Here is a 51662-nt window from a genome sequence, read left to right as displayed (position 1 = left end):
TATAAAACCAAATTAGTTAGAATACCACTCCTGTGTTTAAAAATGTTGTTTGTGTAATTGGTGTATATTTTACTGATATGAGATCACCATTAGTAATAATATTAGTAGATGTAGACTGGCATTTATATTTAGATGGTATCCCATTAACAATGTCTAATCAGATATTTATGGTATTGGTAATGGAATACATTTTATAAAACTGTGCTTATAATGTTCAGAAGTATCCTTGAGAGTATTATTAGAGCTTCCTTGAAAAACATGTCTAAAGAAGACGAGAAGTGACCAGAACTTCTTAAAAGAAGTCTCAATTTTTATTAAAGTGTTTCAGACTGGGGTGCCTGGGTGGCTCAGTAGGTTAAGCATCTGCCTTTGGCTCAGGTCATGATCCTGGAATGGAGCTGCACATCGGGGTACCTGCTTGGGCTTGGTGGGGAGCCTGCTTCTCCCTCTCCCTCGGTGTCTCCCTCTGCTTATGCTTGTTCTCTCTCTCTCTCTCTGTCAAAGAAATAAAATATTTAAAAAGACTATATCAAATAAATGCTTAATATTTTTGTTTTAGTATTATCTGATTGCTTTGATTACATTTAAATATGAAATATACATTTTTAAAAAGATTTTATTTATTTATTTGACAGAGAAAGAGAGCACAAGAAGGCAGAGAGGCAGGCAGAGAGAGAGAAGAGGAAGCAGGCTCCCTGCTGAGCAGAGAGCCCCATGTGGGGGCTTGATTCCAGGATGCTGGGATCATGGCCTGAGCAGAAGATAGAGGCTTAACTCACTGAGCCATCCAGGTGCCCCTGAAATATACATATTTTTAAAAATAGCAATATATCATGTTATCATTTTTCAAAATACTTTGAATAATTACTGCATCATGTCCTGAGGATGATAAAGTAGGCAAGGCCCCATGATACTTGTTTTCAAAGAGGAAGAAAATTAGCATCTGGGAGATAGCTATCTCACTCTATATATGGGCCCGAGCCCCAACAAGATCCAAGAGTTTTAGAACAATGCAACAATGGTAGACTGACCAGGGATTGATAGCAACATATATGGATATTTTATAAAATTTTTAAAAAATAATATGTTTTCTATGTAAAGGACATTATATATAACAGACCAAAGAAGGAAACTTTGGAAAACAAATACCTAGTAGAAGAAAATCACTCTTTAGATTATTTAAACAGATCATCCAATCTAAATTAATCTAATCTATTGTTCAAAAAGTATTTGTTGAATGCCTATACTTATCCAATTTTTAAATACACATATCCAATTTTTACATTTTAAATATGCAAATCAAAACAACATAGCTTACCAAGAAGTTGAAATCTTTCTTGACTGCCTGCTATTATTGAATGATTAGTTTGGTCTAGTTTTTTCTGTAGAATGGGCCTAGTAAAAGTTATATATATGTATGTACACACACACACACACACACACACACACACACACACAAAACAAAGGAGGCAGAATTATATTTGTTTAACAGAAAACCATCTCATAGGTCATTTTGGTTGTGGAAGATTGGCTCTCAATGCACAACCGTAATGAAATAGAGCAGACAAAGCAAGACATAATTGCTCCATAAAATACAGTGGGAAAAGATTAGAGATTTTAATGAAGAGAAACATGAACACAGAAGGGAGGGCTTTAGGATGAATTTTGAGTAATGGAGGACCATGATAGTGGGAGGTAAATAGAGCTTAGATAGAAAATTTGCCCATTTTTCATCAGTTATTGAGTCTATATTATGTGCTAGGCACAATTATCAGCACTGAGAAAGCAGAAGTGAACAAAACATAACGTTTCTTATAAGGCCGTTCTCAATATTGGTCATAAGGGTCTCCTCTGAAAATAGATGTCTAAGGATTGTCTGATCAGACAACTCACCCACTAGAATTGCTTTATTATCTCTCTTCTATGCAGAATCTCTGTCTATTGCTTTTAGTCTTCAGGCAAATTTAACCCTACTGTTGGTATGAGTAGTATTTGGGGGAGAAAAATTAAGAAAGTGCAGAAAACTCTAGCATGAGATTTCACAAAGAAGTAAGAAAGGAAGAGGCAGACCAGCCAAGTAGAATGTGCTCAGGATTTACTATAAATAGGAAATGTTAGCAAAGTTGATCGTAAGAATATAAACCCTGAATAGTCACAGAAACATTGGGGTAAATAAAGGAATTCTGTCAGCCAGTAAACAGAATCTGAGCAATTAAAAAAAAAAAAAAAAGAGTAGGGTAACTTCAGGTGATATGTCGCTTCATATACCAAAGAGGGTCACAATTAAGATAAAATAATAAAATGTGTTTAAACAACATAGTTTAATGCCTGCCTTTGTAGATCACCAAAAAAGCAATGTCCCTTCCATGTGAGTGTTAAATAACAAATAATGGGCCACAGTAATGATAAAAACCCAGAAGTAATAGTTTTCATGTGTCAAAGTGAATCAATTTGATTATTTACCTATAATTCTGCCACAATGGTGCAGGTTTGACCTAAGTGTTTACAAGAGGATTAGGGAATAAAAAGAAAAGGAAAGCTTATATGAGATTTTTGGAGACAAGGTCATCAGTTACATTTCTATTAAATATTTTTCAGAATATTTGGATTTTCAGTCTATTGTCTTGTAATTCTGGGGCTTAAGACCAAGCAAAATTAAAGCTCTCATAAGCTATTCACACAGACTTTTATATCTAATTGTGCAACATGATTCAAAAGCTGAGAACAATGATAATTCTAGAACTGGCAAATGGCAAGTTCTTAAATATTTTCAAAGTAGTTTCACTTGGTGATCAAATCTTGATGAAGGCATCCCTCATTTTAGCATTAAACAGTATATAGAATTTTCTGTGGAAATTATGACAGGGAATTTGTTCTAAGAAAGTTACCAATGTTCATGTATAAATTTACACACACACGATGCATAACAAACTTATGTATAAAAATCAGAAAACAGATATACTCAATGGGTGGGAAATTCATATAAAACATTTGTTCTAGGGGCACCTGGGTGCCTCAGTGGGTTAAAGCCTCTGCCTTCGGCTCAGGTCATGATCCCAGGGTCCTGGGATCAAGCCCCGCATTGGGCTCCCTGCTCAGCGGGGAGCCTGCTTTCTCCTCTCTCTCTCTGACTGCCTCTCTGCCTACTTGTGATCTCTGTCTGTCAAATAAGTTAATAGAATATTTAAAAAAAAAAATTTGTTCTGTGATTTTGAATTTAGGATTTTGCCAATAAAACAAAACAAAACAAAACAGAAAAACCTACAATTAGAATAAAGCAGGTTGTGAAACCTAAAAGGAGATACTTTATTTCTAAGTGTGGTTGTCTGTATGTTCTTGAGAGAGAGTAAAAGAAAAGATGTAAGCAGAGTATAAATCCAGAGTAATATTCACCAAGGTTGAAACATGGTCTTTTCTAAGATTATATGGATATCATTTCATAGAAAAAGAAATTATGTTCACGATTTCAAACCAGGTCATTGTAAGAGAATCAAAATCAAAATAATAAAATCTAAAGATATGATTCTTTTAATATGTTTTTATATATTTTGATTAAGATGCTTTGTTTAGGACATATCCTCAAATATTTTTAACAGTCAAAGTAAAAATAATGTTCAAATTTCTCCTAATTGCTGGTTTGGGGGACTAAAACTAGCCTACATACAAAAAAAACTTGGATTTTATTTTCTTTCCAAGATCTTTTAAAGTGCTTTATGTATGTGGGGATTTTTAAGTACATTTAGATATTTAAAAATTAAAATGAACTCCAGGAATGATTAGATCTTCAAGTAGCCACAAGAAAGCTGTCCTGTGTAATATCAGACTTAAGAGCATTCTAGGCCTGATAATTTCTCCCAAATGTTTTTTGTTTTTTAATTTTTTAAAAGATTTTATTTATTTATTTGACAGAGATCACAAGTAGGCAGAGAGGCAGGCAGGGGGTGGGGGGGAAGCAGGCTCCCTGCTGAGCAGGGAACCCAATGCGGGGCTCAATCCCAGGATCCTGGGATCATGACCTGAGCCGAAGGCAGAGGCTTTGACCCACCGAGCCACCCAGGTGCCCCTCTCCCAAATGTTTTTAAGGAATAATATTGCACACCACTAAAATATTTACCATTTAATTATATATTATCTTAAATGGTGAATTAACATCAGAATGTACGAGCTAAGATTTACTTTAAATATGAGGTATATTTTGGACCAGGTATATTTCAAATCTGGGGGCGCTATCCACACTGTCATCTCTGATATTTCCCCTGCCAGAAGTGGACAGATGCTATGCAAGGGAATGCATAACTTTAGCATAATGAGATCTTAAATATAAATATGGTAATTGATGAATAACAAAGATGGTCCCCAAATGCAGGAAGCAGCTGCGTATTTGATAAGAACTACACTAAGACCTCAATATACATCATGTATCAGATCCTCTTAACATTTAATTAACAGAAAACTATCAAGTGCATGGTAAGCGTTTGATGTATATTCATTAAAAAATGAATGCCTATGTTTGGAGTAGGAAAGTAAGATGTGGATGCTTAAGTAACTGACCTAAGAGATTCCAAACTCCATCTTTCTGATTCCAAATTCAGATCCTACAACCACCAAGAATTTTAGTCAGCAAAGTTCCTACTTCAAATCCCAGATAATCTATGGACTGCAAGTTTGCCTTTCCTTTCAGGTCTGAGTCTCCCTGACTTAACATATGGGTGATGCCCACACCCTGACCAATCCAGGTAAGCCTTCATTGGGTATCATTTCATAGATTGTATCAGTGACTTCAGAATCATTGGGTGAAGTCACTTTCGGCTAGGGACTGACTAGTCAAAGAGTAGAACCTATTGACTCACACAGTGCTAAGACTGTAGGTATTATGAGGTAGGTATTATTGATTGCCTTTTTTGCATGTAAGGAAACTGGACTTTAGATAATTAAGCTAATAGCTGAAGTCCCATCTAGGCAAGATAGGAGGCTAGAGGAAGACTGGCCATGGTAGTGGGTATCTGTCTCCTTCCTTAGAGTAGGGTCAAGCCCCATAATCTGGTCCATGAGAGAAGGTGCCAGACTGAGGTGGGATCTGGGTTGGGGAACAGAGGGTGCACAGGCTGAAACAGAGGAAAGAGACCCATTGTTCTTCCAGGCTCAGTTCAGATTTGGATTCAGTGAGTGGAGACACCACACCCACAAACTCTCCAGGTTCAGTCCCCACAGGCGCATGACCTGGATGGAAGTCAGCTATCACAGGTATAGCTTGTGAGTTTTGATGTGGAGCTTCTCATGTAGATGCAGGAAGGAGGGCCTTGGGGCAGAGTTCAGGTGCTTGCAATTCTAATTGACCCTGTACACTATAGGTGGGCAGCCCTGAGATATCCATCTTGTAATCCTTCCCCTGAGGGACAAGTTCCTCCAGGGAATCCTTGGACAAGGTGCTCTCTCAAAGGAGTAGATTTCCCAGAGAAAGATTCCAAAACTCTACACTTCAGACTTGGTGGAGAATTTCTTCTCTTTCAGGGGCTCAGGGACTGTCCACTTGACCTGAAGCTTGCTTGTATCCTGTGGACTAGTGGCCTTTTTGGTAAGAAGCAAGTCACTGACCTTGGCCACATTGTCCTTGGATGCATCATGTTGCAGCAGCCCGGTCCCAGGGCACAAAGTACTTGTCCTCCAGGTATTTCATGGCCTTTCAGACTTCTAATGAGAACTTGAAGAGACAGTCTGTGAGGTAGGTCATCCACCAGGCTCCTTTGGCCCTGGGCTCAGTGATGATGTAGTTCTGCCTTTCTCCTTCAGGATCACACTCGGAAGCTGGGCCTGCTTGCAGTGGCTAAACTGTGTGATGACTGAGGATTCAGGCAGGAAGACCTGGGCATCATTTTTCACTCACTGAACAGCAACCTTGTTCCCTTGATAACTGCCCAGCATCGGTCTCCAATCCCCCTTTCCAGTGGTCTGCAGCAGCTTCAGGTGGTTGGTCAGTATCCAGCTGCAGTGGAAGAACTCCTCCAGGGCCATCACTTTGCCCTCCATGAACTTTGTCTTCATGAGCTGAGTGCAGAGTCCATCTGCATGTGAGGTCTGATGTCCACCAGCTGCACCAGCTCCTCAACCTGCACCTCTCGTCAGTGCTGAGCGTGCATACATGATGCAGTGATGCTCACCTTGCCATCACACATCACATGGTGTGCGGCCCATCTGGGTTAAGCAGGGCTCTCCCGTGCTGGGACCAGACCTGTCTCTGGCAGGCACAGACTTGCCTCTAACCATTGGTGCCAGCAGAAGCTTTAGGTGGTGCTGCAGCTCTGCTGGGGGCTCTCTCTTCCCCTGTTGTCTGGGGCTCAGCCATCAACCACCACCAGGGAGGGGGAGCAGAATTGAGTTCATTATAGCTCTAGAGTCCTTACTGGTTAACCTAGCCTGTGCCAAGGCCTGGCTGGGACTGCTCTCCTCCTGGCCCCAGCCTACTCTGTGGTGGCCTGGCCTTGGAAAAGAGCCAGGCTTTCATGGGTCGGTCATATGGTGTGCAGCGGGGCATAGAACTGGTCACACCTCCGTGTCTGTGATGCCCAGGGCAAAGAGAAAGTCTGCTGCAATAGCTTTCGGAAGGGTGGGGAGAGCATACCAAAACGTGATTTCAAAAACACAATTACATATGACATTCTATTTACATACTTTTTTCTATTAGTCAAGTTTCAGCTGTGAAAATGTACATTTGAAGATGTATTTTATATATAACGAGATACCTATGATATATAACAACACATAAAACTGAATTGAAATATTTCAAAATAAAATATGAGGAAATGCAGTTTATCATTAATATTTGGAAAGATTACTGTGTGAATTTTGTACAGATGTCTTGAAAATGTAGTTTATACATGCTAATACAGGCGTAATTCACCTTTAGGCAGGGAATTTGAGATATAAGCTAATTCTTATCATGGAATTATTAAAATGTCTTTTATTAAAAATGGTCATTTTTTAAAGATACATTAAACTTTCATATTCCCCCAAATTGTTTAACAGTTATTAATGGAATAATAGGGATAATAGGGCTTCATTAAGTTATTCAGTAACATTTTACTGAACAGTTACTACATGCCAAGCCTAATGCTTGGTTAGGAGAATAAAAAAATGTACAAGAGATAATTCCTGTTTTCAGCAAGGCAATAGTAAATCCAAGAAGGCATATGGGTTCTCCCCAAATTTCATTCACATATGATGAGTATTAGGATTATAAACAAGATATTAAAATAGTTCAAAGAAGAGGCCTTGGAATCAGGAAGTGATTTTGTTCCAGTTTTATTGGGGTAACATTGTATTAATTTAAGGTTACCATTGTGATGTTTGATATATGTATATGTTGTGAAATAATTACCACAATCAAACTACTTAACGCATCCATCACTTCACACAGCCACCTTTGATGTGTGCTGAGAACATTTACAATGTACTCTCAGCGGTATAAACTGAAGGTTTGAACCCTTTGACCAAGTTATTTTAAGTGGCCAATTTAGGCTTTGTTATATATTCTTTTTTTGTATGGAGATTTAGAACATATTTTATATCTAATTTGTACTTGGGCACATTCAGCATCATTTCTTTACATGCCACCCCAACCCCCACACCCCCCAGAATTTTACCGAAAAGAAAGGTAACATCTCTCATAAACCAAGCCCAGAGTGGTAAGGTAGCCCTCCTCTTATAGCTCACCCAAAGGCAAAGAAGTGAAAGGTGTTGGCCTGGGATGAAAATTACAGATAGGATATTGTCAGAAGAATTTCTCATTCATTTCTATAGTGGCAAACACTCATTTTTTCCCCCAAGTCCTTTTTATCTGCCATTTAGCAAGAATCCAATTACTGAGCATGAGCTTACTGCCTCATAAATAACATCCTTTTAGCTTTCCAATCACACCATTCCAATTCTGTATTTTGTCAGCAAAAGTCCTGTTTTTAAAAATAATACTTCGGCCATCTGCTTACCCATATGTGCTACACATCACTGAATGTTAGATTCTCTGCAAATTTTATAGACGGTACCACAAACTTTGAATGTGTTTTCTCTCATAATTAGCATTTTACAACCACATTAAATTGATCACAGGTAAACTGTTTCATTTTGGTGTGTTATTTTGATTGTAATCAGACTACTTGCTGGAAAGTGATTTTGTAGCCAATATATTTTACTTATAAAGAGTTTTCTTTCCTCTTTTATAGCAAATACGTTATTTTAAAGGTCACACTTGTCAGACCCATAAACTAAATCCCAGACTTGCAATGTAAGGCATCCCTCGAAGGATCCATCAGTGTTTACACTGGGGTGAAAAATGTTATCTTAGCAGCTCCATCAATTTCAATGACTGATGGTGTCATTTGCAATCTCTACAATTGGTTCCTCCCAAATGAAGGAGAAAAAGGGAAAACAACTTGGTTCAGGATTTGGTTTTCCTGTTCTCCTAAGCGCTATATATATATACATATATATATATATATATATATATATACACACACACACACTCCTAAGTTATATATTATACATATACACACATATATGTGTATATATATATATATATATATATATATATATATAAAAACCACTTCCTTTTCCTAAACACACACACACACAAGATAAACTACAAATAGACGTATAGTGATGTATAGTGAGAACTGAAGCTACCATAGTTGTTCATATGAAAAACTTTCCTACTTATGGGTGAATTAGGGAAATTTTTAAATCCCTTGGAGGCCTGCCAAACATAGGCTTTGGTGTTTTTGTAACACAACCATGAGGTATAAAACCTTTCAAGTCCTTTTTTTTTTTACCCCATATTTCCATGGTGAAAATGTAAGTTGAGCACTTCCACTGAAAGGTGCAACACAATAGTTGCAGTTCACAGTTTTTAATGCAAAGCTTGATTTTGCTCTCATTCAGTTATAATGAGTCAATTCCTCTTTGTTTTATGTTTGACCCATGAGCATATGAGCATATGAGTCACCTTCTGGGTTACCAATTTGCAAGACTGCTTTCTTTCTCTCCAAAGCTTTGTTTCTTTTTTCCTGGAGATTTATTTAAATTATGTCTTTACAAAATTGAGAACTATGCAATGTGGTTATTTCTTACTGGATTTCTCACCTGAATCTACCCGGGACAGAATATTCTGCTTCCTTACCTAGTGCAGATGGGTAGGAAAAACATCAGATGTCCTAGGTTTTATTACCAGCCTTCATGGTACAACTTGACTTTGGTGTGAAGTGCCCAGGTTTTCTGCTTTTACTTTAAAGTCGTCCTCTGTGAATTCCTTGTCATCATTCCTCATCGCTGATTAAATTCAAATGGTATCTTCCTACTCTTCTCCCTATGATTTGTCTTGATCTCAGTTGCTTTTACTGGGATGGTTGTTTGCAGTTATTGCAGTTCTGTATTTTCTTTTGGAAAACAAGGACTGAACAAATGAGTAAAGCTAGCCTTGAGAGTAATTTATTATAAGATTATAATTTACTCATTTTGACATCTTTTCACAAGTAAATTAATAAAAGGTTCTTATTACATATAAACTCTCTCAAATACAAATTTAAGAGGACAGTCTAATGGAAAGGTTTATATAACTTAACTTTAGTTATATTAGCTGCTCAGAATTCTTAAGAGATTCAGTCAAGCTAGATTGTAATAAAATTAAGGACTCACATCCTGAATGTATTCTAGTGGACATATAAGGACACTGAGGGCAACTATTACAATGAGATTTTTCTAAATTCATGCATCTAGCTAATGACCATGAAAGGACTCTAATTCAGGACTTTTGACTTCCTTTTGTCATTCTTTTCACTAATGCTAAGTTAAATTTTGTTTGCTTAAATTTAATCACACGAGTGCTATACTACACACTTTGTAAAAATTATCTAATTTTGAAAACAAAATAGTAGCTGCGAAGCAGCAACTATTATCATCTTATTTTGCAGGTAGGAAATTGAGCTTGTAAAGGTTAATATTTGCCTTTCCTGAATTCATATTACAGAAGAGTAATATGAACATCATTTGTATCCATTGCTAGACTATCTAAAAGTGTGTGTGTGTGTGTGTGTGTGTGTGAGTGTGTGTTAATGGCTATATTTACAGTCTGTCCTATTACATGCCCAAAGGCTCTTAAGAACCACATAATTAAAAAGTCAGTTTGTGGTGATGAGGTTTAGGCTTACAAAAGAGTCTTAAGGAAGTCTGGGTTTATTCTAATTAAGTGAACTACCAGGGTGCTAAATGAAATTCTGTGCTTGGCAAACTCTCTTTGCTTTTGCATGGAGTTATATTTGTGGATGAAATATTCTGAGGATGAATGTTAAAAGCCCTTGTGACACCTAGACCCTCTCCAGAATTATTTTCTGAAAACATTCTGCAGTTTGGCAGCTGCTTTGCAACCTGGGAGTGCATTTTAATTGGCATCACATAACTTTATGACTGAGGGATTTATTCCTCTCTCCACAAATTCCCGCCCCTCTTTTAGCCTATTAGTTGAAATGTTTGAGTTAATATTACAGGCATTTCCCCTTATAAACTCTTTGGGGCCACAGTGCAATGCGATGTCCAGTTTTCCTCCAGAAAAAAAAAAAAAAAAAGTGAAAATCAGGCTCTGCCAAAAAAGGAAAAGTTTTTTATTTTTATTTTTATTTTTTTTATTTTTTTTTTTTTTTTTTTTTAAGATTTTATTTATTTATTTGACAGAGAGAGACCACGAGTAGGCAGAGAGGCAGGCAGAGAGAGAGAGAGGAGGAAGCAGGCTCCTGCTGAGCAGAGAGCCCGATGCGGGACTCGATCCCAGGACCCCGAGATCATGACCTGAGCCGAAGGCAGCGGCTTAACCCACTGAGCCACCCAGGCGCCCCACGTTTTTGATTTTTAAATTTCATTTTCCCCTTTCATTGTTTTGTTTTGATCTTTGCCTATTGTTATTTGCCCAGTGTGACTCAATAAAGTTGAGAGAGAATTTACTTTGCTATCTTGTCAATATTAGCATATCAATACAATTTTCACAGAAGAAATATCTTTTGTATATTACCATCTACTGGATTTGTCTCAATACCTCAATTTGAGGCTTTCCACTAATTCTGAGTAAGCAGTTCTGCTTTTTCCGTGAAAGAATAGCTCCCATCATTAATGACATCCTGTATATTTTGAGAGGCTAAGCTCTCTGCTGTTGCTTCCAGGATTTATCTTTAATAAAACACATAATGTGGAGTAGAAATATAGTGACTAAGAACCTGACCTGGGCTTTCAAGTAAGATGTATCTAAACTTGAATTTCAATTAGGCCCTTTTGGCTTGATGTCTTTGGACAAATTGTCCTCTTTACTGTATCTCCTTCATCAATAAGTTGAGGATGAGAATGTTAAGAATGAATGAAGAAATATAAGTAAAAAAGCTTAGCACAGTGCCTGTCAGACTCTTATCAAGCACTAAATTAAGAGAAGCTAACTTTGGCAAGAAAAAAATAATAAAAGAGTTATTAATATTGTAAGCCATGAACAGACAAGAAATGAAGTTCAGAGGAATTGTCTTACTTAGAAAGAACTAAGAAGAGAATCATAGGCTTGTGTTATCTTGGATCTCACATTAGGGTAGCAAATAAAGAAACTTGCAGGGGAAGAAGAAAAATTTTAAAAACAACTACAGTTAATTAGTTTCAGATAGATAACAATGCTATTTTAAATCTTTACAGAACATTAAATTGTTTTGAGAATGCAAAATAATAAAGCACTGTGTTGAATTCATCCACTTTATGAACAATTTGAATGCATTTTATTGTATCTTTGATACCCAAGAGAATTTGAAGACAAAAACAAAACCAAAATAGAGTGCTTCTTTTTGAGAACTAGTATAATAGCCAGGGCAGAAACAAAATAAAGTAAAACATGATTAATGAAAATGCTCTAGGCTCCTGGTGTTTTAGTTTAACTGTAGAACATCATGGTTCTTAAATTCAGGTTTAAGTATAAAATTGTGTTTCCCTCTGTGATTATATTATTTCTGATACTCCCACCTATTGTATTGATAGGATGAATCTAATTATTTGATAGAGTATGCCAGTTCTAAATATTACACAAGATTTTGGAAAATGATAGAAGCTGAATTAAAGGTAATCTAGGAAAATGGACCCTTGGACATTCTTTGAATATTATATTCCATTTCTTTCCAACAAATATCTGATAAAGGGCAAACTGTATGAAACAGAAAATATTATATTAACTGAAATATCCTGGCATTCAAAGTTTCTATCTCACTGGTTTTGACTTACTAATTGAATTATTTTAAAATTATATCTGTATAATTTATAGGGTTTTATATGCAATTATATGTATGTGTATATATCTGTGTAGGCATTTAATGTATACATATGTATATATATACACAGAGAAATATAAAGCAATATATAATGTTTTATGTAATACATATTATATATAATATGTGTATATAATATAATACAAATAAATTGATCAAAACTGTACATTGCATTATAGTAACTGGGAAGAACATAGAGATTTTAATACACAGAGTTATTTTAAAATTTCTAATACATAAATTAAAAAAATTTAAAATAAAAAAATAAAAATCTATGTTATAATATCATGGCAAAAGACACTAAAAAAGCTTCTCAGTTTTATTTGCATTTCTTACTGTTTCCTATCATCAGGATATAAATTAGAATATATTGTTTACCTTTTATGTGTCAACCAAATATGAAGTCAAGAAATAAGATATGGTTTCTACCATTTAGATGTTTACCATCTGGATTGGACAGATACATACATGCAAGCATAAGCTTCTCCCTAGTAAAGAGTAAATGATGACAGTGAAGTTAAGCACATGGATTGTATGGGTTGCAGAGGATCTGGATAAAACAACATTATAAAAGATAGGATTAATAAAAGAAGGCTACAGAAAAAGGAAATAATTGAGTTGGAAAAGTTCTATCAGTATTTGATGGAAGAAAGAGAAAGAAAGTGGTTTAGGAGAGAAGAATGAGGAACAAAGGTAAAAAAATATATATATCATGTTAGGGGATTAAGACTACACTTACCTTGGGCGCCTGGGTGGCTCAGTGGGTTAAGCCGCTGCCTTCGGCTCAGGTCATGATCTCAGGGTCCTGGGATCGAGTCCCACATTGGGCTCTCTGCTCAGCAGGGGGCCTGCTTCCCTTCCTCTCTCTCTGCCTGCTTCTCTGCATACTTGTGATCTCTGTCTGTCAAATAAATAAATAAAATCTTTAAAAAAAAAAAAAAGACTACACTTACCTTGATGAATATTGATGTATGGAATTACTGAATCACTATATTGTAAACCCAAAAATAATATTACACTGTATGATAACTATATTGGAATTAAACAAACAAAACAGGAAGAGAAGAAACATTTAGAATAGACCCAGACTCAACTTGTATCTTAAATTGAGCCCAGCCAAAGCTAACCTGAATTAGCCAATCTCCAGATGCACGAGTAATGGTAAATTACAATTTTCACACGCACACACTCACACACATTCAGTCATTTTAGAGAAAGAAATGGCCAAGGCCTACTTTTGGAAGAGCTAGAAACTGTGCCTAGTTGCCCAATTAGAAACACTATATGAGTGAGGTGTAATGAAAACCATAGAGTGAATATATAAAGGAGGGAACCACAAGAAGAGACCATGTCTCTTGCAAATGTTGCAGAATACCACCAACATCTTTGCCATATGCCACGTGTTTAATGGTGCAGATCTTGAGTCCTACTCGAGTATTGACGCATGTCCTAACAGTTAAATTCTGTTACCTTCCCTGTTCACACCGACCCAGGTATTCTTCTCTGTCCTAAAAACTGAGATCTTTATTATGAAACATCCCAAAGGCCAGTCTAAAAATTTATCTTTAAGTCATAGAAAATATGCAGTCATTTTTTTGATATGTATTTGACTATACATTTGGAATTGAGATAAATAAATTTTAAATTATATTGATAGACATAGGAGTTCAAAATCAAAGGAAACTGTGATACTATATTTTATGCTCACTGTATCTCAAAAATTAGGAAGACTTTTGCACAATGCTTTATGAAATAAATATTAATAAATTAACATGTGCCCAAAAGGCTATGATGGTCACAGTCTCCAACATTTATATAACTAATTTTATATAACCAATTTTCAGGAATTCTTGAATCAGTTACTGTTGTTATTGTATGGTTACAAATACTAAGATGGCTGGAAGATCTATTGTACTGACAAATGAAAGCACATACTTTTGTGGGTATAAGTCATATCTAGCTTATAATACAGGAATCCATAAGATATATTTAACTTATGGATTCCTATATTTTATATATATATATATGCTACTCTGTTAAAAATTATTAGTGGGAGATTGAGACATAAATGCACTAAATTAATTATGAAAAATTCACCTAAGAACTAATCTCATATCCTAAAGACAAACCTTTGAAGTCCTAAATTATCTTTCCCAGCAGTGATCACATTCTCTTCAGATTTTGCATTCCACAATAAAAACAAAGCATCAAATTCATGTTGATATATACATTTAAGATATCAGTTAATATACACAAGGACATTTATGTATGTGTTAGATATTAGATTTTTTTCCCTCTGAATCAGTTGTATCTTTCACTTGCTCTCTATATTTTCCAAAGTTTGTGTCTTCACACTTCATTATAGATATTGTCTCATGAACTTTCTTTTCAATCAGTAAGTTTATCTTTAGGTAGGTCATATAGGTTTTTAAAATAATCCTTCTATTTCGTCCATTTCTTTATCTTACGTTTCAGGTCTAGATTTATTTTTTTTTAAGATTTCAGTTCCTGGATAAAATATTAACTATTTTCTCCTTTTATATCTTTAATAAAGATACCTATTTAATCTCTTTTTCTAATGTGGGTAATTATCCCTACATTTATTTATCTATCTATCTATCTATCTATTTATTTATTTATTTTAGAGAGAGAGTTGCTGGGGAGTTAGGAGCAGAGGGAGACAAGCAGACTCCCCTTTGAGTATGGAGTCCTATGCAGGGCTCCATCCCAGGATCCTGAGATTAGGACCTGAATGGAAACCAAGAGCCTGAAGCTTAAGGAACTGAACTACACAGGTGCTGCATCCCACCTTCTTTTCTGATACATGACTTTTTGTTCTTCTTTTCTTTGTTACTCTGTTTTTAATCTTATAAAGAAAAATTATTTTAAGGCTAAGAATTATTAGTAATTTTTTTTGAAACAACTTTAAAGTTAGTATTCATTTGTTGCAATTTTATCTATTGTTAGTTTACTCTTACTCTCAGAGTATAATCTTCTGGAATCCTAACTCTTAAAGTGCAATTGTTTAGAATTCTAATCCAATAAAGGGGAGGTTTATCAGAGCCTCCAAATCCAGGGTTCTACATTCTAAACTTTATACACATAATGCCACGGGGTTGTCAAAAACAATGTGTATTTTCTCAGCCCCTCAAATATCTCTTCTAGAAATGACAGATGCCCTGAGGTAAGATCAGTCTCCAATGTTGGCCTCAACTTTTTAAGTTTCCTTTTCTTAGATCTAGCAATCGTTCATAGGCCATAACTCATCTTTGGCTTATTAGCTCCATGATAGTATTATGTCTTGTTAAAATATTTTATTCTTTAGAAGCAGGAATCATTTTGTTGTTGTTGTTGTTATTTTCCTCACTATTAAATCTTCCATTTCTAGCACAATTAAAATAGTCAACGTTTACCACAGGGTTAATCTATCTTAAGCAGTGTTCTAATTTATTTCTAGCACAACCATTGTGAATAATTACTATTATCCCTATTCTACCGACATGGAGATTGAGGTATAGAGAGTTTAAATGAGCTGCTTACAATGGCATAACTAGCAAGTGTGTTAGCCAATGTTATACAGAATTCCCAGAGGAACAAACGTAGAATGCTGTTTAACTGGACTGAATATGAACAGCTATTTTCCTTAAGGGTAGAGGGGGAGATCCAGGTGATTAGGGGTGGGGGCAAACAGTACATTAAAGTGTATTCTACATTAGTTTACTTTGAGCTAATCAGATCCAGGTGGACCCAAATTATTGCTCAAGGCCCAAATGTCACCAAAAAATACAGCCTTAGCACTCACTTTGATGTTGAAGTGTAGAGTTGATCCATCCCACTATGTTTTCCCATTGGGCCCTTAGCACCCAGATTAAATTATATTCAGCCAAAAAAGTAAGCATTAATAAGTTTTTCTGACTCTGTACATGTCTATAAATATCTATGAATCAGTATCTGGTGAAGTTATGGCAAAATCGTTTTCAACTCTGAGTCCCACTTGTCAAGTGGCCTCATGTTTAGGCTACAGTATTTTCTCTCATAAACTTTGTTTGTTCAAATACTAAAAATTGGTCCTTTTTTATATTGCTTAGACATTTATGAAACAATGGAACAATTGAAATTATATTTCTATGTGGAAGTTTTAGGTATGTTCTTTAATCAAAGAACCATTCTACGCATTCATTAAAAGAATAGCTCTTGAGAGAAATGAAGGTGGTCTTTTGAGAACACGGCATGATAATTACATGAAGCTCAATGAATTAGAGGGCAAACTGCAAAAGTCAGTTAATAACTATTGACATGAAAGATGTTGATATGCCAGGTATGACATTTATCCAACCGAAATCACCAAAGAAACATGATTAAAATATTGTTTAGTTAGTTAGTCCCCAATGGGAAAGATTTATGTCTGAAAATACTTCAGCGTTGTAAAGAAATAAATAAGAAGGGAGTGTTAATAACTGAGGGGAGGGAAATACATCCTATGGAATATTGTTTGTATAAGTCTTTGCTAAGTGTGTCATTGAGATGTTCCCAGTGGGTCTTACCCAGGATAGTCTCAACATCTTTTCATAATCAGGTAGATATATTTTAAGAAACTGTCAATAAAATAGTCTTTTAAAAAAATGTTATTTATTTACTTGACAGAGAGAGAGAGATCACAAGTAGGCAGAGGCAGGCAAAGAGAGAGAGGGGGAAGCAGGCCTCCCACTGAGCAGAGAACCCAAAGCGGGGCTGCATCCCAGGACCCTGAGATCATGACCTGAGCTGAAGGCAGAGACCTAACCCACTGAGCCACCCAGGCACCCCAATAAAATAGTCTTAAAAACCTTTTCCTAGAGTAAAAGTTGAGATAATATTCTTTCTCTAAGTTGCCTTCAAGAGTTAGAAGGATGGAGTGAAGGTTGGATAATTGGTGAGAATGGATCCCTCTGGAGTCAAGCTGCTCAGGTTTAAATTTTGCCTTCCTCGATTTTTAGTTGTTTTACTCTGGTCCTATTATTGGATTTCTCAAGACTCTGTCTTCTCATCCAGAAAAATGGATGAAAACAATTCCTATCTCCTAGTGAGTTCAAAAATAGACAGCTATTATTATCCAAGAGAATATGGATTCATCAACTCAAGATGCTGAGATGAAGAGGACTCTCAAGTTATAAATAATAAGGCTTCAATTGAAGAATGAATATATTCCTATGTTTGCTCCAAGAGTAGAGGACCCCAATGTGTTCCAAATTATGTTGATTGTGGCTTTTGGAAGTTGGTGGATTTCCAAATTTCAGATAAGAGATTATAGACATGAGTTTATATGAGGAGAACATAGAACAAGAAAAGCCAAGCCCTAGTAAGAGAAAAACTTGGATCATCCCCAAATGAACCAATCCATGTGCAATTAATTTATAGCTAAAGTTGTGTATAGTGCATTGTTTTAAGCTTCCTGATGGGATAATTACATTGTTTGAGAGAAAAGTTAGAGTATTATAAGATAATCCACATTGCTTGAGCAATTATCTAAACAAGGCAACAATATTTGACCTGAAGGGGCAGAATTAGCTTGCTGAGTTTTTGTTCAAGCTTGATTTGAGTAACTCTCTCACTCCTTCCCTTTCATGTATCTCAGAGGGAATTGTAATAAGTAATGTTACCAGCCATTTAAAAAAATCAACATGGTACATGATTCTTTCCTTGGGAAAGAATAGCAGAGGGTAGAGACATGTGATTGAGCACTAATTCCAGGTCATTGTCAAATCTTAAAGTGAGGTGATGGTGAAATCAAAGTTAATTTTTAAGAGTGACAAAAATATGACTTTGAACAATAAGTATGGTGTACACTGAAAATGCATCATTTGCTCAGTATTATAAGACCTTTAGGCATAAAATTGTCTATGTGATGACATAATCCATTTTATAGATTTATATAATAGAGTAATAAAACTGGAAGTCAAACTTAACCCTCACATATTTCACAAAGGAATTGGTCTCCTCCCAAATCTCTTGAAATTGATTTTAAAATAAAATCACAATCAGAGAAAGCATTCAAGTAAGACATTGATAACCTATATATATCCTTTAGTTACAACTGAGAGTCCATAAAAAAAATAAAGTGAATGATTCTTGTATTTGAAATATTTACAGTTATAATTTTCCACTCTTTACTGATTTATTTTTGTTAATGTCCAAGGGTTTTTACAGTATTAAAGTATTTTGAGGAGCTGTTTATACTTGCATCGGTCTCACAGAGTCCTATTTTTTTCCCTCCACCATTTTTTTTTTTTTTAAACTCACTTCTGTTTTCTCTCCTGCAGAGCTCTTCTTGTCATTCACATCTTGGGAAAGATTTATTTTCCATTAGATAGCATTTAAAGATTATCCCTATTCCCTAAAATGTCTTTTGAGGCCTCTATCTCTCTTGCAAACCTTGGAATTAATTTCACCTCAGAAGTTCTACACTGCAGAAGGTGTTAAGATAGCCTGTATTTTAAAAATACGTTATATTATACTTTCCAATATCTCTGTGTGTCTATATTTCTCAAGAGACTGTGTTCAATTTTCATCATTGTACCATGGCAGCACATAACATAGCAGACTGCTCAGAGGTGCAAACTATGGTTGCTTAAATTTATTGTTCAATTGTTATATTAGACCAATTTTGAGAAAATTGTTAAGATCTCTGTAGTCCATGTGAGTGAAAACAGAACTCAACTGAGAAAAATCAGATGAATGGTTGTAAGAAAATATATTACAGAAAGCAAAAAGCCCTTTGATAATAGAAGAGAAGTCCAATTCAACTCTTGGCAAAATTGTATTTTACAACAAACTGCATTGAGTTCCTGTTAATAAAAGTTAGCATGGGGAGTTAAAGAAGTCATGTGACAAGCAGCTCAAGAAGGTGAGAGAAGGATGCTTCTCAGCTGACACTGGCATAACAAAGAATTAATTGTGGGAAAGAGTGGTTAGGACTGGGGTGTCTGAAGGGATCTTTCTGTCCCTTTACGGCTTAGCCATCATCTCATGTAACCACCTAGTTTCTGGCTTAATCTGTGATATTTTATGAAGTAGATAGGATTCAAATTAGTTTTTATTGTAACTGCAATAATAAATTCATTTATTTGTCTCCTTTATTTCTCTGCTATAGTAACTTTCACCCAAATCATTCATATGTGTGTGTGTGTGTGTGAATGATATAGCATACAGCATAAGTGAAGAGATACAGCTAGCTCTAATATAGTACCTAATATTTTAAGAAGTTTATACATTCCTGAGAATTTTATTTTGCTTTCGTTTTATTTAATAGCATGAGTCAAATTCTTAGCCTTCTTACAACACTGAAAGGTGAACCATTAATGCTCCCCTCTGTAAATGCTGCTGGACTTCTGGTGGCATTGGGAGAGAAATGGCAGAAAATTAAAGTGATAATTACCTTTAGAGTCTAGAATGATAATCTTTATAAATACCTTTCACTCAATATCTCAGCAAACTATTTTCATCATGATAGAGAGGGGCCATTTCTAGGTAGGAAATTTCCTTCCATGGTGCTTTCACTGCCCTAGTGGTAATGCTGATTAAGTTACTTGAAAATTGTTACAATGTCCTAGTGGAGGAGAAGCAGAGCCCAGAGGAAAGTTGGACTCATCTTATTGAAAGGTTATTGAATCCTTTTTCATCCTTTTCTACTCTGAAGAATTTAGGGAATGAGATAATGATAGTGTTTACCTCAAGGGGAAGTTTAGTAGATTAAATGTTATAATGGATGTAAGTGATTATCACAATGTCTGGCATATACTAAGTGTCCATAAGGCTAGCCAGTTCTTTTTTGGATACACTAAATGTACAATCTCATCCCCCAGCCCCACCCCGCCCCACTAAATCTGCTTCAGAAAAACAAACAAACAAACAAACAAACAAACCAGAATGGAGAAGAAACCGAAGAGAGAATTGGAACAGCCTGTTGGTTTTGAGAATTTCTAACCATCATTGTATACATGATGGGATAGGTGAAGCAGGTTATAGCATATTTGAACTTATTCCAGCAGTAGTGACCCTTTCTCAAACCCAGATGTTTAAATGACTGCTCAGTGGGGATGTTTGGGATTATAAATATGTCCCATCTGCTGCTACCGTCTGCCTGCTTTGAAAGGTGTAGAATCACCCGCTGCATTCAACATCGGTAGCAATCCCCATTCCAATTTACAGGAAAATTAAAAGGTGACCAGAAATCTTCCTTGTGGCAAAACCTTTCAGTATTCACCTAAAGTAAATAAATTAAGGTCAAGGCAATCACTTTGTTAATATGTTATTGGATAGAAGTGCTATTGAAATATTTTGTTTTAATTGAGAGATGTATCAATCTAAATAATCATAAACAAAAATGAGAACACTTAAATTTTCAACTGAGAATCCTGAAGGATCTTTGCAACACTGTATGGCACACATAATCCTTTTTTATTGAATAGGTTCATAGCTGCAAGTGTTTTAATACGTTAAGAAAATAGAAGCTTGCAGCTTGAATACCTAGTACTAGTAGTATTATGAACACTAAAGGTAGTATTAATAGCAATGATGTTCCAGTTGAGCAGTCCCTTTGCCTTCCATTATCCTGAATTTTAGCACCCCAGTTTTCACAATTATTTCCTTCATACACTGTGCATTTTGTGATTACTTTATTATGGATTTGTTTACTTGTCATGAAGTCTCCACTTTATTAGGTAATATTCTCCAGGAGAGTAGGGATTTTATTGCTCTCATCTCTTCTTACACATTACCCACCAAAATGACTGGCATAGAGTAGACATTCAATAAATAGTGTAGAATATGTTACAAATTAATAAAGATTATTTAGATTTTCTAAAATTTTTCCAAACATCAGATACAATAAACTAGACATCAGTAGGAAAGTAATTCCAGATTTCCAGATACTTCAATTCCCCCTTTAGTTCTTCCTTGAGTGTAAGACCATATCATCACACATATTTACATATTGATTTATGGAGTAGTAAGCTAGGCAACATGGAAGTAGTCTTTATGGAGAATATACTGAGACCTTAATTTGTGTTGTGTTCTCTTAGTTTAAGGAGATTACACACTGAGGTGATTCTAGTAACATCAAGGAGAAATCACCATAGATAAATGGCGATAGATGATAGATCTTTCCAAAGCTAATGTCTGAACTCCTTTTAACAATGGATAGGATGTGAATTCTGATGGCCTCCATCTTACTCTTATTTTATCACTTAGAAGCTTGATCTTGAACAAACCACCTGGCCTCAATATATAAATTCTCATACATGCATTCTCATCTGTTAATTAAAATAAAATCTAGCACATGATTTTTGTTAGTATCAAATAACAAATGACATGTGAAAGTGATTTGTAAAATGGAAAGTAGTTGCCCAGTAGTGACCAGTTTTGTACTCTTTAATAATAGGCTTGTTAAAAGACTCTTGAGGACCTTTATCAGAAAGATGAAAGTGGTTTGATAGAAAAGTAGAAAAGTTAAACTATTAGATTTTGTCTGAAGGAACTAAGAGAATCTAATGTATGCAGCTTCAAATCAGAGTAGGAATCTCACTACTTCTTTTTTAATCTAGCTACTTCTATTATCTTATAACTACATATTTTATTTTTAAAACATGGGGAGAGTACCAACTAATATTTGTCTCTAATATTGATATTGCTCATCTGCCTTTATTTGCTTATTTTTTGAGCTTTTATTTTTAAGTACTCCCTACTCCAGAACTCTTCTTTAAATATTGTTGTACTTGCAGGAGTTGGTTTCTGTGTTGGGAACCAGAGAAACCCTAACTGATGCTACTCAGTGATAAACTGCAGATAGTGAGTAAGAGTGAGGGAAAAGATAGAATTGTGGGAGAAAGAAATCTCAGGTCTCTGGCTTAGTCAAATGGATGCTGGTTCCACACACTCTGAGGGATACAAGAAGTAGGTTTAAGGAGGAAAATATGTTAAGTTGGGCACATATCAAGTTCAAGCACATATAGGACATTTAGGTGGAGATGTCTAAGAGAACTGAAGAGAGAAATTAGTTATTTAGTAATTGAAGATGAGGGAATTAGGAATGCAAAGAAAGGGCAGGTACAGTGAGAAGTGGTCTGGGACTAAAAGCTCATATCAGTTTAATAAATTTAATGGAAATATAATTTATTTTGGAGTATAATTATGCAACCCTATCATCCGTCTTTTCTTCCATCCATATCTGATATTTGCAATGTTTTTTTAAACTTACACATGTGTAAAAGTCATCTGGAGAGATGATCACACAGATTCCTGGGTCTCCTTTCTAGAGATTCTGATTCAGTGAAGATGGGTGGGGCCTGAGTCTTTGCACTTTAAATGTCTCTAGATGATACTGATGATGTTGGCCACTGAAACTGTTCTAAGAGAATGACTGAACAGGAAGCACTATAAGTGATTTCCTCCCTAATAAAGATATTTCAAATGAGTAAACTGCAGATAGTGAGATTTTAATGAGATTTGGAAAATTTTGAGACCATTCATATTTTTGGCATGGCTACAGGCAAAGAATGTATTTTGGAATGCACATTGTGTAGGTTGGGGCCCTCAGGAACCAAACCCTAAGGCAGAGATTTGCATCAGGGATTATTCATGGAAGGTACTTCTATGAATCACACCTCAAAGGGATGAGAGGGATAGGACTGGGCAGAGCAAGAATGTTGAGTTGTGATAAAGCTGTACCATCCAATTCTATGGGAACTTTACAGCTGCCACAGCTCCTCAGAACTATTTCCATTCAAGAAAGCAGGGTCAGGCCCTTCTACCTCCAGGTAAATCAGTAATTTAATGTAGGTCTGCTTTGGAAAGGGAGTAATATTGGGTGAAGTGATTTTCTCCCAGATTCCTCTGAAATTTCTGGAGGTGGATTGAATTTTTAAACCCTTAGAAATCAACACTTCTGGCAGCTTAGGACAAGAGCACCGTGCACGGAGGGAAGGAACTTGGAGGTCATGACCCAGTTCACTGGAGATTGTCTATTTGATATTTTGAGTTAGTTCCATTTCTCTGGGATCCAGGTATTGAAGTTTATACTTCAGTTGTAGATTACTTGGATAAAAACATATTACTTCCAATCTGAAACACCTAAAATTTGGAGTCAGCAAAATAAACCAGAACCTCATAAATGTGTGTACCCCCACCTTGCAATATTTTTGTTGTTTCCTGCTTTTGAATGAACTGGAAATAGTGTATCAGCACTTTACTTTCAGAACTGTCTGTATAAAAATTGTGAAATGAAAAATGGTGAGGATAGAATGTTCCTTGAACTTTCTCCCTATCATAAAAGCAATATAGTAATTGATTTGGTCTGGAATTATAGCATTTGCCCTAACCCACCCCACTAACCCAACAAATACATTAATTAACTATGAATAAAATAGGATAGTTTAAACAATCGATTTGGGTGAAATAATTAAACTTGTCAAATTGTTTTATTCAAGTATTCTGTATTACTTTTATTGATGTGAGTAGGGACAGTATGGATTATCTGTTACTGTGGTTTACAATGTGTATATCTAATTGCCTACTTGTCAAACTTTCTTAGATGTTTTAAATGAAAATCAAACCAGCATGTATAAAACCAAAGTTGATGATCTTTTTGCAAACCTGTGAATGATTTCTTATGAAGTTATGCAATGTAATAGTCTTTTAAGGTTCCTGTATTTGTGAATGTTCCCAGCTGTTTATGCAGCCGAGATCCAAAGTCTAATCCATGAACTTTTTCTCTCCGATCTCCAGTTAGTCATTGAGTTCTGCCCCTGTATGATATATTTCTAAGACCCTCTATACTACCTTATATAAAACGTAAAAGATTATACAATTAATTGTATATTTCCATGATGAAGGAAAACTCCTTCATTAGGCTGAATTTGCCATGAAATCATTGATGGTCTTCATCTTGCTTGCTGTTGTAGCTCCAGTACGTAATGCAGTGCTGGCATATAAAAGATGCTTACTACACACTTTTTCAGTGAATTAACAAAATATATAGGTAAAATAAAAACATCCTATAAAAAAGCATTTCACATTTTTTTTAGGGTTATGTGAATCTTTTAGAGATCATTCATATCTATTCATAATCACAGCCAAATATTTTATGTTTTTTTTTGTTTTGCTTTTGTTTTTGTTTTTTTTTTTAGTTCAAGTACATTTACTTTGAATGATTACTTTTATACTGAGTTTAATGGGGCCATTTCTATTCCAGCTATGTAGAGAAATAAACCAATTAGACAAATAAAACTTCTGATTTACTTCAGATATTTTGATGAAACAACAGATAGGGGTGTTTAGCAAGAATGTATATTGTCTTATGTGTTACAGCCATTTAATTAATATTTTTGAAAAAACATGTAAATAAAAGAATGAATGAATAATATTTTCACAATATAGGTCATAGAAAATATATACCCAATTTCTGATCTATTTTGTATAGCAGATTCTCTATGGTTATTTTTAATATAGCATTACCTTGATTAGTAAGGTTAAAAAGGCTGCTACATTTCCATGAAGTTTGTTTCTTATACATATTGCTCTAAGTTTATAAAAAACTAAATAGCATGGTAGGCAAATAGGAATTTAAACCTACATATCAATGAGTAACATTTTAAGCATTTGCTAACAGCTTGATTTTTAGTAAAATAAATCTCAATTCTTGGAAATCCTTTTTTTATCTATTGATGTCAAGGGTCAGGAAATGAAGAACCATAGAATTCTGAGCAAATGAAATCTTGTAATAAAGAATCTGTGTGGTGTTTATTATCATTTATGTTTAGCTGTTAGATTATTGCCTGTACTAAGATCATAGAAATTTCATGAAAAAGTTATGAACAGATGGATTAAACTAAGTGTCAGGAATTTAGTTTCTCTCTGCCTAAATGTTTTGAAATTATTCACTGTGTTTAATAAGTATTAATTGATGACATGTGATGTATTTACCCATTTGCTTTAATAAAGTCAAAAAGGACTTTTAACAAGGCTAGGATGTCTTCTATACATAAAGCGGTATATTTGAATCTGGGTAGCTAGAAAGAATGAATCATATTTTTTATTTATTTATTTTTTTATTTTATTTATTTTTTTATTTTTATTTATTTTTTTTTTAAAGATTTTATTTATTTATTTGACAGAGAGAAATCACAAGTACACTGAGAGGCAGGCAGAGAGAGAGAGAAGGAAGCAGGCTCCCTGCTGAGCAGAGAGCCCGATGCGGGACTCGATCCCAGGACCCTGAGATCATGACCTGAGCCGAAGGCAGCGGCTCAACCCACTGAGCCACCCAGGCGCCCCCATATTTTTTAAAGGAATATACAAATGTGTGGAAGAAGGCATATATGTCCACAACAATCATCATGCAAATCAAACTAAAATGAGTATAAGAATAAGATAGATAAATAAAAGTAGAGAAATCAATTCCAACTATGAGAAGAGTTGCTCAATAAAAAATTGAAAGGGTAATTTTCTAAACTAAATTAATGGCACAATTCAAAACAATAGAAGTGAGGAAAAGAAAATCAGAATATTTTCACATCATTCAGTTCAACACAAAACTAGGTAGACTTTAACAAATTTTGAACAACTGCTATTTGCTGATCAGGTATTTTAATGTTAGTATATTCTAATACACACTTTTATTTATAAGTCGCCTCAAGGCAATGACCGAAATGTGTGGTACAGTGATACAAGTAATTAAGTACCCTAATATTAATTAATGGTTTGACGAATTAAAAAAAAAACTGTGGAAGTTACTTGCTTTAATTCTTTCTTTTTAATTTCCCAAATAAATAGAATTGCAAAGACTATGTAAAACCATCCTTCATTTCTGATGATAATTGAAGTGTTATTTTGTCACACCACTGTCTGGCCTTAATAACTTTCAATTTTATTCACATATTTGAAGAAAAAAATCTTTCTAGTTCCAGTTAACACCTTTGTGATGTGGTAAAGAGATATACTAAATGAAATTAACAGGTTTTTTCATAAAGCATTTTGTAAATGGACTATTCATTAGTTATCAGTCAGTGTTAGCCGACAAATAGCATTCTAGTGTTGTACATGCTTTGCCATGGCAAGTTTTCAGCTTTATGAAGCTTTATTTGGGCAACTCTAATGAAATTACTTCTGAATTCATCTAAGCAACATCAGCTATTAGAACACATTTTTTCTCAGTTTGCCTAAAATTTTTCATTCCATTCAGCTCAATGACCCAAAGCAGACACCAAATTTATAGATTTTTGTATTTACAACAAAGGCAGAGTCACATGTATATATACTCTTAGGTCTTTGTATGAATATCAGAAGGTCCTTCTGCATCTTCAGTTTTGGTTGACAGAGTATTGGTTTACATATAAATTATTATTAAGTTAAAAATAAGTTTGACCTGTAGTATGAAGAGAAGCTTGATACACTGAGAAGACGCTTTATACAATCATATTTACCTGGAATTTCCTAACAGTGCCTGGCATATTTTAGGTGTGACCTATATATAATCTTTATATATGCACATATCTATATTGATATGAATATCTACATTCATATCTATTAAATGAAGGAATGAATAAATAATGCATTTTTACTGAAATAATATTTGGAATAATAATATTCCAGTGAAGTACAAAGTTTGATTGAAATTAAGTGCTTTTCAATGGTTTAAGTGGATTTAAAGAAAACAAACATCAAAAATACTACAATATCAGAGAAAAAAAATCCTCCATACCTCCAAGAGAACAAATCCTTTAAAATTAATTTTTTAAAGGTACTATGAGTATAGTATTTGACAAAAATGATATAATTAAGCTTGTATAGTAAGTGGGTATTTATGAAGGTATATGTAATAAGTTAACCAAAAATAACTGTAGGTGAACCACAAATACCAAGGGCTGGCTTTCAACCAGCAGCCAGGTCTTGTTTTGCTGCCTGTATTTAAAAAAATACATCTCTGAGCTTGGAGTTATGAGACAACGGTGCAGAGTTTGAAGTGCAACCGTAATCATAAATGTTAAACTTATTTCATAAAGGAATCAACTAGCTATAGGCATCTAGACTTTAGGAGCTGGCATGATATTTTTAGTAACAAATTGAAAACCAAGAATCCCATTTTATTACCCATAACGATCTTCAAAAGCTGTAGCTACATACATAAACAAATGAGTACTTTGACAACTACGTCAACAATTTGCTTTTGCTTTTATATTGAAAATAAATATGTGGCACCATGTTATATAGCCTGGCATGAGCTGATTTGCCCATGAGAAATAAAGCCCATGAAAAATGTAACAATTATGCTCATTCTGTTTTCTCCCATATTAGTACATGCTATAATGAGTCCAGCAGAAATAACCAAATCTTTGACCTTATATTCAGTCATAATTGAAAAACATCACTAAAGTCTTTGGGCTTCTGTTTTGTTATTGCTACATAGACATAAGCCTCAATCTTTGCCACTTATTGGAAATTTGAGAGGATCAAATCACATGATAAAGAACTTTTAAAATAATGTGGCCAAGTACTGTGTTTGATTTATATATATATTTTTTTTTTGCATAACAGTGCACATTAAATGCACATCACAACACTAAAACAACTGCTTTCTAAGATGTCCATGAACATTTCATATCCCTCTTCAACTTACTGCCCTTTGGTTTATATCATATATCAAAATGCACTTAAAATATCCAGGAGCAGAAATAGGCCAAATAATGATTGCAATTTGAAATGTGAATCAATAATTAGAAGTGGTATGGATAAGAAGAAAATTGATAATAAAGCATCTACATAGTGGTGGGGAGAATTCCTAAGAAAAAAACCAAAGAGATTAATTAATGACAGCAAAAATGTCATGTAAAGAGTATCCATATTATGTATGGGTGTATATCTATGATACACATGTTTACATATATGTACATACATGCATAATATTTTTGAGTATTAGAACAGAATAAAAAAAGATGCACCAAATGTAATGTAATAGGGGAAAATTATCCAGAGCTTAAGACTTAAATCTGCAAATCAATAGCTTCACCAGATCTAAGGAAATTTGAAGACATAAACTCTTAAATAGCAGTTCTGTGAAATTTTCAGTTTCAAAAAAAGAGAAAATTCCTTGCCCTGATTATTTCAGTTCTGGAAAATTAACATGAAGAAATATTCAAGGGTAATACAGAAATTTACATATGCAAATAATTTTCTCTGAATTTGTATAATAATTAAAGTAAAAAGTAACCAAAAGGGCCATAGTAAAAAAGATAAATACATCATGATAAATACATACCATTTAAAGTGCACACATGACCACATATGCACATACACTAACACCAGTTTTCTGCAGAATGCATTTATCATATTCTTTTTTTTTTAAAGATTTTATTTATTTATTTGAGAGAGAGTGAGAGCAAGAGAGTTCACAGAGGAGAAGGAGAAACAGACTCTCCACTGAACATGAAATCCAATTTGGGAGTTTTTCCCAGGACTCTGATATAATGAACTGAGCTGAAGGCAGCTGAAGGCTTAACTGACTGAGCCACCCAGGCACTTCTGTATTTATCATATTCTGAAAAGAAGTATTAATAACCAAATTACTCATAGTTATTTCTATCAGAAATACTGATAGTATTTTTGTGTTGTTTTTTTGTTTGTTTGTTTTGGTTTTTAGGTAAATACCCAGTAGTGGCATTACAGGATCATATGGTAATTCAAAATCAATCAGAGTAGCTGGCCACATTAATTTGAATCAAATCACTTGATAACTTTCTTTTTTCTTTTTAATTAATTTTTTATTTTTTATAAACATATATTTTTATCCCCAGGGGTACAGGTCTGTGAATCACCAGGTTTACACACTTCACAGCACTCACCAAAGCACATACCCTCCCCAATGTCCATAATCCCACCCCCTTCTCCCAAACCCCCTCCCCCCAGCAACCCTCAGTTTGTTTTGTGAGATTAAGAGTCACTTATGGTTTGTCTCGCTCCCAATCCCATCTTGTTTCATTTATTCTTCTCGTACCCACTTAAGCCCCCATGTTGCATCACCACTTCCTCATATCAGGGAGATCATATGATAGTTGTCTTTCTCTGCTTGACTTATTTCGCTAAGCATGATACGCTCTAGTTCCATCCATGTTGTCGCAAATGGCAAGATTTCATTTCTTTTGATGGCTGCATAGTATTCCATTGTGTATATATACCACATCTTCTTGATCCATTCATCTGTTGATGGACATCTAGGTTCTTTCCATAGTTTGGCTATTGTGGACATTGCTGCTATAAACATTCGGGTGCATGTGCCCCTTTGGATCACTACGTTTGTATCTTTAGGGTAAATACCCAATAGTGCAATTGCTGGGTCATAGGGCAGTTCTATTTTCAACATTTTGAGGAACCTCCATGCTGTTTTCCAGAGTGGCTGCACCAGCTTGCATTCCCACCAACAGTGTAGGAGGGATAACTAACTTTCAAATTAGAAAACAGTTGTTTGAGTGTTGTGATGTGCATTTAATGTGTATTTAATGTGCATTGTAAAGCAAAACATATAAATTCAATGTTATGGATAATTTTTATTTTCTTCTTTATGTTTTCCTATTTTTAAATCATATTTTTTTTTTCGAATCAGAAAATATATAAGAATCCATGAAACACTAGAGGATAAAAAGAAATTCATAAACATTCTAAAAGAAACTATCTTGAAATAACTGTTTTTTAAGTGAAAAAAAATCAAAACACGCTAAAAGAAGAAAGGTCTGGAAGAGCAGAGAATGGTGGTTGCCAGAGGGTGCGGGAGGAGGAAATGGGAAGGTATTATTCAAAGGGTGCAAAGTTTTGGTTATACAAGAGTAATAAGTCTTAGAGATCTACCCTACAACATAGTGCCTGTAGTTAGCAATATTGTGTTTTATACTTAAGAATTTGCTAAGAGGGTAGATCTTATGATGAGTTTTTATTTAAAAAATAATAGCAATAATAATAAATAAGGAAGATGGGAGGAATCTTTTGGAGGTGATAGATATGTTAATGCCCTAGACTGTGGAAATTCAGTTGCATTCATTGAATATGTACAACTAATTTTATGTCTATCATACCTCAGTGAAGTGGTCTAAGAAATCCAGATGAATATCAACAATTGTTAAACAGAGCTTTATCCCTATAGGTAAACTCATGAATACATAGTATATAAATATGTCAGCAATGGTGGTAAACAAATGAAAAAAACAAAAAATACACCAGAGAAATACAAATAAGTAAGTATTAAATTAGGCTCAGTACTAATCAAAAGAATTAAAATGAGATTTTAAAAAATCAAGTAATAAAAAAAGATTGATGGGTTCAAATTGATGAGGACTTCGTGAAATGGAACATAGTCACTGATGGCAAAAGCAAATTGCTGTAATTATTTACAGCACTGTAGGAAAGTATGTATAGCAAGACTTAAGACATTTGATATTATTGACAAAATCTCTTCCAAACATCTCTAGTAAAGAGATTTTCAAATATTTCCTTAATTTGTCAGGGAAAAATAACTTATTTGATTTTCAGGAGTATTATAAAAAAAAAAAACTTTTTCAGCTGATGTAAATTGTTACATATTTTTAACTAAGGCATTGGGGAAATTGATGTCATCAATGTGGTGTAAAGTACCTTTCACACCACTTAATTCAATAAACTCCTTTTATAAGTGGTGGATTTGGACCATCGAATAACAGTGTAACAATGAAGAAATTTCTCTCTCCCTCTCTCTGTTTCTTAAACACACACACACATACATACACACACACACACACACTGTACACACATTGGTTCATAAGAAAATCTCAGATCTTTACGTGAAATACAATTTTTAAAAAATAACAAAGCTTATATATGTTCCTCTCCCATTTAAAATGGGAGGCAGAGCTATAGGACAATATTTGTTGTATTTTTTGTTATTGTTTTAGTGGTGAGGGCACTTGTTCTGACAGTGAACAATCAGGTGATTTTATGAAAATGCATACTTTTCATGGCTAAAATTGAGTGTAACTTTCAACACTGAGCTTAGCTAACTGTTTGGAAGATCCCTCCATGGCACAGCCCATCAGTACCATGCTTGATTCCATCCCATTACCTGACTGTCAGTCTTTTCTCAGTTGCTTACAAATAGATGTTGGCTAGTCTTTGTGAAACAAATTCGGTGTTGGCAATCAGATTCTTTTCCCATTAAGGTCCTGTAGCCCTGCTGCCCAGACAAAGAGCTTCACTCCTCATAGCAGCCACACTCCAGCAGATGGATTCTAGGATTTGCTTTGGTTGACATTGAAAGGGAACCCACCAACTCCAGTAGACTGCTCATCAGGGTATCAGGAGTTAGGGTAAGAATTTCATGAGCAGTATGATGGAGACAATGGGTCGCAACATACTCTACTTCACAGCAACCAAACTGGAAATTTTTTTTTTTTTTTTTTTTTTTTTTTAGTGTTTGAAATCTTTCAATCCAGTTTCTTGTGACAAATATTTAATCTGCTCTGTTTGTCATTGGTTATTACCTTAACCAGCAATTTCTGCAGAAAAATCAATGACTCAGTATCTCCTGTTATTAACTGTGCACTATTATCTAAAACAAAACCAGAAAGAAAGAAGAAGAGAAGAAAAATCAGATGAGATTATTTTAGTTTATTTTTTCAGGTTGAGTATTCTTTGCAATTATTCACTGAGCTGCACCTGCTTACCAATTATAGCTTAATCATGTCCTTTGGAACTCACAGTGCTCATTAACATTCTACATGCTACCCCTGAACTTTGATGTCAAAACAAAGTCATATATTCCTCATACCTGGAGGTCTACAAATGTCTAAGTGGGCTCAGAAAGGGATCTAAATATCAAAGGCAAAACTAGAGACTGACACACTACCCTAAATCCGTGCTTTATGTTACTTGAAGTCAAAAGATTTCCTTTAATTTGGAGGCTTTCATGGATTAACCACTGCTTGGGAAATGCTATTTTCAGGAGAAGATTAATCTTGTACATTGCACATGACCCTGTTCAAAAATCTGGATGACTGAATGAAAACAGCAAGGAGTAGAAGAAGGGTGCCTCCAGCCCTTTAGAGGAAGTCTGTGACATTCAGGCCTGAAGGAAATCCAATTTAGGTTATGGTATCTTGCCCAGGAAGAAAAATGTAGCGTATGAGCCAGGAATTTGGCTAAGTTATTGAATCTTTCTTAGGCTTTTGGTTTTTTTCTGAGTTTTAGAGGTTAAGCATCCATCCATATGTTTGGTCTTTGGAATCTGGAGTATATCTACGAAAATATATTCTGAAGACACAGAGTTTATCATCTTAGAAGAAAAATCTATACATAAAGTAAGAAATATGATACCAACCTGGAAAAGATATTTTCTTCATATGTTCAATTTCCAAAACTACCAAGGAGTAACCATATATGAAATTATATCCATGAAGTCCTTTGAGAGAGGATGCTGACCATGAGAATAGAATCAGTTAATACAATTACACAGGAGAAAGCAATCATGAAGCCAATGACAAGCTTGTGTTTTCTTCTCTCAGTGAATAAATGAATCAGTACAAAATATTGCATATAAGCACTACCTGACTATTTTTAATGGAATATATTTTTCTCTTTCAGATATATTGTCATTCAATCAGGAAAGCTAGAAAAAGAGTAAAGCAAAAATCAGCTCACCACTTAGGAAAATACACTGCAATCATTTTAGTATATATGATTCAATTCTTTTTTCTCTCCATGTCATCATTCCTTACATGAGTTATATAACCAGTGTACTTAAAAATCATACATCCTGACTACTTTAAACTTTCTTCACTTAATAAATTTTTATACCAATATTTAAATATTCTTCTAGAAGAAAATTTTCAGAGCTTTACTGTGTCATATCAAATAGCTCTTGAGACATTTATGTTGCATGGATTTAACCGATTCTCTTTTTTAACAGTTCTTTAATATAGGACATTGTTTTTTCCCAATTTTTGAGTATAATGAAGGTTAAAAATTTTAAAGGTTAAATTTTTAATAAAGTAATATGATCACTAAAGGAATTACCAGATATGATGACATATTTTAGAAATCTGATGCTGCTTAATTGCCCTCTGGGTTATAATTTGCAATTAAATCAGAACTATACAAGAGCTCTTAATACTTCACTTTTGCAGGAATACTAGGTAGTGTTTCTGTACATGAAATATAAATTAACCTCTTTGTGTCTTGTTCCTCATCTGAAAAATGGGGAAAATAACACCTGTCTGTCAGGTCTTTGATGTTCTTGAAGATAAATTTATGTGAAGAGTGAGTTATTTAGGTGTTATTTTGATCTTTGAATTTATATACAAATTTCCAATTGCCTACCTCTTCCTTAAGCTTTTGTTCAACCTATGATTTTGATTATTCTATTTACAAGTCTAAGAAATTTGAAAACCAGGGGTTCCTGTGTGGCTCAGTGGGTTAAGCCTCTGCCTTCAGCTCAGGTCATGATCTCAGGGTCCTAGGATCGAGCCCCACATCAGGCTCTCTGCTTGGCAGGGAGCCTGCTTCCCCCTCTCTCTCTGCCTACTTGTGATCTCTCTCTGTCAAATAAATAAATAAAATCTTTAAAAAAGAAAGAAATTTGAAAACCATTTTAAAGTGGCCTTTGAATAATGCTTGACATCATTAATATACATGGTGAAATTAAGGCCAAATGTTTTAAATTAAAATTACACCATTTGTTTTCATTTTAAGTCATTTAATTACTTGGCTTAAACACAGTGTCTATAATTACTTAAGTAATTATTAAAAGTATAGTAAGTTTCTAAGTATGGTAAAATATGTTTTTAGAAACATAGATTGTATATAATTAGTAAAATTTCAACTTAAAATAAAAGTCTGAATAGATTGCTAAAACAACTTATTTTAAATTGTAATTAGGAAGCTATTACATTAAATATATAAGCCAAATTTTTTTAAAGTAACTAATTGCACTTAACTTATTTCACATGTTTAGATTTCTGCTCTCCAGGAAAATAGCAAATAACTTTTTTGTTTTAAATAACTCTTCACTTAATTCTTTATTTTTCTGGTTTTAGCTTTGTTCATATATGAATAAATAATATTTGAGGGCATATCTTATCAGGGTAATTTTTTTAAATAAAAGTAATTTAAAATAAAAGAGACTCTTTTGTCATCTGTAATTCTATGAACTTTAACACTTGTATAGAATTGTGTAACCACAATCAGGATACAGCTTATTTTCATTGCCATTTCCCCCCAAATTCTCATCTGCTGCCCTTTCCATCACGAATTCCCTCTAATCTTAACCTTTGGAAATCACCAAATTATTCTTTGTCACCATAGTTTAGCTTTAATAGAAAGTTACATGAAAGAAATCATAAAGTATATAATTTTTGAGACTGGTTTGTTTCCTTAGCATAATGTCTTTGGGATTCATCTATATAGTTGTGTTTATCAATTGTTTTTTCCTTTTTATTATTAGTATTCCATTGTACGGCTAAAGCAAAACATGTCTACAGAAGGACCCTGGAATGTTTTTAGTTTGGAATAATTGTTAATACAGCCACTCTAAACATTCACGTATGGATTTTGAGAGGGCATATATGTTTGTTTATCTAAGGTATGTACCCAGGAGTGGGATCGTCCAGCACAGGGGATGTTCATTTTTAGAAACTTTCAGTTTTTTGCAAAACTATTACATTTTAAGGGAGAAATTTTTTTTTATGAACCTATCAAGATAAACCCTTTTGTATAGTTACTATATTCTTTGATTCTAAAATTTAAGAAAGTAGAAACCTACATTCTTGAGATTAAGCCATTTCATTACCAACTTCCAAGGCAAGTTAGAATCAATGTAATCAACCTAGGTAGCTCTGCTATTTGAGGGATTCCACAGGCTACTTACTGCTCCTTGAGATTCTGAATTACGTTCCTAATTTTTCTGCATATTAGGGTTACTACTACTATAGGCATTTAAAGGATAACTGGAATTTCTTCCCTAGAAATTTACAGTGGACTCTGGTCACATAATTTGATGGTCCTTCCCATATACAGATGTGACAAGACTGACTATAGTTATAGCGCATAGAACAACATCCAGCAAAATAATAGAACCTTAAGTTGTGCTGGTTAGTATTTATCTATTATTTCATTTTTGTTTCTTTGCTTGCAAGTGTAACCTTAACATCGAAGACCCAAGAGCCTGTTTCTACAGAATAAAATCACATTTGAATTTATGGACAAAATCGTGGACTTCTGCTGAAGGAGAAGATCGGCTTCTGAGAAAGTAATTTGCTCAATTTCTCAAGGGGTCGTTCCACACATGCCTCCTAAGTAATCTTTTATTCTTCCTTTTCTACCCCTATTCCTACTAAGGCACTGCTCTGGAGTCTGCATTGGCCACAGGCCACCATAGGTGCTGCCATGCGTCTACTTGCCAGAGGCAGTCCTTGGATTTACTCAAATCTCTCCATCCTTAGAGGCTGCTAGTTCCTAGAGACAGGTCAGAGCAGTCCCTTCGCAGCTCAGCTACCTGTGCCTCACAGCGGCTTTGCAGTGTCAATAGTCTCGAAGTCCATCATGAATAATTCCATCCATTTTTCGCGCATACCAGACCAAAGAATTGTCTCAGATCAGAAAATTATGAGATACTGTTCCTTAAACTCCATTCCCCTCAGCTTGTCTGCTTGTCTTCTTCCAAAGCCAAATTACCATCTCATTCTCCAATTAAAAACAAACAACCTCCCTGCCCCCCAAATGTGCAAACATTCAAAGTATTTCAATGACTAAAAACACATTCCGGGAGAGTAAATAGACTCTCCATTAGCATAATGAAGTGGAACATTTTTAAAAGATTGATAACCTTTTATATTTCATTCCTTGTACAGTCTTGCCAATATTCTCGGAATATTTATTAGAATGTTCTTTTTAACTTATTAGTTAATAACATTATTTGAGTAGTGTTTATATAATTAGCTATTACATAAAAAAATGCACCTGAATTTAGTGAGGGAAGTATAGAATATTGAATAAATGACATTGAGGCTAAAGTTAGAAAGTTTGAAAATATATTGCTAGATTCCTATCAGCAATATATTGCAAAATATTTTACTGCTGAGTTAGAAGAGTAAAATACATATATCTAAAATAAAATAACTAGAAAACATATTGGTGAATAATTATTTTCACCTCAGCTTGACGATTGTTTTTCTAGTTCTAAAATAAAAGAAGAAATATATATGCCTCTGTGTATATAAAAGTTTACAAACAACAGAGGGATAACAATTGATTTCCCATGAAGTATTTGTGTCAAAAAATAAAATAAAGTTAAATACCAAGAAAACATAGCAGTATTTAGAGATGTATCTGGTCAGTCATCTTATTTTATTTATTCCTTTTCTACCACTAAGATTTCCATTAAGATAGAGTATGGATTTACATACTTGGGGTTTTAAGCCACACACCCTCTTTCTTTTCCAATTAGTTTTGGTATTTTTAACAGTAAATCTTTTTGGTGGAATTTAGAAATAAAATTCTTTTTCAGATTCATAGTGTTTGTGATTTTGATTTTCATGTTACATCGAGATTTGGTTATTTTAACTGGATCTACAGAACTCCATTTGATCATTATATAAATCTTTGGGACATTTTCATTATAGAATTTAGCCCTGACATCTTTTCTAGGTTAACATCTCTCCGGAGTTTACTAGGTACAATGCAGAAGAAGCCTAGCTCCATATCTTTCTACTCTTCAGGGGCTATGTGATTTTATTGTTTTTTCGTTTCATAGAACCTACTCAGAACTCTTACACTCATGACTTTTCTGTTGCCCTGGGTTTGGGCAGTAGTCTCTTGCATATTATCTTGAGGATCTGTGCTTCTATTTTCTGATCTTTCCAATCCATTCACATTGAAGGAAGATTGGCATATTTTTTTTTCTAACTCCTCATCGCTTGTTTAACCAAATCCAAAATATCAATAAAGATGCTGCTTTAGTCTGTTCTCCAGTCTTCCCCGTTACACACTCTCATACTTACTCCACACGGCAAACTCAGAATCATCCTCCATTGGATAATATTTTCTTTGCACAATTGTGCATTTGTGTCTGGTGTTCTTGAGACTGAAATGTCTATGCCATGTTTCTCTTTTTGAAATTCTACTCTCTTTATGGAAAGTAAACTCTTTCTTTATGGAAAGTAAACTCTTTTCTTTATGGAAAATTTACTCTTCTTTTATGGAACTATCATTTTCTTTATTTTTTGTATCAAGATTTGATTTAAATTCTAGTTAGTGAATAGACAGTATGATAATGGTTTCACTAATTCATTTAGGGACCGATCGCTTACATACAACACCCAGTGTACATCATAAGTGTCCTTAATATCGGTCACCCATTTAGCTCATCCTCCCCCCTCTCCCCTCCAGCAACACTCTGTCTGTTCTCTGTAGTTAAGAGTCTTTTATGGTGTGCCTCCCTCTCTCTTTTCTTTACCCCTTCCCTCATGTTCATCTGTTTTATTTCTTAAATTCCACATGTGAGAGAGATCATACGGTATTTGTCTTTCTCTGACTGACTTACTTTGCTTAGCATAATATCCTCTAGCATCATCCACATCCTTGCAAATAGCAAGATTTCACTCTTTTTGATGGTTTAGTAATATTCCATTGTGTATGTGTGTATACACACACACACACACACACACACCACACACACACACATATATATCTCACACTACATCTTCTTTATCCATTCATCAGTGATTGACATTTGGACTGTTTCCATAATTTGGCTATTGTTGATAATCTTGCTGTAGACATCAGAGTGTATGTGCTCCTTCAAATAAGTATTTTTGTATCTTTTGGGTAAATATCTAGTAGTGCAATTGCTAGGTTGTAAGGTTGTCCTATTTTTAACTTTTTGAGGAAACTCTATACTGTCTTCCAGAGGGGCTGCACAAGTTTGTTTTTCCACCAACAATGCGAGAGTATTTCCCTTTCTCTGCATCTTCACCAACATCTGTTACCTGTCAGAATGCACAAAATTAACAACATAAGTATCATCTTCCTTTAAAAAATAATAAAATCAATACTTTTGAAAAGTTTTCAGTGAAGGGAGAAAATTCACACAACCACGGTAAGTTAAAAATTGTAGGCAAGACTGTCCCTCATGATTTGTCTTTCCATAGGGTACTTCTCATTTTTCACTCCTGAGAAAAGAATGAATGTTGTTGGGTAACAAATAACTGAATGTTGAACCTCAAGTGATAAAAATGTGAGCTGCAAATGTATCTACACCTAACTCTCTCTCCCCATGTGTAAATTAATCTTTTAGTGCTAAGCTTAGAGAATGTGGGTTTTATTTTTTGTTATTATTTTATTTTTCAAGGAAAGGAGATATTTGAATTTTCATCCACAAATCCTTCTTCAGTCTTCCCAAACAGGATTGAATTCTGTGCTTCAAGAAAATACTTTCTTATCTCTGTTGTAACTAATACCTCTCTACCTTATCATGAGATCTATAATCACCTGAATTATGTAGTAGACTATGAGTAATTCAAGAGAATAGATTCTACTTTGTTTATTTTTTTACATTTTATTATTATTCATGAGCTATTATGCAAATGTTAAATCCTCAATATACAATTGAAGTTGAAATGAATTTTAAAGAATAACACTAATTATTATGTTCTTTTTTAATGTTGATTTTGGAAAATTACTTTATGAATAACTGAGATCTGAGTTTGAATTTCAACTCCAATATTGCCTAAATGAGATCGCCTTTTGACATTATTCTTGGCTCTGGCAAAACATCAAAGAAAGAGAGCACTATATCCTGACTTTGATGATCTAATTGAGTGAGAGAGAAATAAATAAATGCAATTAATGTAGAACCTGATAAAATCTGGAGAATCAAGAAGTAGAACAGTGTAAAACACTTCCAACCATGCTAAGTTCTAGTTTCACACATTTATTCCTGCTATATTCTTTATTGCATTTTGTTGGTTGGTGTTATTACAGCATTCTGGAATATGCTTTCCCCCAATTCTGCATCTGGAAAAATATGATATATTAATTGATTCGTCTATACTTTTTAGTGCTAGTACAGACATTGTTTCACATTCTGTTGCTACATAACTTAACAAAACCTCTTCCCTTGGTCTTCAGGGAAGTCAGAGTGATGAGGCAGATTAAAATTAAAGCTCAAATTACAATATAATGTAACATATGCAAATGTGTTATAAAAGCATCAAGTATGATCTGTAGTCATTCTGGAGGATCTAAGAAGCCATGTAAAGGGGAACAACTAAAACATAGATGGAGAGTGGAAGGAGTAGAATGATAAGAAAGTTTTAGAGAAAAGAGAGGTAGAGAAAATGTCATTTCTTCCAAGACTATTTCAAAAATCACCTCCTTGGAAGGCTTTCCACAAACTCAATACCCGTCATTCATTTCTTTCTTTGTATTTCAAAAACTTTTAAGTGTATACTCTGCTTTCTAGCACATATTGGAATCTAATTGTCAATTTATATTACTGATAAAAAGCATGCTCTTAGCAGCTAACAACCAAAGCTGATTGACTCTAAGAAAGGGCCCATTTTTTCCTGCACTGGCTTAAATGTTGAAGTGATGTAATGCCAACCATTCCTTCCTGTTTGTTAAAAACAAAACAAAACAAAACAAACAAACAAAAAACACTGATGCTTATAATTAATAACCACCCAGAGATACTATATTAAATCCATTGGGTTCCTAGATATATTCAGAGGTCAATTTATGTTTGTTATTTTTAATTATAAAGTTTTACCTTGGGGCGCCTGGGTGTCTCAGTGGGTTAAAGCCTCTGCTTTCAGCTCAGGTCATGATCCCAGGGTCCTGGGATTGAGCCCTGCGTCGGGCTCTCTGCTCGGCCGGGAGCCTGCTTCCTCCTCTCTCTGCCTGCCTCTCTGCCTACCTGTGATCTCTGTCTAATAAAAAATAAAAAATTCTTAAAAAAAAAAAGTTTTACCTAAAGCTGTTTGATTATACAAAAACTCTCCATTCTGTATCATACAACTTTTGGTGAATTAGCATATTTGAGTTTTTATATTGTGAATATGATGGATGACATATAATGCATGTAACTCTACATGTGTCAAAACCATTTTGTTTCCTCAACTAGTGGTAAGCATGAAAACCCAGAAAGTGAAATAAATTTGTGCATTAAGGGAATATAAAATTGTATCAACACTGAAACATTTCCAATGTATTCAAAAACAATTCCATCAGTTTAAACATGCTTTATGAATCATATTTAAAATCTGCTATTGGTTCCAAACTCAACACTACTTGGAGCTTAATTTCAAAGATTCACTAAAATGATAAATAAGTTCAATAAAATAATAAGAAGTCAAAAAGAGATAAATTAATTTAGAAAGCTTATTTATAAGAAGGTAAAAATCTCTTGCTTTTGTAAGCAAAAGTTAACATTCACTTTTCTAAGAGCAACAAAAATGGGTCTTAATTCCTTCCAAAGGAAAACCAATTTCGCACACCTGAGTCATCCTTCCCTTTCTGCCCTAGTTCTTTTTAGTCTCTCAGAAATCAGTTAAGAGACTGAAGTGGACATGGTTAGTTTTCTTTATGCGCACCTTAAAATTTTTTTATCTAATAAATATTTATTATGTTATACTTTGAAAAAAATGTAGAAGAAAATTGGCTTGAGACTCCATCATACCTACACACACCCAGTAAGAATGAGAGTAGCATTTTTTTTTTACTTTATCTTAAAAACTCATTTGAATTTTTATTTTTTTTTAAAGATTATTTATTTATTTATTTGACAGACAGAGATCACAAGCAGGCAGCGAGGCAGGCAGGGAGAGGGGAGGAAGCAGACTCTCTGCTGAGCAGAGAGCCAAATACAAGGCTTGATCCCAGGACCCTGGGATATGCATATGTTCATTGATCATGACCTGAGTGGAAGGCAGAGGCTTTAACCCATTGAGCCACCGAGGTGTTCCATCATTTGAATTTTTTAAAATAAAATATTTTCCAGTGTTTTAATTCTCAGTTTCATCTATCTCACTTACATACCTATTATGAATTATTAGAGTGATAACTATAATATTGCTAATTAAGTTATGTCCTCACACATACACTCATTACATTTAACCCAACATTTTTACCTTAGTGAGATTGTTATGAATAATAAAATGTCAAGTATTTTTGTTTGTTAGTTTCTTAGTTTTCTCTTCTCAAAAAATCTCAAAACCCATTCTCACATTCTTAATTGTAAGACTCACTACAAAGCTGTAGTAATCAGAACAGTGTGGCAGTGGTATATACACATATTTGTAATGACAGTCGTTTATATAGAGCATTGGAATAGAATACAGAGTCCAGAAATAAACCTTTACATAGATTGTTAAATGCTTTTCATCAAAATTGTCAAGACAATTTAATAAGGAAAGGGCAGTCTTTTCAACAGAGTGCTAAGAATACTGGATGCCCACATACAAAAGATTAAAATTAGTTCATTACCTTACACTGTGTATAACTCAAAATACATCAAAGACTTAAACATGAGAGCTAAAACTATAAAACTCTTAGTTAAAAACAAAGGGAAAAGCTTGACAACACTGGATTTGGCAATGACTTCTTAGCTATGACACCAAAGGCACAGGCAACAAAAGGAATAAATTGGACTTTATGAAAATAAATTTAAAAAAATACAACTGTTAGGGGCCCAAATGTTAAATGTACTAACAATAGAGTAAAATAACTACCCACAGAATAGAAGCAAATATTTATAAATCATATATTTGATAAAGGATTGATATTCAGAATATACAGAGAATATCTTAATGTGAACAATAGCAATAAAAAAATTCAGAAGTGAGCAAAGAACTTGAATAGACATTTTTTGAAAGAAAATACACAAACAACCAATAAACACACAAAACGATGCTCAGCAACACTAATCATTGAAATAAAAACCACAACGAGATACCACTCACACTTACTAGGATGGTTACTATATATATATAAAAAAAAAAAAAAACAACACAGAAAATGGCAACTGTTAACAAGGTTGCAGAGAAATTGGAACTCTTGTGCACTGTTGTTGAGAATGTAAAATGGTATAGCTGCTATGAAAAAAGTATGGAAATTCTTCAAAAAATTCAAAATAGAATCACCATATGACCCAGCAATTCCATTCCTTAGTACACACCAAAAATAACTGGAAGTAGAGTTAAAAGCGTATTTGTACACTCATGTTCTTAGCAGCATTATTTACATTAGCTAAAACATAGAGACAATGCATATGTTCATTGATGAATGAAGAAATGAACAAAATGTGGTATTTACATAAAATGGAATATCAGTCAGCCTTAAAAATAAAAAGAATTCTGATGGGGCACCTGGGTGGCTCAGTGGTTAAGCCACTGCCTTCGGCTCAGGTTATGGTCTCAGGGTCCTGGGATCGAGCCCCGCATCGGGCTCTCTGCTCAGCAGGGAGCCTGCTTCCCTTCCCCTCTCTCTCTGCCTGCCTCTCTGCCTACTTGTGATCTCTGTCTGTCAAATAAATAAATAAAATCTTTAAAAATAAATAAATAAATAGATAAATAGATAAATAAATAAATAAATAGAATTCTGAGATAAACTACAACATGGATGAACCTTGGGGATATTATGTTAAGTGAAATAATCCAATCACAAGAAGATGAATATTATACAATTCCACTTACATGAAGTAACTAGAATAGTCAAATTCATAAAAATAAAAGTAGAGAGGCGCCTGGGTGGCTCAGTGGGTTAAAGCCTCTGCCTTCGGCTCAGGTCATGATCCCAGAGTCCTGGAATCGAGCCCCCATTGGGCTCTCTGCTCAGCAGGGAGCCTGCTTCCTCCTCTCTCTCTGCCTGCCTCTCTGTCTACTTGTGATCTCTGTCTGTCAAATAAATGAATAAAATCTTTAAAAAAAAAATAGAAAGTAGATAGTTGTTAACAGGGGTTGGGGAGAGGAAGGGATGAGAAGTAATTGTTTTAGGTGTATAGTTTGAGTTTTACAAATGAAAAGTTCTATACATGGATGATGGTAATAATTACACAACAGTATGAATGAAAGTATTTGATGCCACGGAACTGTGCACTTAAAATAGTTGAGTTAGCAAATTTTATGTTATTTACGTTTTTTCACATTAAAATTATTATTAAAAAAACGAGGTTCTTTAAACTTATATGGTACCACCTTTATTTCATTTATCATTAAGTGCTTCAAAATGTTTTCTTTTTTAGGCGTGACCCTGATTCTTTTTCACAAAGCCATTCCAAAAAAGGAGGTCAATTGTCAGAATGAAATAACTAAATTTTTAACCATTATGAAAGTCTCTGGAATGACATGATTTTATTTCATTGCAAAATTCCTGTGCATTTTCCTTGGCCAAGAATGGTTCTACTAATTTGCTTTGTTTGTCATTAGTTCTTTTGGTACCATGAACTGACCTAAAGGGGTATTTCTGGTCATGCCTTTAAACAGATCCTTTATATACTCACTTTCTTTTGTAAAAGTAGAGTATATAAGTAGAGCAATGAAATGCCTGCAAGAGTGCTGGCCTCTGGGCAGACACAGATACAACAAGTTTAAAAGAAGCCAAAAAAAAAAAAAAAAAAAAAAAAAAAAACAAGACACTCACTGTATCTTATTCAGAATATTCTCAACTACTTTTTTTGATTTTTTTTTTTTTTTTTAGATTTTATTTATTTGAGAGAGAGAGAGAGATAGAATGAGTACTGGGGAGGGGCAGAGGGAGAGAGAGAAGCAGACTCCCCACTGAGCAGGAAGCTCAATGCAGGGCTTAATTCCAGAACCTGATCCTGGATCCAGTCTCAGGACCCAGAGATCATGCCCTGATCTGAAGGCAGACACTTAACCAACTGATCCACACTGGTGCCCTTCAAATACTCTCTTTCTAATGAATCTTTTGAAAAATGGTCTGAAAATTTATATGTTGAGAAGTATGTATTCATGAAAATACTGGCAGAGTTTATTTATGTGCAGAGAAAATCACGTGACTTTGTTAAAATACCCAAATGTGATGGAAGGAGTGGTATAATTAAGCTAAAATTTCCTTTGTACAAATCAAACTGACTTTTATCCTTCTTTACTTCTTATAAGAATTCTTATTTTATCTAGATCTATTTCAAAGATGTGTTTTCACTTTTTAATGACAATTAAGCAGATCTTTTGGAGAGAAATCAATAGCATCTTTCCAAAAACAGTGGAGGTGACACATGTTCACACCATGATGAAAGCTTTGTTTAGATTTTATCTCAATTTTTTAGCTTCATCCAAGGGTGACATTATTATTGAGTAAAGCTCAGATAAAAAGGAACAGAAGCACGCAAAGAATGCTACAATTTTATTCCCAGTGGGAACTACCGCACTGGCTGCATAATTTTCATCTTTTAAAAATATGAGAATCAAAATAAAGCAACAGGATTAAGGTTATACAAGCAGCCCATCTTATCACAGTTTTGGTGAATGGATTTTATTAACAATGGACAAAGTTAATGTCAATACCCTAGCAAAAAGTTCTATCAAGGCTTCCAATTGCATATATTTATCTGAAACATAAAGTGTGCAAAAAATAGCTTTCATTCTGTATGGGGTAACTCTGGGAAGGAAATTGAAAGCTATCATAAATCATATGGGAGGAAGAATTTATCTTTGTTTTGTGAGGAAAAAATACTAATGAGTGTATTTTATGTATTTAGGTTGTAATGACGGATCATTTAGGATTATTACAGTTGTAAATTAGAGAAAAGTCAATCAAACTGGCTTAGGTTAAGGAAAGAAATACATCGGTTTATGTCACTGCAATGCCCAGTGGTTTAAGAATATTCAGCTGAGTTTTCATCAAGTGACTGAAATCATATTAAAAAATTTTTAAGATTTATTTATTTGAGAAAGAGGTCGGGGGGGAACAGAGAATCCTGAAGCAGACTCCCCACTGAACATGGAGCCTCAAATGGGGTTCAATCCCAGGACCCAGAGATCATGACCTGAGTCAAAATCAAGAGTTGGTGCCTTAACTGAGACCCTCATGCACTGAAATCATATTTCAGTGGGACTGAAATCATATTTCCAGACTCAGAGCTTCCCACTTCTGTGCTCTGTCTCTTGTTTTATTGTCTTTATTCTCAGTTTCCACTTGATAACCTAAATAGTTGAAGGTTTACATTATTCTTGTGAATTGTCTTCCAGAAAAGAGAAGTCCTTTCTCTAGAGCAGTGGTTCTTGAATGGGTCAATTTTGCCCCCCAACGGACATTTGGCAATGTTTTACATATTTTGTTAGTCACAACTGGGTTTGAAACTACTACCATCTAGTGAGTAAAGGCAGGGGACATAGCCTACCACCTTGCAATGCACAGGATAACCTTTAATAAAGCGACTTAATTAATCCAAAAATACCACTGATGCTCAAGTTGAGAAATCCCACCTCAACTCTAGACCTACAATATCCAATATGGTAGCCACTAATGACATTTGGTATTGGACAGTTGAAATGCAGCTGATCCAAATTGAATTATATGTTAAGTAAAATATATAAAATATATAGCAGATTTAGAAGACTTATTATTAAAAAAAGCTCAAAATCTCTCACATAAATTTTTCATATCAATGACCTGTTAAAATGATAACCTAGGGGTGCCTGGATGGCTCAGTCATTAAGTGTCTGCCTTCGGCTCAGGTCATGATCTCGGGGTCCTGGGATAGAGTCCTGCATTGCGCTCCCTGCCCGGCAGGAAGCCTGCTTCTCCCTCTCACACTCCCCTTGCTTGTGTTCCCTCTCTCGCTGTGTCTCTGTCAAATAAATAAATAAAATCTTTTAAAAAAAATAAAATAAAATGATAGCCTATTAAAATGTTTTATTAAAAGTAGCTTCATCTGGGGCGCCTGGGTGGCTCAGTGGGTTAAACCGCTGCCTTCGGCTCAGGTCATGATCTCGGGGTCCTGGAATCAAGTCTTTCTGCTTAGCAGGGAGCCTGCTTCCCTCTCTCTCTCTCTCTCTGCCTGCCTCTCTGCCTGCTTGTGATCTCTCTCTGTCAAATAAATAAATAAAATCTTTTTTTTAAAAAAAAAGTAGCTTCATCTGTTTCCTTTTACTTTTTGAATGTGGCTATAATTTTAAACTTTTTAAACAATAAATCTTGAAGAATGCTGGTTTAGAAGAACTATAGAAGTACTGTCCAATAGAAATTTCTGTAATGATGGAAGTATTTTTGTGTATTTACTGTCCAACATGATAGCCAAGCAACTGTGGCTGTTGAGCACCTGACTAGTATAGCTAGTGTGACTGAGTGACTAAATTGCTAATTTTACTTAAATTTAATTGATTGCAATTTAAACAAATCACATTGGGCTACTGCCTACAGAATTTGACAGTGCAGATTTAGAGTCACATTCCAAGCAAAATTGCTATTGTTGCCCCAGCTTGAAACACACTCGCCCATGACTTAATCACAGGGTGAGCATACTGTACTTCTCTGATTGCCCAGAACTTTGTTATCTGCCCAACTCTAGAGCTAGGTGAGTTCAGGTTTGCCAGAAGCCCACAGACTGAAGAATGAATGTTGGCATGGGGAGAAAGATCAGATAAACAGCAGTGACAAAGTCATCTTCCAAGAGAGATGATCTGTGAAAGGTATAAATGGGGAAAAAAAAAAAAAAAAGAAAGAGAGAGAGAGAGAATTGTGTCGTTATTTTTCTGCATTGTTATAACTCTTTATCTCAGAAAATCTATCCTCATTCAGAAATTTATTTTTAAGTGAATTAGCCATGGGAATTAGGTCTTTCTCAGCCTGATGAATGCACTATGTGAAAGCATGATTCAAGCATGAAAGATTTCAACTTTAGGAAAGCAATGAGATTTAGAAATTAAATTAAAAAATTTGAAATAACCCATCAATACTTAAAAATTTATTTTCTTCAGGCAAAGGTAACTTTGGATCTCAAAAATATTTTGTTCATTCCCTTTCATCTTTTAAATTTAAATAAAGAATGAAATACATGAATTTATGTATTTAAATGTGACATAAATATAATTTATATCACATATAAAATAATATTTTAATGGATGCAAAATTCATATAACATAAAACCCACCATTGAAATAAATTTAAGGTGCATAATTAAGTGGTTTTAAAAATATTTATAATGTAGCAAAGCCATTACTACTATCTAATTTCAGAGTAATTTCATCACTGAATATTCATAAAAATATTTGTAAAAAATTTGTCCCTCTTCATTTCTCCTGGTATCTATTAACCTACCTCCTCTCTCTCTAGTACTACCAATCCTGGACATTTCATGTAAATGATTCATACAACATGTTTTCAAGGTGGTGCGTAGGCATTGTAGCAACTTTTGGTACTTTATCCCTCCCCCCACATTTTTTTTTTTTAGCTCAAAATTATTATTTTTTCTTTTTTTATTGAAGTATTATTGACATACAATGTTTACATTAGTTTTAGATAGTGCTTCATTCTCTTTTATGATTAAATAATAAATAAAACATTTTATGACTATACCACATTGTATTTATCCATCTATAAGATGACAGACGTTTGTGTTGTTTCTATCTGTGGGCTATTGTTTTAAGTCTTTCACAATTAAGTATGAAAGAAGTGTGGATTTTGTATAGATGCCCTTTATCAAGGTAAAAATTTTCTTCTAATTTTAATTTGTTGAGTGTATTTATTATGAAAGAGTGTTGGAGTTTTTCAAAATCTTTTTCCACATCCTTTTTTTTCTTTATTATAGTAGCATGGTATGTTATTACACTGATCAATTTTGTATGTTGCACCAGCTTTGAATTTCTGGTATAAATCTCTCTTGGTCATGGTGTATAATCATTTTAATATGTAGCTGAATGAGGTTTGCTGGTATTCTGTTGAGGATTATTGTATCTATCTATAAGGGATATTGATCTGTAATTCCATTTCCTTGTGATGTTGTTGGTTGGTGTCAGAGTAATGCTAGCATTGTAGATTGAGTTAGCAAGAATGCCTCTTCTATTGTGAAGAGTTTGTGAAGGATTTAAGATATTTTCCTTTAAGCATTTAGATATGAAAACTTCTGGTCCTGGACTTTCTTGTTATAGAAGTCTTTTGGTTACAGACTCATCCTTGTCACTTGTTATAGGTCTATTCTGATTTTCAATTTCTCTTTTTGTCTATTTAGGTTTCGTATATGTTTGGAGGAAATTATTCTGTACTGTAGTATTTTCACAACTACCACCGTTTTCAAGGCTACCACTGAGTTGAAGTATGGGGGATGAGAATAAGGTCAAATAAAAACAACAAAAAGCTTGCTATTTTATTGTTCTTCAGTCATTTTGTTGAATAACTGCTTCCCATGCTGCTTTTGGTAATTTCCAGCGTTCCAAAAAATTGATTCTGATAGTTTTGCCAGGGTCTCAGTTGCTTTTATGGAAGGATGAATTTAGGAGTTCCTCACTTGACCATTTTGCTGATATCATTCAAAAACAGTTTAATAAATCTGGACTTCATTCCATTTCTGTGAACTTTAAAACAAGTAAAAGTTATTTTTATTGATAAAAATTATTTTAATGTCTTCCTGTGAATAGTTTTTAAGTATTTCTAATATAACCTTAAATTTGACCCTCTTTTAATTATATTTACATATTCTGAATAATTATATCTCTAATTGCACACTTATTTACACAAAGGTAAAATAATAGAGACTATATGCAGATAGAAGAGAACTTTTGGAAATATTTGTGAACATAGGCATAACTGATTCAGTTGATGGGAAAAGCTACAAAATCACAATTTAAATTTGCTTGCAAGTTATTATCTATATTTGTCACAGTCCATTGTGATTTAAATTTAAATTTGATTTGACCTTAAGATTTATTGCAGTATAATTGTTTTTTCCATATCACTCATAAGTATCTAAAAGGTAGGTTTTTATTGTCATTTCACTTATTTCCCCCCTGGATTTTCCTGTTCAGGTCAAACAATATATATGTCTGTTACTAAGATGGAGGCATATACTGAGAAAATTATAAGATTTCCTTTTTTTCTTCTGGGATAACAATTAAAATATGTTTCATTGGAAAGTGAAGGAGAGAATGATTAATCACAAATTTGAAAAATCATAAACCTACCTTATTCATTTTTTAAAAATGATTGTTAGTATTTAATTGTGTGTATGTGGATAGGAGTATTTCAACCAATCTCTTTGTAGAAAGATGTTTGTGTTGTTTTCAATATATTGCTTTTACAAATAACTTGGCCTATAAGATGTTAGTATTTTTAGCATAATATTTTCATGAATAAATTCTAAAAGTGGGATTCTTGGATAAAATAATAAAAGGCCATGAATATTTGTTAGATATTTCCAAATTTATTTCTATAGGATCTGCTTCATTTTCCTTTCTCAGGAGCATTTTAAGAGTGCTAGTTTTCCCCTCATCTGCCAAAAGAGAGTGTGTTGACAAGATTTTGAATGTTGCCAAACCGTAATATAAATAATTATATCTCCATAGATATTTAATTTGTATTGGAACATCTTTTCAGATGCTTATGGGTTCTTGGGATATTTTTAATCTCTGGGAACTGTGTAGTATTTTGCACAATTTTTAAAGGGACTTCTAGTGTTTATTTTCTTGATTTCGTGAGTTTTACCTCTGAGATACAAGTTGCAGATATTTTCTCCCAGTTTGTTAGTGTCTTTTGCTTTTCCTTCTAGTATTTTATTCAACACCTCCACCCTGCCCACCACCCAGTTTAAAAAAAATCTCTTTATGTTCACATCTCCTTATTGCTATATATTTTTTTCCATTTCATTCTATTTCGTGTCTAGTATGAAATTGGAAAGTTTAAATGAAATGATTAGCCAATTTATCAATCCTTTTTGTTTGTTTGTTTGTTTCCTGGATTTCAGACCAATTTAGAAAAGTTAACTGTAATAGCAGGTAACAAATTTTATTTTGCTTACTTTGCATGATCGTATGATTTTAGTTTTACATTTAGATCATTGAAATGGTTGGGGTTTATTCTGCTGAATGGTGTGTGTTGCGGATCCGGTTTTTTCTTTGTCTGGATGTCTATACAGTTGTTCCAATACCATTTTTTTTTGAAAAGTTCATCTATTTTGCAGTATTTGAAAGGCCAATCTTATCCTATATGAAATTTTCAAGTGGTCTTGTGTCTCTCTCTGAGTTCTCTATTCCACTGCATTGCTCTGCTATTCACATGGTTCTACACTATTTTAATTTTAGAGGCTTTGCAAAATGTTTACATATCTGGTAGAGTTAATCCCCTCTCATTACTTTCTCTTTCAGGACATGCCTGCCAGACACTAACCTTTGAATAAGAGCACGTAGAAAAGAGGGGGAAATTACTATGATTTGGAATCTATTCCAACAAGCATTTACTAGAGAATGTACAGACAACTTTATTTTTCTCACACTGGAATTCACCACACACATAGTAAGGTGCAATTCTTTTTTTTTTTTTTTTTTTTTAATGGCACAGTAATTAAGACCACAGAATCCATAGTTAAAATCCCTGGGGTATCTAAACTCCAACGATTACCAATTAATTGTGAGATCTTAGATAAATTATACTCTTTAAGCCTCAGCATCATTATGTTAAAAGGGAAAAATAATGAAATGACAACCTGACGTTGTGGTGAATGTTAAATATAGAAAATGCCTATTAATAGTTTAGCATGGTAACTGGCAAATAAAAAACTCTCAATAAAAATAATAGCTTATTGTGCTGGTACAGAATAGTTTTCTATCTTAAATGCTGTGATAGAATTTAGTTATTTTTATAAGTAGCTTATTTATTTTTTATTTTTCTAAAGATTTTATTTACCCATTTGACAGAGAGAGAGACAGACAGACAGAAAGCACAGGCCAGGGGAGTGGCAAAAGGAGAGGAAGAAGCAGGCTCTCCACTGAGCAGGGAGCCAATGCAGGGCTCAATCCCAGAACTCTGGGATCATGACCTGAGCAGAAGGCAGATGCTTAACCCACTGAATCACACAGATGCCCCTAAGTAGCTTATTTATACACACATTTATGCACAGTAAATATCTGCAAATTGTCAACAAAATTCTCCTAAATTGAGGGGTTCTTAACTCATCTCATTTAATGATCTAAATTTGCATAAAAGGAACTGCAGTCCAGAGAGATACATGCTTTGCCTAAGATCCCACAGAAAAATGATGGCAGTCAAAGTCTTCTCAATTTCTTTTCTTTCTCCCAGAAGTTGGGGGTATAAAAAGATGGTATATGAATTATTTTTCAA

The 51662-nt window shown here is 34.2% G+C and overlaps 1 long non-coding RNA gene and 1 pseudogene across 1 annotated transcript; one reads left to right on the top strand and one right to left on the bottom strand.

Annotated features, from left to right (window-relative positions):
* Positions 1–5238: 5238 nt before the first annotated feature.
* Positions 5239–9316, bottom strand: LOC101671356 (annotated as a pseudogene).
* Positions 9317–15430: 6114 nt separating this feature from the next.
* Positions 15431–35618, top strand: LOC101681187. The gene is made up of 3 exons (XR_198489.2): positions 15431–15513; positions 34819–34956; positions 35510–35618. It is a non-coding gene; the product is annotated as an uncharacterized LOC101681187 (long non-coding RNA).
* The last annotated feature ends 16044 nt before the right edge of the window (positions 35619–51662 follow it).

Source organism: Mustela putorius, unplaced genomic scaffold (assembly GCF_011764305.1).
Source record: "Mustela putorius furo isolate JIRA1106 unplaced genomic scaffold, ASM1176430v1.1 tig00000129_pilon_pilon_pilon, whole genome shotgun sequence".
Taxonomy (NCBI): Eukaryota; Metazoa; Chordata; class Mammalia; order Carnivora; family Mustelidae; genus Mustela; species Mustela putorius.
Note: the sequence above shows the minus strand (reverse complement) of the source record. Positions and strands in the feature narration are given on the sequence as shown.